At 36.4% G+C, this 72089-nt stretch overlaps 1 protein-coding gene and 2 non-coding genes across 3 annotated transcripts; 1 reads left to right on the forward strand and 2 right to left on the reverse strand.

Moving 5' to 3' along the window:
* Positions 1-16422: 16422 nt before the first annotated feature.
* CRISPLD1 (cysteine rich secretory protein LCCL domain containing 1) lies at positions 16423-59963 on the reverse strand. The gene is given in 16 exon segments (XM_006185862.2): positions 16423-17535; positions 20262-20392; positions 23522-23597; positions 28170-28242; positions 28345-28388; positions 30100-30230; positions 30432-30498; positions 30608-30668; positions 31007-31147; positions 32861-32961; positions 33829-33944; positions 34977-35109; positions 35460-35578; positions 58115-58216; positions 58218-58435; positions 59403-59963. Coding segments are annotated over 15 exon segments (1503 nt in total). The 5' UTR covers positions 58374-58435; positions 59403-59963; the 3' UTR covers positions 16423-17483.
* LOC116660542 lies at positions 30808-30971 on the reverse strand. The gene has a single exon (XR_004316140.1). It is a non-coding gene; the product is annotated as a U1 spliceosomal RNA (small nuclear RNA).
* TRNAA-UGC lies at positions 41702-41774 on the forward strand. Its single transcript has one exon. It is a non-coding gene; the product is annotated as a tRNA-Ala (tRNA).
* Positions 59964-72089: the final 12126 nt, after the last annotated feature.

Consider the following 72089-nt stretch of genomic DNA (forward strand, 5'->3'; position numbering starts at 1 on the left):
TCGCACTGCTCAGTTTTTTAATGCCAGGTAGCAGTGGAGGCCCACCTCACCACTGGATCACACTGACACTACCTGGATATGGTGCTCGGGGTACAGCTGCCTGCTTCTGCTGGGTGTGGAAAAGAGGTCAGTTTTCTGCTCAGACCCATTGCCACTAGTCTAGCAAAGGAATGGAAACACCTCCTGCTTCAGCTGCCTACTTGATCCTGTCAGCACTCAAGCAGGGTGTTCAGAGCATCACTGGATTCTGTGAGGCATGTCTTGGATGGAAGACAAACCTCATCTTCCAGCTCTCTGAAACTGCAGGGGTGGGGTCAATTGTCCTGTTGACGTTTGATTAGAGTAGGAGAGATATTACCAAAAATATTTTCATTGTTAGGCTATTCTTTTCTTGGAAATTTTTAAAATATCTGTACCCTTAGATGGTTCCAGGCTAGGGATTTCTGCAGCACCCTGACTACGATGTCAGGATGAAGCAACAAGGAAACCCAGGGAACGCACCCCCGGAGGAGTCTCTCAAGTCCTGAGTTTCCTAAGCAACCTGCCTTCCTCTTTCCACCTTTGAGAGACTTCCTATGATTCATCATGTTGTGTCCTCCAGAGACTTTTAGTTAATGGGGGGGGGGGGGAATCTGAGAGGAATGATGCAACTCCATCTTGGCAAAACTAAAAGTCCTTTTTTTTTTTTAAAGAACAGAAACTTAACAAAATATCTGAATACTTTTACTTATGTGGTAGACTGAGTAATAGCCCTCTTGCCAAAGACGTCCAACTACTAATCTCTAGAGCCTGTGAATATGTTACCTTGCACTAGCAACAGGAAACAAATATACTTACTATACTTATTATAGCAGTCTCTCCTAATAGTTTCTCCTCTTACTCAAGTACTACATCTAAGGGTGTTTTCATTATGTTGCCGGATGTAAAACGCTCTGAGACTTCGCATGCCTGAGAATATTTTTATTATATCTTGACATTTGAATTGTTTGTTTAATAAGAAAAGTCTAAAATTCTAACTTCTTTATTTTCAAAACTTAAAAAATGTTACCTCTTGGATGTTTTGTACCCAGTGATGCTACTGAAATGCTTCATGTCCATCTGAATATTCTTTTGTAGGTCTTTTCATTCTCTCTGAAAATACTAGAATTTTCAAATTTTGACTTTGAGATTAATTCACTAGTCTAAGGGTGAATTTTCCTCTCTCCTGTTTTGCCCTCTGATTACTTGCAAACCTCAAGTCTTTCATACATATTTTTTCAATCCTTGGAAATGTATGTTTATTATTTCTTCAATTTTTTTTAACTTTTATCTTCCTCTGTTTCTGAAGCTTCTGTGTGGATTTGCAAATTTCTGTTTCTGGCCTCACTATCTCTTAGCAATTCTTATGTTTTCCATAACTTTATATTTATTATCTTGCTGCTCTGGGGGAGAGTTTCATAATTTGATCTCTCAACTCATTCATTCTCCAGCTACACCTATCCTCCACTACTTGTGTGCAGGGATACATTTATTTCCCAGCTACCCTTTCTCAGATCATGATCTTTAATCTCCTGATACCTTTTCCATTATTCTCATTTGCTTTCCCTGCCTGTCCTGCCTTCAGTGTAACTCGTCCACATCATGGGCATCCTTTTATTGTATGCCCTATTGTTCTATTAATCCTGATTTCTTTCTGTAATATTTTGTCTTGCTTTAATCCTTGACATAACACAGTGGTTTGTTGTTTTATCCTCACACAAGTTCAGCTACCTGTATACACACTACTTATGGAAGGGCTTTGCTTAAAAATGGCCGTAGGACAGGAAATATATTGGCGTTAAGAATCCTAAATATTTTAGTCTGTGTTTATAGTTATTTTCAATAATATTCTTGAAAACACATTTGTCTTCAGAGAACTTAATTATTTGTTCCTGATCCTCACTGTCATCTTTCCAAAAATGGAATCTTTTAGGTTTTATTTCATTATATAAGGTATAGAATAAATTATATGCACCTAGAATATAACAAATACTCAATAAACTTTATTATTTCAGTATTTGTTAGTTATGGTTATATTATTCTTAGGGACTCAATTATACTTTACTTAGGTTACCATCCTATAATTAAATTATCTAAATAATAACATACATACTAAATTTTGGTTCATAAATAATTATAACAAAGACAGTACTTCCTTGTCTATTACAGTGGCATGTTTCCCTGAGAGTAAACCTTCACCTTGTTCTTACAAGAACCGCATTTCTTCTAAGTGTAAGGAACTTATAAAAAGTCAATACTGTTGATACTTTTATCTAAACACTTTTTTCATTGTATTGTTTTGCTTTAAAATCCATAGACGCAGTCACTGCGTGGCTATGAATTACACAGGAACATTTTTCACTTTGATTCATCATTATAAAATTTTTTTATTTTTTATGGAAAAGAATTCTCAAATCCTTTCCCCTGTTTTTTCCTGAACTTTTCCATTTCTCCTCTTTCATTCAAGCCCAAGTTTTCACATCTATATCTGTTTCTCCTTTCCAGTCAAGTGCTCCAACCAGTGGGCAAGGCTGCCAGTAAGCAAAGATTTACTCAGCGTGTGAGGACGTGGAAGAATATTTGGCCGGTGCGTGCCCAGGCTAGCTTTCTCTGGCAGTGCTACACTGAAGGCTACTGTCAAACAGAACGTCACATTGACCAAAAGAGCTGGGGAAGAGCCATTAGAACCAGCAGAAATTATCTGTGGTCTGGTATAATTTTTTTTTCTTTCACTGTGGAGGAATGTTCCTTCTTTCCTTTCAGGATTGTTGTATTTCTTCAATTGTCATAAGGAAACTGTTTAAATAGTTTAAACAAGATGACTTGTATAAAGAAGAAAAGACTATTCAACATATGCAATAAAGTTTATATTTAGTAATATCTGCTAATAAAGAGCACATGAAGGATTTCCTAATACATATTCTGATTTTCAAATATACGTAAAGTCTTTCCATTTATTATGTTGCATATCAAATGCTATAATTTTAACACCTGGTTATCTGTGGTAATGTAAGTGTGTGCAGATAAAAATAAAGATGCATATATAAGAAAAAATTATTGGTCTTGTGATCATACATAAATCTTAGTATGCACGTACTATGTGTTTGTAGTCTTGTACATAAATCAAAAAATGTACACGTATTTATGGTCTCTATCCTATAAACAAAAAACAAATTTTAATGCCTAAAATATTGCAGTATTCAATGAAACCCTGATTTATAATGCACCAAGTCTCAACATTCAAAGTAGACCTTGCATTGCAATGGACTAACATCCTCTCAAATAATCTTAGAGGGGTCCACACCAGATCACTTGCATTAATACTTATTTTTTATACAAAGCAGTTAGAAGGTCAGGCATTTCGGTTAATAATACTATTTCAACAAGGAAAGGTATAGTGATAAATTCTCCTAGAGTAATGTACACAGGACACGCATTAACACACTTACCATTGTTGTTTCCATCCTACACAAGCATCCAGGACAGCAGCATCATACATTTCTCTTTGACATCACAGGCAAATAAACCTGTCCAGACTCTAAATCTCTGCTGCATTCTCACTGTTCTTTTTCTACTATGACTATCTTGCTTTATCAACTTTAGGTATTCCGAACTCTAGCCTAACTTATCAACCACCAAGTGATACCTACCATTTTTTGATCTTTCAGATCTTGGATACCCTCAACAACCTGAAACTATAAAAACTCTGAACTCTTGTTTTCAGCAAGGCTTCATTCATGATCAACTGACTTGATTCTAGTGTCTGCCCTCTTTATGTGACTGCAATTGCCCTGTATTTCGATTTGGCATCAACCAAATGAATGATGAATTATTATCCAAGCACTGATGAGTATTTAAAATAGCCTAACATAAATCCATTAATTCTGAGGAAAAAAACAAACATACCGAGTCCTTTGTCTTCCATTCATTTATAAAAGTAGCCTCTTCTAATTCTCTGCTCTTCTAATTCTTTTCTCCGAACTTATCTTCTGCTCAATTTTTATCTACTCTATTTCATTTAACTGTTTCTAGGTGAATATCTCTAACTATTTCAGATTATATGATAACCATAAAATAAAATCTGAATGAGGAACCAATACAAATCCTTAAACTACATAATAATTTTTGGTACATGAGTCAAGACTTGAAATCTTCTCGAAGTCTCAATATCAGTTTTAAAAATTATCTGTTAGAAATTTCTCCTTACTAAATTGATAGGCATTTCAAATAATGACAGTAGTAAATGACAGAAATATTTAATTTCTCTTTTTTGGAATGTATGATTGTAACATTTTCTATGTCTTTCTGATTATTGGTTTTTTTTATATATAAAAAGTTTCATAGGCTTTAGGTTGGGGAAAAAGTGATATTTTTGAACTTCCCTTGATAATAAAATATTCTTACATAAGTAACAGTTAAAATAAAATGTGTAGGTCATTTCACTATAGCAATAATTTCACTATTTCAATAAATTCATGGAGAATTTCAGAATCACCTCCATAAGTTATTAATAAAATTTTTACAAAATTAATAACAATCACACTTAAAGCAGAAGTGTCTTATTTTATTTTCAAATCATTTTGGAGTGCAGTGAATAGAGTTTGAATTTAAAATCATTTAAAATCTCTGCATTTTGTTTTTCCCGTTTGTAAGATGGGAATTCAGACACCTACTTCATGGAGGTTTTGCAAACTCAAATTAAATACTATGTGTGGAAAGAAAAGTCTGTATATTTTACAACACTAGTGGAATTTGAAGAATTATCATGTGACATGTTCATCAGAGTAACAAAAATAAAATTAAGACATTTTCCTCTATTAACAGATATAAAAGAAAAATGTTAATATTAAATGAGTTTTATGGTATTTATTGTTTTCATAAAATATAGGTTGAGATCATAACTTAAAAGATATGAGCTGCAAGGTTTTAGAATTTGTGTATATTCTAATGCAATGAATATTTATAGCAGATAGAATGAGAACTAGGAACTAAGTGGAAACATTCTCTAAATTCAGCACACAGCGCAATGCTGAAAGATACTTGGTTTCCTTATTCTTTCTGGTGTTGACTACAACTTGTTGCTTATTTACATCAAGTACTTCTTTATGATATGTTTTATATATTCATGCCATCTAAGTCTTACTTAGAAGGATTAGTTATTTTGTAACAAGACAGGAAGAAGAAAGGATGACCTTTCTCAGAGGGATTCTGCAAGGCACTGAGGATGCGTACCAGGGGAGCAGAGACTTGTCACCACACCACAAAGTGCATATGACACATGATGTCACGTCATAGGCTCTAGGAATACCACTGGTCCAGTTCCATAAAAAGTAGAAAAAATATGGTAGAAGAACTGTAACTATAACCAAAAGCACAAGGCATCCAATATTATACCTGTTTCTCAAACTACCCTATTAAACTGACAAAAAAAAATGACTTTTTACACTTCTATGAAAACGTGAGACTAGTTGGGAAACTTTAAAAACATTAGTCAGCCACACCAAACATTAAAATATATTACAAAGAAAATTAATAAAATATGTTAGCACTGGCTGATAGATAGCTAGATCAATAAATCAGAGATAGAGCCAATAATTATATCAAATATTTATGGAAATTTAGTTCAAATAAGGCAGCATTTTCAAACTTATGTGGGAAAGAGGAATTATTCAAACAACAGTGTTAGGAAAAATGGATAGCCATTTGGAAAAATATAGTTGGATTTCTCTTTCCTCAGTCCTTATACCAAAATAAATTTTAGACTGATCCAACATTTAAACATAATAAATGAAAACCTTAAAGTGCTTGAAGAAAACATTGAAGATTTTTTTTTTAAATGTATGCTTGGAGTAAGAGCGGTTCCTCTAAGCAGACTATCAGAAACCATTAAGGGAAAGATCTAATAAATTTAACAACCTACAAATGCAAGTTCGAAAATGAAAAGAAAAATGACTGGAAAAAAATGTTTTAAATTAATAAGGAAGTGTTAATTTCTTAATTAGGTAGAGTAGCGAAACGGTTAAGAGTTCAACGCAGGCATGCACAAATTCATAAATATATACAAGACATGCAGATCTGAGGCTTCGTTGAATTTATAAAGGGACACTGGGGAACAAGGTAATATACTTTTCATGCTATATCTTTAGAACCTCTGAATTTTTTTTATTCTTGTCATGGATTGCGTTACTTTTTCTGAATAAAATACAGTTTATAAAAAATAAACATTTGTAGCCTTTTGGTTCCAGCCAGAGTAGAACAGCCTGTTTTGGACTAACCTGCCAGCACAGAACAACTATAAAAGCCGAAAAAATTTATAAAATACAAATGTGAAAGTTTTGAGAAGCATCAAATGTAGGCTGGGCTTGGAGGGCTGATACCCTTGAGAGAAGTATATAATGAAATACCGGACAACGGAGATGGAGCCTAAGAGGAAAATGCGAGCCTTGCTGTGCTGAGGAGACTGAGGCCAGACGTTGGTGCTGCCACACTGGCTGGGATTTCATGGGCAAACACCAGGGGAGGAGGAAACCTCAGAACAGGGCTCAAAATTTAGTATATAAATCTCCCCTAAATCATTGGCTGACTTCTAAACTGCATATTCACAAGGTAAGACTCAAAAGAAAAACTGTTTTAAACTTACTAGAAATAGTATCTGGGAAGTCAAAATGCTAAAACAAAGATGGCAGCAGCCACATGATCTTGGGAAGAAAAGCTAGAGTTCAAACCCTTCCAAGGCTGGGTGGCTGTGGTTACTCCCTAAGGCTTCAATCTGAGACCTCAGCAGGGCTATGCTTTAATAGTTAGGGCCACAACTTGGGAATAAAGACAAACATAAAATAACTAGCCCTAACAAAGATGAAAACCAAGCACTTGTAGGACCAAGGTGATTCACGGTGTTCTGGGAGTCAAATTTCACCCACTTGGAAGAAGATAACATCATTTAGGAGTTCTACAGTTCTCATCCAATCCCAGTACATGAAGCAGGCCAAAAGAAAAGAAACACATGACCCCAAATCAGAGAAAAACAAGAAAGTAAAAGAGAAATCTACAAGTGATTTAGGTATTTTAGTTACCAGTTAGTTGCCAGTCTGATTGCCAAAAAATAAAGAGGAAATTTTAATAGCAGCCAAAGAAAATCACACTTTGCATTCAAAGAAACAAAAATAAAACTTAAAGCTCAATGATCATCATTACTATGGAAGGCAGAAGACAATGAATATCTTTAAAGTGATCAAAGAGAAAAACAAGTCACCTAGAAATCTCTAGCAAAAGTACCCTCCAAAAATGAAGATGAAGTAAAGATGTGTTCGATAAATAAAAGCTGAACAAATACAGGAGCAGTAGACCTACACTACAGGATATTGTATTTTCTCATATTGAGTAAATATGACAATATATGGAAACACAGAACTTCTGACGTAATCACAAACATTGGAAAAATTTAATATAAATACATGCTGACTACTTCAATGAACAACAATAGGAGTGTAAGGCAGATCACAAATGTAGAAACAAAATTTATGACAATGCTCACACAAATCGCAGGAGGGGGGCTTAAATGGAGTTAAACCGAAAGTGCTTGCACTTGGAAGTGACAAATGTGCTGATTTAAGGTAGACAATATTATATACATTTACTGAGTATAATATATTAAAAAATGCATATTACAGTCTCTAGAAATTACCACTGTAAGAAAAATGAATGTACATAGAGCTAAAAAAGTTTATGGAAGAGGGATAAAAATGGAATAATATACCAAATTCATCCAAAAGAAGACAAGAAAGGAGAATAAATAAAAGAATAAAAAACAGATGACCAAATGGAGAATACATATCAGGCCTAAGGGCTCAAGAAATTTCAGACCTGATGGAGGAACAATACATAACCACAAGGTGGCAGGAGCACATACAAACTTCACTGGGCAAAGTCCGATGGGCTTGCATCGGGTAGGGGAGTCTCTCACAACATCAGGCTGATCAAAGGCTAACACATGGGGGAGAAAAAACACGAGACTTACCTAAGTGATGTCTCTTAGCAGCCCAGCGGCGAACTTGTTGGCCTAGTTAATTGAAGCCGCCTCTGCAGGAGATGCCTTTTCAGGGTATTTGCTTATGACAAAAGTATCTTCACACCTTGCACCCATTCTGAAAAGCATATTTGCATAAAGAGATTAGGTAGTCTGTACACTAACGAAAGATGCTGGCTGGGGAAGGGAAATAACCTGAGAGCCATATTTTAGTAGTTCAAATCCTGGCTCCAACATTTATTTTCTGGGTGATTTTGAAAAAGATACTGAATTCTTTTCATCTACAAAATGAACATGGTAATAATGGTACTCTGCTCACTGGAATGCAGTGTGGATTTGTGTGAGTTTATGTGTAAACTGTTTAGGACTGTGCCTGGCACAAAATAAGTACTCAATGAAAATGGCTGTTACTAGTACTATTTATAAAAGCATTTAATAGGCCTCCGTATTTCACACAGCAATACAACTTGGCTGGTGACTTTTTAATGTCTTAGAGACTGAGTCCATGTGTTTGAAAAGATTTTCTTTTTAAAACATAAATTTTGATGCAACAAACAAATATGCTTCTAAATTGACACATTAAACTACCTAATGAGGTTCATTCCTTATTAATGTGGTGTTCACCCTAACATACAGAGTGTAATATAGCCATTGACTTTCCATACTTTCTGAAGCTTTCAAGGATATATTTAAAGTATTTAGGCATCAGGACTCCAACATTGGGTTTGTGTGCTTATTTCTGGCTTCACCTCAGGGAAATATAGAAAATATGATTGGAAATATAAAGAACTTATTTAAAATTAGTCACAGCTCTACATGGCTTAGGCCAACTCAGTGCATACTGAATTTTTCCACCTGCAAACTGAGAGAATGAATGGTAGATGAATGCTAAGATATTTATCCAACACATCATCAATCTATGAAAAATGTAAATTTATACACATAAACTCACATACAACACAGAGGTTGTCCAACTGCAGTTCTCAAAGGAACCTAAGATTTTGTTTTGTTTTGTCCATGAAAACTGTGTCAAAGTTATGGGACAATTTCCAGCACATCTGTTCTGGATAATATTATCATAATTATTTCCCTCCACTGAACATCTCAGCAGTGCCAGAGTAAAAAGCCAAATAGGAGCAAAATTTTTATTAATCTCTAAGGAATTAGAGACTTTAATAAAGAGACTTTATTAAAGTCTCTAATTCCTTTCTTCTCTGATGGATGATAACTGAAGTCAGTTAAAGACTTCTGGTGGAATTCTTTAAGTTAAAATAAAGGTTATTTGTATTTAACAGCTGTAAATGCACACTCACCTCTCGACTAGGTGCAAAGGCAGGATGTGGCCTATTTTTCTGACTGCAAAGTCCAGCGGGCTGGTCCAACGTGCAGTCCACTGCAGGGCGGGTCTGGGTAGCGGTGGGACAGGCCGGGCCACAGGGTGGGGCTGCTGGGGAAACACCGCGCTGCCAAGGTCCAGGCGCCCCAAAACAGACATGCCTCTTGTCCCGAAGCCCGTCGCACGGGAACTCAGTCTCTCAATCCAAGGCCCTGCTGGGCGGCCCACTGCTGAGACGCCTCGGAGGCCCGACGCCCACGGACGCCCGACTCCCACGGAGGCCCGACTCCCACGGAGGCCCCGGGTACCTTCCTGGCTCACGGCGACACGAGGTCCAGCTGCAAGCTCCTTCCCTGCTCCGCATCAGGAGTGCAGTGAGGGAAACCGCAGGCCCCAGGAAGATGGCCGGCGGGGTAGCGCAAATCCCTCTTCACTCAGGCCTAGAGCTCCCGGACGCCTGAGGGCAGGGGCGCGTGACTATCACGGTGGAGCGTGGTCGGGGGCGGGCTGCCGGACTGCGCATGCGCCTCTCTCTGGGGATCCGCCCCCGCGTGCAGGCCTCGGGGGGATGGGCCAGACCACGGACGGGGACTTCCGGCCAGGTCTCAGGGGAGCTTCTCGGTCTTGCCATCCCAAAGTCGCATCGGGAAGTCGGCTGATGAGAGACATGTGAGAGGCCTGACTCAGAATCTATGTACCTTCATGGCACAGGGCTCTCTGGAGTCAGGCTGCAGCGACCATCCCCAATCTTCATCCGCGGTGTGTTTCGGCAATCCATGGCTCTAGGAAGGGCCCGACTGCATTCTGGGCTGAGGCCGCCCAAGTTCACAAATTTTCACAGGGTCACCTGGTGTGTTGGCTTAATACTAGCTTATTCGTACATAGAGTAAAAACTAGGAGACTCAAAAAGAGCAATCAGAGAAGAATAAATTGAACCATTTCTGGAGCTCACTGGGACCCAGGAAACAAGCTCTGATCGAGGGGAGCAGTGATTCCTTGTGTATCAGTGCCAGAGCTTAGGAGAGACCCGAAATAGATCGGACCTTAGTATAAGACTGAACAATCTATACATAGTGATAAGGAGAAAATCTTAAAAGCTGCCAATGAAAAAAGAACCATTATGTAGAGATGGATACAAATAGAATGATTGCAGAGCGTTCTCTTCAGAAAGTACATAAGCCAGGAGTCAATGAAGTGTCATCTTTAAAATGCTAAAAACAAACACAGAATTCGATATCCAGTGAAAACAGTTCTCAAAAATGAAAGCAAAATAAAGACTTCTGAAGAATACCTGTAATAAATTTGTTAGTGATTTTCTTTTAAGTAAGCAGATGAATGAAAATCTATCAATCAAGCAGTATTATAAGAATCCTTGAGTGGTAATATTATTACCAAATAGTCTCTTGAACAAAATTATCAGATTTTTATATAGATCATATATTGAAATGATCATCCTTTAGATGCATTGGGTCAAATAAAAATGAACTTGCTCATTTTTTCTTCTATTAACGAGGTTTTTTTAAAAAAAATTTAAGATGGTATATGTGGCTCATGTAAAATTTCTTTTAGACATTGCTGGAATAGAGAGTCCCAAAATAGACCCACATATACATAATCAGTTGATTTTTAACAGAGGTATCTCAATGATAATTCAATGAGAAATGATAGTTTTTTTTAACCAAAATTGCAAAACTGGATATTCATATGGAAAAAAAAACTTCCACCTTAAGATTTATACAATGCACAAAAATTAACATGAGTGGATCATAGTCTTAAACCATAAAACTTAGAAGAAGCCAAAGGAGAAAAAATCCTTTCTACTTGATGTAGCTAAAGGTTTCTTAGTTATGACAAATAGCATAAACCACAAAACAAACAAACAAAAATTAAATTGGACTCCATCAAATTTAAATCTTCTGCTCTTCGAAAGACACCATTAAAAACAAAGATATTTATACTTATATGTATATACTACTTAAAATACATATTTTATACACATACATAATTTACATATTTATATATGTATGTATATGAGAAAGGCCTCATATCTAGGATATATAAAAAACTTACCATTATAATGCAGTAAGAAAAAGACACCAATCTAATTTAAAAATAAGCAAAAGATTTGAATAGACACTTCACAGAGTAGATATACAAATGACACATGAAAAAACCCTCAACATTATTATTCATCAGGTAAATGCAAAGTAAAACCACAATGAGAGAACACTACCCATGGGTCCAATAGCTAAAATTAGAAAGATTAATCAAATTTGAAACATGTGGAGCAACCACAAGCTCTCCTATATTATCTGTGGGAATTTAAAATGGTACAACTACTTTGAAAAGAAGTTGGTCAAAAATCTTTTAAAGTCAAACGTGTGTTTGCTATATAACCCAGCAGTTCTTCTACAGTGTACCTAAAAGACATGAAAATAAATGTATAGACAAAGCCTTGTACATGAATATTCATAGCAGGTTTATTCACACTAGCTAAAACGTGGAACAATTTTAATGTCTGCAAGGAGATGTTTGGATGAGTAAATTGATAGATATTCGTACAATGGAGTACTAGTCAATGATTGAAAAATAAAAATTACTGATATATGTAACACTATGAATAAATTTTTAAAACATCATGCAGAGCAAAGGACAGACACAGAGCAACACATATTATATGTATATATATATATATATATATATATATATTATTTTATATGAAACCCTAGAGAAGATTAATAGTGACAAAAAGCATAACAGTAATTGCCAAATCTGGGGGCATTTGGAGGATTGACTAGAAATAAGTGCTACAAAATTTGGGAGCTTTATGGCAATGTTTTATATATTAATTATGATGGAAGTACATACAAATGTATAAATTTATCAAAACTCCTGTTATGAGTTGAATCGTGTCCTCCAAAATTCACGTTTAAATCCTAATCCCCAGTACCTCAGAATGTGACCTTATTTGGAAATAGAGTCACTGCTGATGTAATCAGTTAAGATGAAGTCACACTGGAGTAAGTTGGTCCCCTAATCCAATATGACATCTCTACTTATAAAAAGGGAAATTTGGACACAGACACACACATACACACACAAAGCATGCCATGTGAATATTGGGTTTATGCCACATGCCAAGAAATCCACAAAAATGCCAGCAAACCAACAGAAGATGGGAATAAGACATGGAACACATCATTCTGCAGAGCTTTCAGAGGGAGCATGATCTGCCAACACCTTGATCTCAGACTTTCTAGCCTCCAAAACTGTGGGCCAATACATTTCTGTTGTTTAAGCCACTTGGTTCTTGGTACTTCATTAGAGCAGGACTAGGAAACTAACACAACTCATCGGAGTGTGTGACAAATGCACACAGTATCTTGAATGTAAATTATACTTCAATAAATTTGATTTTAAATGATTGAATCTAGGTCATTAATATCTGAAACAAAGTCCATGTAACTTCTGAGAGTCCACATGGACGTGAATCACTTAATCTTTTGGAATCTATGTTCTAATACATAAGTTTGGGAAAACAATTTTGCCTCACAAGTTTGTTGTAAAAATCAAATAATATATATGAAATGTAAAGCTGTGTTTCTAACACATAATTGGGGCTCAGTACATGTCACTCCTGTTTCTGACACAATCGTCTGCAATCCATTGCTTTCCACATGTTAATCACGTAAGAATCAAACCTTTCAGATCCCAGTAATATGACATAAAGCACTTTTTTGTAAAATGCTTTACAACTCTAAGATTGATAATATTATAAAACGTATTCAATGCTTTCACTTCTTTGCTCAGACTCTGAATACCTGAGTGTCTTTTGAGCATATCAATGTGTCACGTCATAGTATTATTCAGTTTCAATACCTCTAAACTCCACTAGTGCATTTGACCTCAAGGACATCCTGTGCAGTCTGCTCTGCTCTTCCACTTGCTTCTCCAGCCTCAAACTGTACAACGTCTCTTGTTTTATGCCCTCAAGACACACTCAACTTTGGTTTTTGTTGCTGTTGTTTCTAGAATGTTTCTGCAGTAAGGCATTTGCACTTTCTGTTCTTTCTGTCCCTTCTCATTGTTAAGAACTAAGCTTTAATGTTAGCTCCTCAGCAAAGTCATCCTTCCTCTCTCCCACTAGGTCAAGTCCCACTTTTATTTTTTTTATTTAATCTTTCTATTGAAGTACATCAATTACAATGTGTCAATTTCTGGTGTACAGCACAATATCCTAGTCATGCATGTACATACATATATACGTTTTTATGTTTAAGTCCCACTTTTAAATACACATGGTACTATGAACAGTTTCTTTGTACTTACGCAGTCCTACAAACTTCAGGGTTTACAAGCATATTTATTTGTGTGTATTTTTAAGTAATATCTGTCTTGCTCAATAAATTCTAATCTCCTGAGGGCATTTTTGCTTATAAGCACATACGGACTTAATATTTTTGGAATGAATGAAAGCAGAAAGCTTCAGGAGGGGCTATGATTTTTTCATTTGTTTGTGTTTTTTATTGTATTGTTTCCAACACAACCTGTTCTCATATAGCTTTAAAAAAAAATCTTTCTTTTAGCATAAGTTAAGAGCTCAATCAGGCTGGGATTTAACATTTCTAATGTTCTATTTCTAATGTTATTTTAAATGAATCCATACATACACTTGTAAATATTTATTCCTGATTTCTACTTCATCTTACATGCATGCTCCTTTTTACAACTGAGCTTATCAGATACAGCCCTGTGGAAGCCCTCTGTTTTCATCTTCAACAGCATGGTCATAAAGGTATTAATTATGGTTTTCATTAGAAGATGTTTTTAGTAATCATTGAAAAAATGAGTTTCCACAATTTAATGGTCTGGTACAAATATATTTGCTTATCAGCATTATTTTACACTCTGATTATTTTGTGGAACATAACAGGGATTGGAGAATAAGAGGAAAATGTTTAACTGCTAACTGTAATAGTAGAGTTCTAAAGAGTTTGTCCTGCCTTTTAAAAATCTCACACGTATAATTTAGCCTTTAATTCTAGCAAATTAGTGAGAGGTTCAGCTAATTTGACTAAACTCTTTCTTCAGCTCCTATATATTATGGTGCCAGGGTTGAAATACCACCTCAGATAAGTGTTTTAAATCAACCTCAACAGTGTAATTCTTTGTGCAATAAATTCGCTTAAACCCCAAATCTGATGTTAGTACGTTTGTGAAAACTACAGCTCTGTTTCTTTGCTTAACTGAGCATGTTCTTCAAAAGAGTTTATATTTCTTTTAAGAACACTGTAGGAATGCAAGAGAAAAGTCAAGATTTCAATACAATATTGAACAGAAAATATACATTATAACGTATAAGCTATCAAACAGATTAAGAGAAAAGTTTTGATTACTCTGCTTTGCTTGAAGTGCACAATTTTTATTAGATGCAGAACATTAAGGTCATAATTAACTCGTGGTCTTTGAAAGCTAAAATAATGATATTAATACTGTTATATAAGCCTTGACCTGTTTTAATTCCACATTTGGAATGTTTATCATAAACAATTTTAATTAGCTGTATTTTATCTTCTGCTGTGATAACATGTACAATGTTTATTTACGTCATCAAGAATAAAATTAGGAACATTTATTATATACTACTACTTATAGAAGGTAAAAATTACTGTATCTCTGGGGTAGAGAGATGGATAAGAATATTACTATTCGCAAGGAGCTTATCTTTAAAGAAATAAATATAGTACAAGGCAAAATTTAAAAATTAGTATGAGTAAATTAAGAGGGCATATTAGAGAGCATTATTTTATTCTTACTGGGAGAATTGCAGAAAATTCCCTGGAGGATTTCACATTTAGTTAGCTGCTGAAGGATCAGTAGTCTAGTATGACAGGTGCACACTTTCCCCAAGATAAGTAACAAAAATGATATTAAAAATAAAAACTAACATATTGACCACATATTATGGGTTTAATGTTCTTGTAAGTACATTATACATAGCATCTCAGTTAACCCTTAAAACAATCCCTATGAGGTATTATTTGTCCCATTTTTCAGGTGAGGTAACTAAAATAGAAAATAATTTAGCTTACTCCAGGCCACACCTTGTCACTGCAAAGCTATATGGAGCAAGGCTACAGAGGTTCTTAAATGCTTTTGGAAGGTGATTTGGTTTTCTTAAATAATGGAGACTTATGGAAGAGAGTAATTCCAGTACAGAATAAATGATGCACTGGAAAGGAATGGAGTGGAACAAAACGAAAAGTCTCCAGTTGTTGACATTGCAATAGTACAGAAAACATGATGAGTAGCTAAACTAGAGACAAACATAAAAATTGTTATACTGACAGACCTAATGGGGTTTCCTTATGGCTGGGGGAGCAGTGAGGAACAGAAGATGAATCTGACTAAAGTTTACATTTCAACCACAGTATTTAAGAAGGTGTACCTGTCTTTGAGGGAAAAAAAAGTTTTCACAAAATTTGCTAACTTTTGCAATTTTTAATATATAAATGGTGACTTTTTGATTACCTGTATTTTGAACCCATTTCCAGCCAATATTGACAACTGATCATGATGTTGGTCTCTTCACAATTTGCTCTCCAGCAGCTGTTCATGTGAACCCCTTTTCTTTCCTTTTTTTTGGTATTATCCTGCTCTCTTGCTTTCTCTGATCCTTGTGTGTAATTTTTCTCTTTTATCTGCTCGTAAATGCCCACTTATCTACTTTCTAAAAAAATGTGAAGTATTTGTTGTCAATTCTTTTATAATCACTTTGTAGCTTTCACATTCTTTCCTTCTAGTTTATAAATTAACCTCTCCCCTTCCCCAAATTTCCTTTGATATAATGCTTCTAAATATATGACTGTCTTCTCTTTCACAAACAAATACCAAAATAATCAGCGTGGCTTTCCCCACATCTGATTAGGGGTGCTGATTATATTAATGTCAATAAGCCAAATTTAAAAAGACTTGATAATTTTGTTACCCGAAAATAACTTCTAAGTCAAAGTAAGGATACAAAGGGGACTGAAACAACACATTGAAATATGATTAATTTTAATATGTTTTCAAGGAAAGAGTAAATTCACCAGCAGAAAAAAAATGATCAAAGTTAACATTTTACAGATTTTCAGTCTCAAAGCACAATACATATTTCATACAAATATATCACCATTATAGGTACCATAATATGGCAACATTTATACACAAGGCCATTTACCATTAAGAAAATTCAGTGGCAATGGTGATGCAATGCATTAGTTCATCTTTGTTAAACTTTCTGCTATTATACTTCCTGGCCTGCAGGAGTATTTGCCAGGATCCAAAAGGAAATGTGTGACCTCAGTTTGAACAATGCATAGAAAGCTCTGGTTGCCCACACTTCACCCTCTATTTACTATGTGACCACTAGAAATGTTTTTGTATCACTACCCTGACTTCATTCCATTTACTATTAAGGCCATTCCCAAGGAATCAAACATTTGTACAGATTCACTTGTATATTATGGAATTATTTTATAAAAAAATAAGTGCAATATCAGGACTTAATATTCTATATGCCTAGACTTAATAAAAGAGAAAACCTATACAGGTATTATGTAGAAAATAATTTGATATATATGGAATAGGTAATCATAGCATTGAACTGGGGAAAACGTAGTACGTTTTTGTCATTTTTATAGTTATTATTTCCGTTATTATTGTTTTTAAATGCACCAGAAGATTTACTGAGGGCCATTCACATTCAATGTTTAGATTCATTTTATTAGTGGCATATACAAAGCACCGTATCATATCATATATGAAATGTAGAACAATTATGACTACCTAGTTAACTGTAAAAAATAACTGCTAAGAAAATATAGCAATATTTAACACAGGATTTCTCAAACCATTACATATTCATTACTTTTCCCAAAGCTAATAATGTCCCATGTTTATTTTACAGACAAAGTCTATCAAGATTTATAGGCATTTTGGCACTTTTAGGGGGGCTGAAAATAGTTGATATCTTCTGTACAGTAATGTTACAGTTTTATACAAAATTCAGAAATATGGCATTTGGAATAGTCTTTATGATTCTCTTCCAAGTGTTCCATTTCACACAACAGCAAATACTCTGAATGCCTTTCCTCCTGGGGGATTCTGTAAACTGCAAAAAATACACAAAGTATATTGATGTCATCTCCACATGTAGTCCTTCAAACAAATCATGCTCTCTTATGACAGTCAAGAAAGTCGCTCTATGAATCCAGATGGCCGACTTTCTTAGACTCCCGTAATTTATAGCTATTGGAAAGCTTGAGTGAGGGTGATGTAATTCTTTAAATCATGGCTGTATGCTGACTGCAAGTTTACTAAAGAAATTTAAGGTGCATAGGAAATTATAATTTCCTAAGCCTGACAAAATTTAAATTATAAAGTTAGTATACTTATTAATATTTTTAAGACTATGGCTTCAAAAAAGTTTTACTGAGGAAATTTAATGGTCAAATCTGAAAGGTCCTAAGAATTTCTTCACTGAAGTGGAAACACACACACACACACACACACACACATACACAGTACTCAAGTTCATTTCAGAGGTATTTGAAAACAGAACTTTAAAGCAATACAGAATCATCCTTTTTACTCTTTATTAAATTATTTGTATTTTATTTGATAATACTAATCAAGGTATATGTTTTGTTTAAATACCTCAAGTTAAAACCAGGTTGACAATGCCATTAATCAATATTTATTCTAATACAGTGTAAACTTTTAAAGTTTATATTTTTGCATAAGGTTTTAATTTTCTTAATAATATAAAAAACTATTAGAGATAAACACAATAAATGCTAAGAGCAAGACAAAATGCAATTTCTTTTATATAGTTATTCATGTACAAGATAAGAAAGAGAATTTTTAGAATGAAGAAGAGATGAGAACATCACAAGTGTATACACACAACATTACACAATAAACACACACAGGCACCAGGTTTTTCATACAAGCAGATGGCCAACTGAAAGTCATTTATGTTTGTAGGAAACAGGTAGACAATGTGTCCCAGAAAGCAAATGTGTTTGGTGCTTCTTCTTTATACACAGTGAAACATTGGAAAAATACATATTTCTAAACCTCCAGAACTAGTGCTGAATCTGAGTTCTGACTGACTAGTTATGTGACCTTGGGCACATCATTTAACCTCTCTGAGCCTCAATTAACATGTCTGTAAATTAGGGTTTATAGAACCAGCTTTATAAGGCTATTAGTGGAGCTGAGTTAATATAATTAAAAGGTCCAAAAGCATCTGGAAAATTCATGGCAAGTGTTCAAAAAAAATATTTTTCTCAGTTTTCTTAGAATGTCATCTATCTTATAGTTTTAAAATAAACTTAAGAAATATGACAGGTAAGTGAAACCACATCACTCAGTTCAGCTTATGAAACTGCAATCATACTCAATAACTCAAGAATCTACTTTATATATCATATTTAGTATCCATGTGTATAGATAAACATATGGGGGGAGAGAAATGGAGAGAGAGAGGGATGGAGCAAGGGTGTGTGTGAGGAGCGAGCTCTGCGTGTTTTTCATTTCAGAGAAGAAATTCTTAGGATCTCAGCTTTGTCCATTAAATTTCCTCACTAAAATTTTTCTTGAAACTATAGATGTTAAAAATATAAGTATGATGGCAATATAATCTAAATTTTGTCAGACTTGGGAAATGGTAAGCACTCTGGGGTATTGCTATGAGCCTGATGAGCCAGGTGTAGAGAAGTCACCTTCTTAACAACGGCTCCTTGATACAGTTTCATCTGAAAAGAGATGCTAGGGGGAGGGTGTAGCTTAGTGGTAGAGCACATGCTTAGCATGCACAAGGTCCTGGCTTCAATTCCCTGTACCTCTACTGAAAAATTTAAAAATGAAAAATTAATTAAAAATACATAAAGAATAACATACATAAAATAGAGTTAAGCAGCGAAACAAAACCAAAAAGGAAAATAGATGCTAAACACAAAGCTGTCATGTAACAAAGATGGCACCCAGATGCTCATGTGGAAGGCAATCTAGACACTCTGCATGGTGCACCTTTTGGTGTCCTTTAGAGAAATTTTACCATTGTATAAACCCTCCATTGGCAATTTTGAAGAACCCAGTAAATGTGTAAAAGTTAGGGACTTTTTTGTATCTATACAAAATACATGGGACTTCATATTACCTCCACAAGTACCAAGGATTTGAAAAATCATTGCAGTTTTTTTTCTCTTAACTTTTATTAAGTCACATGAATTTTATCCAACCACTAAATATATGACACCAAATACAAGATGACCTGAAAGAGTTCATTTATATCGTACTAGGCATCCAACTTCCTATCAAAAAGAGAATCTGGTTCCAGGGAAAATCAGACTCATTGTTTGTGTCAAATACTCTGTCAGAGAACTGGATTAGAGAAATATTCAGTGCCTTGCTCACCTAGAAAGAATTACATATAAAAACTAATCTAGAAAATCCAAAAGAGGATGAAAGAAATTTCCTTATTATAAGATCAATTAACAAAAGAGTGGTTCTGATCGTAATCCGATTTTCACGTTGATTTTTATAAGCCTGCAGGAGACAGGCACCTCTGGTACTACAGCTTCTCCCATCCCTGGAAGACCTACTATTACACAGTGTGCAAAGGACACACACCAGCTCAGTCATGAAACTTCAAACCCACACTAAAGCCAGATGGTTGTAAAACAAGCATAGGGATAGATGATATAGATAGATAGATAGATAGATAGATAGATAGATAGATAGATAGATAGATAGGTAGATAGGTAGATAGATAGATAAGTTTATCTAAATATTTGGATATACTTTTATAAATATACACATTTATGTATTTACCTTTCTGAGAAGATTCCATTCTGAAAAGAAGCAGTGTAAGTCTTTCTTTTGTCCACAGGCATAATGTCAACATAACCACCATGATTTCGAACCACCCCAGCATGTACTGCTGCTCTGCAGATACTGGACAGCTGAGGGAGCAAGGAAAAACCCATCACTGTTAGGAAATGTCTGCTGAACCTGGTCAGCCTACTCTCCTGGTCGCTGACATCTGTCTCTATATGGATACCCAGTGAGCAGCTGCGGGATGTTTTGTATGTAAAGAAATGTTTCGAAAGTCACAAAGTTGAGGCCAATTTTGAGCAAGTCAGATCTGAAGGCAGATCTTAAGGGTGACGGCAATGATAAGATGCCTTCACCATCTAATCTGTCCAGACAGCAAGCTTTTACTTTTGTTGAAGCAATAAAATGCAAATTCGCTCCTTTTATCTCTTCAAGGGCCTATTTCTTATTCTTAAATTTCAGCCTTTTGCTAATGCCTACTCGAGTCACTCTGACCAAATGTTCACAGGTTGGATTATCTGGACCTCATTTATATTGTTTTGACTTAAAGAAACGCAAACATAGTTCTGTATATCTTTAGTCCCTTTTCCAAAATACAGGCATATATTAAATGGAGAGGTTTTTCCTATTAGATAATATAATCTGCCCAGAGAAAACGTGCCCAAAATAGTAACCCCCGCAAAAAAAATACGAAGAACGAACATAGCTTCTGCCTAGATTTGCAACGTTCATGACTCTCATCTGACATGAAGTACTCAGAAAGTTCTATTTTTGCATTGTATCAGTTACAGAATCTGAGCTGAACAGAATTTCTATAAAGGAGAAAACGGTTTCCTTTTTTTTTTTTTACACAACTGAGTTCTAGAAGTCAACTCCTTTGGTCAATTAAAGTCTTCTGCAGATTGTAACAGTGGCATTCATCCAAATATTCTACCAAAATTTGTCAGCAGCTGAGTATAGCTTGAGGAAATCCCACAAAATGAAACACTTGAACTGTTTCAGGATAAAGCAATCCACCTCGTATCCCCACGGGTCCTTTCTGATCCCGCTGGTGCGTTCTTATCTCACTCACATGTGAGTGACTTAATGTGCTTTTTTAAGTTCACATAAGCATGTGCATCTTATGTGACCTTGCTTTATTACTGTGCTCTGAACTCTGTAGCATCAGTCAGTATTTATTAGATCAGAGACCGAATGCCAAGCTGTTTAATCCTTTTCATGTTTTTGCTATATCACAAAATACCATACACCTAAAACCCCATATCCTTACTCTGAGAAAGCAGTTTATTCACCATTTAAAGTCCCGCACAGAATTAACATTTGTGTCCAATATGGTTCATAACAGATGGAATTAAAAATAACTCTGGACACATTTCAGTATTTATCCTGTTCTGTTAAAAGGGTATTATCAGCATTTTTCCCAAGGCAATAAGAGTGCTTAGATACAACATTCACTAAATCCGAGCACTTAATATGGTTCAAAACTATTGTTTTGCCATAACTATGCAGTCAGCAGGCATTCCGATTTGAGTTCAAAGGTCAGAAGAGATTTTCTTTTTCTACTCACACTTTGTAAGAATTAATGTATCACAAAAAGAAAGGCTACATCTGTGAAAACAGTGGAACATTTTTAATAAATGCAGAAATTAACTTCATCTGTAATGAATGAGAAATGAAAGCTTAAAGTAATAGAATGTACAAGTTCTAACTCTACAGATGGAGAGAGAGAGAAAGAAAAGATGGGGGAGGGAGGGAGATTGGTAGATTGTTTCTCATTTTTTCCGAATCTTGTATTTAAAAAGATAATGTAGGGGACAGAAAGATTGATTGATTAACAAATGGTTGAATCTCTGACTCTGTACTTAGCACATATAAGAAATTTTTACATTTCCAAATTCTTCCACATAGTAAAACATAATTCCTTACCCCATTTCCTGAGGTAGGAAGATAAAATGATCTCAGGTTCTAACAAAGGTTCTAACAAAACCTTAACTCTAGCAAAGACATGGCTTATAGGTATAGAAATGTATAGGATATTTTGGAGCTGGGAGAGAGACTTGAGTTTTGGAGAATCATTTTAAATGTAAAGCTGAACTGGAAAAGAAAAAAAACAAACTGGACCTAAATGAACTCACCAAGAGAAATAAGGTGGTAACACACACATTTCAGGCCTCTCTTCACAATCATATTTCCATATTATTCTTTTTTTTTATCTAGATAGTTTTTTTTTAATTTTTTCTTTTCAATTGAAGAATAGTCAGTTACAATGTGTCAATTTCTGGTGCAGAGCATAATGTCCCAGTCATGCCTATACATACATATATTTGTTTTCATATTCTTTTTCATTAAAGGTTATTCTATTAAATAAGTGCATCAAGAATATATTTCTTAAATTTGTTTTTATAACTCTTTGGATTAGATATTGATAGTGGTTTCCAAATGTCTGCCACATAGAATCTAAACTCATCAGCATGTATGTAGACTCTCCAATTACATGTTTCAAGAGCCGGACTCCTCCCTCCATCCCTCACTAAATTGGCTGCAGCCCCTTTTAGCTTCAATTCTCACCAGCTCAGATACAAGCAAGCCTACATGCTATGTCCACTTCCAGCTCACTCACTGTCACCTCCATGTCTTTGTAGATGCCATTTACCCTGCCTAGAATGTGCACTAATCCTCTTGACCAACCCACCCTTGAGACCTGGATCAAAAAGCACTTATCCACACTGAAGCCATCACAGCTAATCTTCCTGGTCCAGCCCCACCCTAGCTCTGTCATCCATTACAAGACACCTCAAGTGGTTTCCTTCTGTATGTATTTTAATATTACCTGTTTTTGATTCTATGCTACTTTTTTAAACACCCATTTGAAAGTGGCGATATTGTTCAGACATTAGACAAACTCTTAATTATCCAGTTTATACTTCAAATACTTAAGAACTAAAAGGAAGGTTAAAGAAAAGTAAAATGCTTTTTCCTTCCCAAGGATGTGTCCAAACTATTTAATTCAGTGTCTAAGATACATGGATAAGGTATGAAGAAAAAATTAGTCAAAATTAATGATTCTGCAAGCATATTGCACACAGATATTCATTTTTAGTGTTACTGATGATTGACTCTTCTGAATATATATATATATATCGACACAGAATCTGTTCCTTTTTCTGGGTATAATGTACATATATACATTTAAACATACATGTGCATGTACATATAGACGGATAGATACTGAGAGTTGCACAAATTAGGATACTTACATCAGAATAAATTCGAGTTCCAATTACACGAGCATAATGTGGATTCGCCTGCATACAGTTACGAGGACAATATACTCTGAAAAATGAATATATTTATTTATATTTATAAATATTAAGTAGCTGGTTATTTCAGTCTTTTTTTCTTAGTAAGACCACAGACATGCATACCCAAAAGTAAAGTCAGCATTCTAAACTCTACTCTTTTTTTCAATGGAAGTACAGCTGATGTACAACATTATACAAGGTACAGGTGTACAATATGGTGATTCACAATTTTTAAAGCTTATACCCCATTTATAGTTATCATAAAATGTTAGCTATATTCCCTGTGTTGTACAATATACCCTTGTATTGTATTTTATACCTAATAGTTTGTACCTCTTAATCCCCTACCCTGTATTGCCCCTCTCAAGTCCCTCTCAACACTGGTAACCACCAGTTTGTTCTCTGGATCTGTGAGTTTGTTTCTTTTTTGTTATATTCACTAGTTGGTTGTAATCTTTTAGACTCCACACATGAGTGTATCACACAGTATGTCCTTCTCTGTCCCACGTGTTCCACTTAGCATAATACCCTCCAAGTCCATCCATGTTATTGCAAATGGCAATTTTTTTTTTTTTTACTTCTAAGGGCCTCTCTCCTTACATTACAGATGGCCATCTTCTCCCTGTGTCTTTTCACATTGCAAATGGCAAATTTTCATTCTTTTTTCTAGCTAAATAGTATTCCGTGTGTGTGTGTGTGTGTGTGTGTGTGTGTGTGTGTGTGTGTATTTATACACATTTTTTTCCTTCTAAAATAGGTCAGTTGTACAAGCCAGGCAGTAGACACAGTTGTTTCTGCTTACTTTATCCATTTCCAGCTTTTGGCACAAATGTGGTTTTTTTTCTCTTTTTCTTTCTTTCTTTTTTTTAAATTTAGCCAGGAACCTTTCTAATTTGGGGATTCAAAGCAGAAGGAAACATCAGAGAGTACCCCTGTCTCAGTATCTGGGAATTTGGTACCCCATGTGGCTGCAAAAGTTAGTGAACATGTAACTTGGAAAAACCGAATCACTGTCTGCCTCACACATCTCAGTTTCTTTGGTGTCTCATCCAATTTCATGGTTTTAATTATCATCTGTAAACTGTCCACTGCCAAATTTGCATCTCCAGGTGGGATCTCTTCTCTTAATTCTAAATGTGTACATCCTACTGTTTATTCAATATCTCCACTTACATCTCAGATTAAGCATGTTTGAAACCAAATTCCTAACCTCCTCCCCCAGCCCCTAAATATCTTCTTTCTGTAGGCTTCCTACAGTAAATTTCAGCTCCATTGTTCAGGTGGTCAGGCCAAAAACATTTATTCTATTTCAACCCCTCTCCTTATCTCAACCTCATGTTCACCCCACTAGCAATTTCTACTTAGGTAAGTTCAGGTCAAAGAAAGACTGCAGGAGCTTTCTTGCAAGTTTGTGTTCTAATCTCTGGTTTTAACACCTTGTTACATACTTGTGAAAATGTAGACAGTGATCTAGTAAACACTGCTTTATTGACAACTTGCTTTTAAGCTTTGAACAAAAGTGCTGACACATTTTAACAGTACCTGCTTTTACATCTTGAGCCTTCCATAGATTTTAAAGATCTAATTGTTTGTAGACACATGTAAAGCAGAATAAGATTTCCAATAACACACACACACACACATAATTTCTACAAGGTTATGGTACTAAATAGTAGAGACAGTTTATTTCGGGCTGTTCTGCCAGCTTTGGAACCTCTTAAGGACGTGACTGTGCGGGTAAATCTTATTTTCTCACCCTCATCTTCAGCTAATTTCCTTTCATGTATCTGCTCTTGGCATTTTTCTCCAGAACAGATTTATGCCTCAGCTTCTTCAAGTGATACGAAATTTTCAAACAGATGTACCAACCATATGTTCCCCAAAAGTTATAAACTGTCATTTAAATAATACCATTATGACCTAATTTATCAAACTACTCAAAATTTCATATGAGAAAAGAAAAGATAACCTTTGTTCCACCACATTTCTAAAATAAAACAAGAGGGAAGCTTTCCAGACTACTGTAGGTCAAAATTATGTATAAATTACCACTTCTACAGACTTGTTATGATAGTGACAGCAAAAATTAAAGTTGAATTTTAATAATTTATATCATTCCTTTATGGAGGATACTTCCCCTCAAGCCAACAAAGAGAAAACTTATTTACTAATATTTTACTTGAATGATTTTGGGGAGGACAACAATATTGCTACAGACTGTTCTCTAGATACAAAATTACTATTTATTGAGCATATACTAGAGGAAGGCTTAATGCTGAATGCTCTACAGAAATTATCCTTTCTATTTGAATATCATAAACCTTGTCACATGGCTGAAATAGGGCCTAGCATAATAATGGTATATAATAAGTATGTAATAAATATTTACAAGTGGATAATTCTAAAATGCTTGCTTTTTTTTCACCATATCATAATGGCAAAATTTACCAGTTTCACCTAGCAATATACCTCTTATTCTCTTTATAAAAATACAAGCTGTAAGTATAGGCATTTGAGAAATGTGGGGAAAAAATTTTTTTAATTTCCTGAGATTCTAAAACACACCACAATTTTAATTAAATTTGTTATCGTTATAAGAGCATAATTTGTAAATCTCTAGTTAGAGGAGAGTGTACTTTTATAATAAACTATTTGGCATTTAATTTATCCATGATCAGATGGTAAAAATATATTTTTCAAACTGTAGGTGAGCCTCAGATTATCCTACACGTTGTATAAACTGCTGATTCCAATAAAAATACATGCTGAAGAATTTAAAACTTCTCAAAGCAGTAGGTACCAAGTTAGCTGACCAGAAATATTACAACAGTATTCTCACAAGAGAGTAGAGACAAACAGATTTGGTTTTTAGAAGGAAACAGGTTAACTATTCTTACCTAAAGGAACTGATTGCTTATATCACTACAGTATCTGTAACTGAGAAACTTCCCACCAATGGAAAAATGAAGTATTTACATCTTAGATCAACATCACAGTATTTTATCCCTTTGCGAACAACTAATTCTCATAATTTAAATGAAACATTGCTTTAATTTTAAAAGGGTAAATGAGGAAACTTCTCCAAAGTAAGTAAACTTTTTCATAAAAAGCGAGCTCCCTCAATTTTTACTAAACTATAGTTTATCAATTATAATCAAGTTTCTAAATCTCATTACTAGTTTTGGAATTAAAATGGGCTTTCTTGGCATTGATGGAGGTAATGTGGAAGGAAGTGAGGCTGGATGAGCAGGGACATACTTCACTTTTCTTATATGGTTATGGCTTACGGCCAGAGTGCTTCTAACTGCTTTCACATTATCTTGCTCAAGATACAGGAAGCCTTTTTCCCCCATTATTTTATAGTAGACAAATTCCATCATAGTATTTTAAATGAGAGAGTACAAAACAAAAATAAAAAAAAGGCAGAAGATAAACTTTTGACTTGCCACAATTAGACTTAGCTAATTTAGCAACTAGGATGACACTGCTTAAAAATACAAGCCATTCCATTTTAGTTTCTGTAGTGAAGTCTTGTTACAGACCGAATGCTTGTGTCCCCTGAATTCATATGCTGAAATACCAATCCCCAATGTGACTGAATTTGGGGATAGAGCCTTCATGGAGGTGATTAAAAGAAGTCATAAGGGCGGGGCCTTTATCTGGAGAGAGAGAGAAAATGCTCCTTCTCCCGTCCCAGCCATGTGAAGGCACAGAGAAAAGCCAGCCACCTGCAAGGACAGTGGCTTCAAGAAGAAGCCTTCAGAAGAAGCCAAACCTGACAATAACTCGACCTTAGGCTTCCAGCCTCCAGAACGGTAAGAAGATAAATTTCTGTCCTTTACACCACCCAGTCTGGGATGTTTTGCTGTAGTAGCCCAAGCTGGCTCAGACAGCACACTGCAGCACATGTGCACACAAACTCTATTACGGCGCAGCACAGGGTACTTGCTGCTGAAATTTATTCTACTGTTAACTACCTGCCTGCAATCTAGAATACTACAGGAAAAAAAATTTTTTCTTTAACTAAGCAGGTAGTTTTTCAGGTTTCCCCATTCCAGAAAGTTCCACTTCAATAAACATGCCACTCTGAAGTGAAAGGTGCGGACAAGTATTGTGCTAAATTGACTGGTCTCATAATCTGGAGGCAAGGCTCAGGTGCGCACACCTCACACCCTGTTTTGGGGAAGGCATCCTGTGAATGACGCACTCGGAGCCTCACCCTGGGGAGAGGGGCCAGCCTGGCCCTGACGTGATCAGCTAAACAGCCCTGCGAGGACCTGACAAGGGCCTGATGTGTTTAACGTACTGGGTGGCCACGCCTGGGAGAGCTGTCAGAATGAAGCAATGAACACGGGATTCTTTCTTTTAAATGTTAAAGTTTTTTGTATAGACAAAAACAAAGAACCCACTTTTTTTGGAGAAAGTGCCTGGAGTGCACGTAGTCTGTCCGTGTGGCCCCACTGCTCCCTGCTGCTTAGCAGTTCAAGACCATATACCCTCTGAGTCCTGGACACACCAGGACTTCAGGCAAAAGCACTTATCCTGGCTGAAAGTCCCATTGTTCACTGGTTGCAAAGGAATGAGGAAATTTAGAAAACAGTACCTGGGGCAATGGGAAGCAGGCTTATGAAATGGACAGAGCTGTTCCACAGTGGTTTCACAAGTGACAGCCTGGACTGGAGAATTCAAACACAAAGCAATTAGCCAATCCTTTGTAAACAAGAACATGCAACAGAATGGTGAAAAAAAAAAAAAAATCAGATGAAGAAAGTGCTGACCTGTTACTTTAGAGACTGTGAAGGAATTAGCAGACTGATATTTGCTGAAGATAAAAACATAAAAATGTCAATCATTTTCTTCTGTGCATGATCATCAACATAAACTCTCCTATTTTTCACATCTATAAATATTTGATTTCTTCTTAAATATTCTTATTTAAATACCTAGTCATGTAGTAGTTTAAGAATCCATCATTTATTTTATGCTAAACTCATATCGTCTTCAAGTAGGAACCAAGTCAATACCATTCTTGATATTAGAGAATGATCTCTTTTCATTATCAGTCTCAAAAACTTATAGATAACAGCATAAAATAATACACGTTTGAATCCATATGTTGGTTTTCTATCAAAATTAAAACTGTCAGTATATTCATTTCCCCTCACCACAGAATCAAACAATTTAATATCACAAAATAATCAATAAAAGGCAGTGTAAAAAGCTACTAAATAATAAATACCTTAAAGGAATGTGCATTATTCACTTTTTGCTCCCCCACTGTATAAAATGTCTACAATAAATGAATGAATTCCTCTTCCTTATGTGTATTATTAAAAAGCAGGTATATACAAATAATATACCATTATATATTTAATTGGCTTATCTATACCCAGATTTCCAGAGAAATACGTATTGCAAAAGGTGAAGCTTATTTGTGATGGTACTTTAATATGACATGCCCTGTAAGTTTCAAGAGAGTTTCTACAATAAACAATAAAAAAACAAGTTAAGAGAAAAAATTAAACAATAGGATAAAAGGTCTTTAATGAAACACCCAGTGTTTGGCTTCCTAAAGCTAATTACTAATATTTATTATTTATTGAAGGTGATTAATAAAGATTTGCTGAATAAGTTAATAAATTAGGTGTTTCTATAAAGCTTTTATGTAAGAGAGTAATTGCTAATGGCTGAAAAACCACGTATCAAGCCTCTGAACAAACTGTATGCATAGGATGTCATTCCACCAATTTTAAAGGATTTTTAATACATTATTTCTTATTGTTATGAATTTCCTACTTTGGAGTTTCACGCAATTGTACAGTTACAAGTGAAGGAAGACTATGTCATATTCCCTAAGAAAAGGCATTCTGTATAAGGCTCAATAAAGTTTTTTTTTACATTAGGAAAGAGAAACTACAAAGATATTTCAAAAGCCTACATGTTTCTACTTTCCATAGAGTACATATGAAAATATATTGTTTTAGAGTAATACATTTAGTATGTCCAATATGACAAACATTTCAAAAGTTAATCAATGCTTTTATGTTGGGTCAAATTACATTTCAACGGACAAAAGAAAGTTGGGATACTATATTACATATTTAGAGACTTTTCAAAGTGCTCTCTTCCCTAGTAATCTAATTTATCTTACTAACAAAGCTATTGTTGCATGAAAAAAATAATTCTCCCAAAACAGGGCAGGAAGAAGTCGCAAATTAATTAACCTTCTCGGGCATTTTCTATCACAGCTGAAAAATGTATTTCTTCACAAAAGGAAAAACTATAAATGTGTACATTTTTAATGAAACTAGAAAATTTGGAGTTTTAGCATGATCTTTATCAGCAAAAGGGTTCAACTTTGAATTCAGATATTCTTTCTTCTTTTTATCCATGAAATTGATATAGTTGAAATGAGCTTCAAAAAGTTACCTCCTCTCTTTTACAAATTAAATTATTCTATGTGTTGCTCTAAAAAAAATAACTCATTGTTACAACTTAAAATCTCTGATCCAAAAGGTTATTTGGGTACTTACCCAATTGTCTGAATACCATTTCTATTGGATTTGATGAAATAATGTTTTCTTCCTTGTCTAGTGATATCCACCCAACCACCATCATTGTCTATTATACCATAATGAATTGCAGCTCTGCAAATGCTGGATTGCTGGGAGAAAAGGAAGGGAGAAAACGATGTTAAAATAATAATAGCTCTGCACAGAACACAACTAGTTACTATTGATATGACTTTAAACAAACACTTCCGAGCAAAATATCTATACTTATAAAAATTATTATATTTCAAATTAAAAATCAAATATTATGTGAAAGGATTCTATCCCCAAATAATTACATTTATAATACTTACCATTTCATAATGTACACTGCCAATAACTTTAGCTTTGCTATCCAAACAGCCAGCAGGACATTCATATCTAAACAAAGGAAATGGGGGACAAAATTTAGCTTCTCCGAATGTCAGTATAAAATGAAAATATTTTTTAAATTTTGTCAGTTAATTTTAAGAGTAATAATAAACATTACCTATTGCAGGTTGTTCCTTTGCACTGATCTCTTAATCTTACTTCACAAGAAACAATTTGAGCTAAAATTTTAAAAATAATAATAATAATTTAGATGATGTAACAGCTGCTCTAATTCATCCCATGCAGTCTAATGCCAAGTTTTTGCTATTCTAAAAATGCAGCTGAATATGCCATCAGTGTAAACTTTAAAGTTTTTTTTAAGGGAAGGTGTGAAAGCAGTCCCCCATTACCACAAGTTATGCAGTCGAGTTTCCCACATTTGGGGAGATCACAGGGGTCAGGACACCCGAAGTGCAATGGCTAAGCCTCACCCTGGGAAAACCACCTTCATGATCGTGGTATCTCCCCTGCCAGGTAATAAACGGTAACATTTTTGTAAACAATGCAGAGGTCTTACACATTTGCTGTGTGCTTATGACTTCGTTTCTGTTACTGTCATCTGCTCTTGTCTGGATGTGGGTCTCGTGGATGTGTGGCTGCTGCCGTTCAATCTCATTTGTCTCTTCTTCTCGACGAGGGTAGTAGCTGTCTGATCCTTCTGTTAGAGAGAATGGATTTAAGAAACATGAATCCAACCTAAATGTGCACAAATTATAAATAATGCTATACCTTTATATGCCTGTTTAACATTAAAAACATTTATACACCTGTTTAACATTTGAAAAAGCAGTACTGTGTATTGACACAGGTTTTGGCTTAAGGTGGTGCCCTTACATACTGCATTGGAGTAAATAAACCACGTGCATCAAACTTTGAGCCCTTGATTAATTTGTGCTCTCATTTAGCTACTGTTAAATGGAGTCATTTCTAAATTTTGCTTCTATTTTAAAGTTATATCAATCATTGGCTTTCACCATAACACCAGGAAGTCTACACAGTGACCTAGTAAAGTCGAGGCTTAGTGAATTTGAATTTTCTTCTCAAATGAAATCATATTTTCAGGAGGATCACATTTAAAATTTTCAAAAGGATCACGTTTAAAATTCTCCTGAAAGGAAATTCAGATTGGCATGCTGTTCTTATTTACCACACTATCAGGTTCCATGGAAAGGTTTCTTTGTAGAAGGAAATTCAATGTGCAGAAATTTAAACGTAACAATGGAAAATAAGCAAACCTTGAATGTATTAGTTTTTCCAGGTTGGCTTATATCAAGGGCTTGACAGGGCATATCTGGCATATTTTGAAAATGATTTTCATGTATGTCCAAGAACTCAGAATCCAGAAAAAGGAAGTATGAATTCAGAGGAAAGTCAGCATTAGTAAAATTCTGTGGTCACTGATGAGAGAGCAAGCAGGTTGGAGATTTGGGGGTAGAATAAATGGAAAACAGACTCACACACGATGAAAAATGTTTTCAGAAATTAAAAATGGCTCATGTAACAGTGAAATATATGGTTACCTCTTGGCTACTTATTATAGCTAATGACCATTTAATCATTAAGAGAAAAAAAGAGACATCTCTTTACGAGTACTGAAAAGTGGCTGCATTTACTCATATTTTCTAATACACTTAGTCTGCATTAATCTTCATTTAGTCATTATTAAGAAAAAAATAGTACAAGGGAGTAAAAATTTTCATTTGAATGGCCAGTGAGAGGGTGACTCTCACAAAGCTTTGTCGGGTAAATTTTAGCTTCATGTGCTATAAACAGAACACCATATTTACATTTACTTTTGAGGACATTAAACGCATTTGAGAACACTTTTTCCAGCAGTTTGTAATACTGCTATACTTTTCTTGTTCTTTTGGCAATGAGAAATTGTGTGCTCTGCAGTAAGAAGCAGAGAATTAGTATAACTCACTGGGCATGATTCAGTAAGATTTATGGATAGGTACTTAGGCAAAAACCTTCAAGGTGCTAAAAATAAATTGTGTTAAATTTCTAAATTCTTCAAAAATGATGACACTTACAGAAATAATTCTAGTCAACACTAAATCAAGATGGCTTTCAAAAATAGTAATATACTTGTCACTCTGAGATAATTTCCAAGTAGAATTAAGTGGTTATCTGGAATATATCTTAGTATCTTAACATCATGAAACTTTCCTTCAAAATCACATTGGTATAATAGACTTAATGTTATAAATACCTTAAAAATATTTTAAATGGCTTCAAAATATTTGAAATACAAGTGTGAGGACTTTTCATGTAATAATTAAATGTGCTTTTGTCTTTTTAAACTCAAATTAATGCAGAATTTGGATTAAAATATAAATCAAACTGAGTATTACAACACAATAGCACATACCTTTGTAGCACAGATTTTCTCTGCAGCCTCCTCCAAAACTAGGCGGGCAAGCAGAGCAGGGCCGGCCATGTTTGTAGGGGGCGTGGCCCCACCAGTTTCCCCTTAAAAAGAGAATCCACTCTAGTAAGAGGTAGCTATTTTCAGTTTCAGTTTTCCGCCCCATATTGTTTTCCACATTTAGAATATTTTTGGAAGAATGATGTAGCAATCTATTTTTAAACTTAGTAACATTGAGATATCACCCTTAACCTGTTAGAATGGCTATCATCAAAAAGAACACAGATAAAAAATGTTGGCGAGGATGTGGAGAAAAGGCAACTCTCCTACCTTGTTGGTGGGAATGTAAATTGGTGTTGATGATAGCCATTCTAACAGGTTAAGGGTGATATCTCACTGTTATTAAGTTTAAACATAGATTGCTACATCATTTTTCCAAAAATATTCTAAATAATATACTATGAATATTGTTTAAAACTACAAAATCAAATTTTTGCAAAGCACAAATTTTCTGCTTTGGGATATTCATCTACATTCCATTTGTTTTAATAAAAACAGATTTCAGACTTACATTTAACCCTACGTTCAGTTGTGTAATATTTTCAATTAATTACTTGAATGGTCTTTACACAGGTGAAAATACAATTCTCAGTCTACAGTTTTTCATCTCTAATAAATCCAAATTATTGAATATTTACACAATATAATAGTGCAATAAGTAAAACTGAAAGCCTAAAAATATGACTCCTGTCTTTACAAAGATTATATTTTCAATTTTCATATTCCTTTTAAGCACTGATTTTATGCATGAGGCAACTGTAACTGTTGCCATATGAAGTAAACTGAGTTAGAACAATGGACTTTACTTGATAATCTACAAGGAAAATGAGAAAAACAAAATCAGGAATATAAAGTTACTTTTATGTCGTTAAGAAATATTTGCATATGGAAGCAGTACTTTGTCTACTTACTTTGGGGAATAATTGCACACTAAGTAGATAGCTTTGGGCCAGATCTGCCCCCAGATGTTCATGTTTTGGCACAAGTTAATGGCACAGCCTATTCGGCTACTTGTCGCCCACACCACCTACATTAGAGAAAAGAAATGCTCAGAAAAGTAGGCTGAGACGAAGCAAGACAACAACATGTCCAAGAGAAAAATGTATAAAAGCGGACTCAAGAAACAACATGTATCATTCAAGATGAAATGAAGCAACATCAAAAAGGATATTTTTCCTGACACTTTGGAAAGTATTTAATTTAAATTAAAAAAAAAAAAAAGAGAGAGAGATCTATAGGTAAACAACTGTATCCAGATAGAAAACATAAACATCTTATGTATGACTCAGTAATTCAAATGTTACATCCTCACAAACCGAAATGCTGTATGAATTTTTCTATGCAGAAACTTAGCTAACAAAGGAACAGAATTTCTCATCTTAAAATAGAAAGAACCAGAGTAAAAGTTTAGGTGTTCAAATTTCTTAGACAATGTGACATTTTCACTGTCACTGCTGATCTTGATCTTGTCCCATGCAAAGGCACACAGAGCCATTTGTCTGCTTTCTCATCACTAATAATCAGTTATAGAAATTCCAGACACTCAGATCTGTGGTGAGCTTTATCTGGTCAAATCAGCCCTTAGTTGTCTGATTTAGAAGTCTAAAACATACCCAACACCAAATGTGAACATTGAACATAAAAAAGAAAGACAAATTCTGCACACATGTAAATGCTGAATGCCATGGTAAATAAAACTATTCTTTATTCTTTGGAAAATAAAAAAAATAAAGACACCTGACCTCAAAGATGGTAAATCTCTCACCATTTGAATTTATGGGGGCCATATTAAAAATGTTTTATATCTAAAATCATTGAAATAACATATTTTTAAAGAAAAGTCTGGACTTTTTTTCTGATAATTATTTTTATTGTTCATAAAAATTTGTAAGCCTATTCTACATTAATCAATACCTATGTAAGTTTTTTTTTAATAACCACACCAAATGACCTAAGACAAATGTTTAGTATCCTAAGTTCCCACACACAAAAAAGAAAACTTTGTTAGTTTACATGAACTCAACTTAAAGGAATGAAGTATAATGTACCCAAAACATACCTGTGTATAATGAGTACATACAGGACCGGAACATCTGAAGGGACAATACGGGTTGCATTCGTGTTCGTATGGGAAGCTAAAGTCTCTTACTTCATCATACCATGCTTGTACATGAAATGTTGGGGGCCTATATCTATTTGAAAGAAAATAACCACAAAGAGCAAGTAAAGTTGGAGAAAATATAAAATCAAATATTGCAAAAAAGATTGATAAAGTTTGGTAGAGAGGTATTTTTATGTAAGTTTTAATATTAAATACTTCTGCACATTACATCACTAATATATCAATTATTTAAAACAAAAATAAGTTTAAAATACTATCAATCATTGTAGTATGACTTTTTTTTAATCATTATTTGTCTTGGTGTGACTGCTTGTTTTCCTTTTAGGCACTAAGCCTTTGAAAACTTACAATGAGGCATTAGTAAGTATTTCATCTCAAACACTTATGGTTTCAGAAACAAAAAGTTACATTTTAAGCTACCTTCCCCAATGTGCTCCCAAATTCTGTCCAATTGATGGAAGCAAGCTTGCAGGTCCATGTTCCCACAAACAACTTTCAGCCCAGGATGCTGCAGATCTTTCCAGTTCTGCATCCCATGTCTACAATTTAAAACAAAAATAAAATACAAATACAAACGCATTATGTACATGTAAAGTTTGGACATTTCTTTAGAATACAGTGATACTCAGTTCTTTTGTTTTCTCTCTCCTTACTTCTTTGCAAAGTCTGCATCTTAGTCTCAGTTCTCGCCATCTCTCACATAGGTTTTTGCACTAGCCTCCTGATTAGTCTCCTTGTATCCATCTCTAAGCCCTCCAACCTGCTCTACAACTGTTTAGAATTGCCTAAGTGGATACAAACATGCTTAAGTGATTCCTCTATCTAAAGGCATCCAGCAAAACCCCGTGTACATAAAGTCCAACCAACATTTTGGTCCCACTGTTTCCTGTCATAAAACATGCTATTCCTTGCTCTTGCTGGTATTGTTTCTTCTGCCTAAAACATCATTCTCCCAATTATTTCTCAGATAGACCCTTACTCTTCCTTCACAATCTACCTTTATATATTCTCGACACACTTTCAAGTCTCTTAGATGTAAGTATCCCCTCCTTTGGGCTCTTTAAGCTTCGTAATGCTCCTTTGCTTTAGCAGCTACTACACTGCAATGTTAGTATCTGTCCATGTGTCTCTTTCCTGGGACTGTGGGATGCTTGGAGGCAGTTATTTAACTCACACCAGTATTTTCAGCCTATTATCTGTGTCTGCCATATGGACAAGGGGGTTAATAAATGTTTGCTGACTATACGAATGATGAATGAATCTGAATCCTGTAAAATGTAAAATTAAATGAGAGTGATTAATTTGTAGTTTTAAAATGACTTATAAAGAAATAGTTAAAATTATATAATTATTATTTCATATGCCTTGGGTTGAATATTCAATTTGTTAATTTGAAAAGCAAGCAGTACAGTAAGTGTGGTGATCAAAACAAGAGAGTCGGGTAGAACTGGGTTCAGTCCTGGTACAATTACAGGATTCTGGGCATGTGAAGAGGATAAAAAATAGTCCTGGAACTAGGAAATGAGGACACCTGAGGTGATAGCAATGAGACTAGAGAAAAGCAGACAGATTGAAATAATGAAATCCTAATAATAATTTAGGAATTTAAATTCCTAGAAGTTGATGGATGACTGAAAGTAGGTGGTGAAGGAGGGGAAAGGTGAAGACTGATGAGGTCACCGAACTGTGAGAAAGAAAATACAGAAAGAGAAATGGATTATTGTACTAGAAGTGTATGTCTGTGTATTTTAAGAGTGATGTGTGAGGAGTCTGTGATACATGCAGTATATATGTCAAGTAGGGGGTTCTGGGGAGAGAAATATGCTCTGAAGATATGAAATTTTGAAGTGATTCACTCAGAGATAAATTTCTTCAGGAAGATGATAGAGAATTAGAAGAGAAATGAAAAGAAAATTCTGGGGTTATCAAAATTGAAGGTAAGAAAAAAATGAGCTAGTAAACTTAACTAGGGGAAATGGTATTGGACAGGTTAAGGGAAAACTGAAAGAGGATTCAATTACAGAAGCAACAGGACAGAGATTTCGGGAGTGGAGAGTGGGCAACAGCCCAAATGTTACAGAGAAGTTGAAAAAATGAGGTCTGGAGGTACTAATTTATTACTAAAAGCAATTTCGGATCCATCCTCGGTAGAAATATCACAACACAGAGGGTTAATAAGTGACTGAAAAGAGAAAATGGAGAAAGAAAATGTGAAGAGGAAGAAGAGAAATGGGCAGCTTCAAAAGACTGGACGCCAGACTAGGGAGAATTTGACTTTCTTTGATTTTTAAAGGATGGAAGAAATCTAATCATGACTATAGGACAAAATGACAAGACACTAGAAAGAAAGACGCCCCCCTCAAAAAAAAAAAAAAAAAAGGTGTGTGTGGGGAACAGAAGTGTCTTTATTCTTCATATAATCTTTTTATAACATTCCTCCTCATTCAACTGTGGATCTGAAATATATAAAATCATGCTTTCAAAGCCAAAAAGTTAAATTTATACAAAATTAGAGTAAGTATATTTTTATTATAGTGCATCTTCATTATCTAGCAAAAACACACAAAAAAGTGTGTTTACATGCTACTGAAAAATTAAGGGCAGCAAAATAAAAAGTACCTGGTTTTTATGAAAATTTGAATTTTACTTTGAATTAATATCAAATGTGTAAGATGACTGGTTTTGTGGTATAGACATCAAGAATGCATGCATGCTCCATATACTTATCAGATAAGCACTTGATTTGCCAAATACATACTATTAATTAAATTCATTACTTAAATTAGACCTATTTTTATAACTAGACTTTACATAATTATGCAAAGGCATGATTCAAGTTGCTGTCATTATTTACCCAAACAAATTAGGTAAGAAACAGAATTTGGCTGAAGTTTCAGAAAATGAGCAAGATGCCAATTTCCTTTTGTATCCAAAAGGCTGGGGAGATGGTCATCTCTCAAAAGGAAGCATGTTTCCAGGTAGAGTTCCCTGGAAAGTCAGTTGTCCTTAAGAGACAAACTTTTGTCTTCAATCTTGGAAATCAGATTCTTGGTTAGTAATTTAGTCATATGCACAGTGAAACCATACTTCACGGGTTTCTAATCTAGCAACGTAGCAACCTCTTAGTCAAAGCGCAGCCAGGAACCATAAGAAAAACATAAACATTCCTAGACGGCAAAAAAAAAAAAAAAAAGCCTTGAAACCATTGGAATGGTTTTAAAACACTCTTCCCACAAAGGGTGGAGTTGAATTCCCTTCAGTTTGAGCTCGATAGCGACTGTCTTCTAATAAACAGAATGGCACTGTGAGACTTTCCAGGCTAGGTTAGGAGATACAGCCTCTTTCTGATTCTTTCTCTTTTAAGACACACATCTTAACAAATCTCAGCCAACAAATTAGGAGTTCAGCTACCCAGAAAAGGTAGCTGGAAAAATAATACGGGGAGACCACACAGAGACAGAGACAGATAGAAGAGGGGTTCCTATTGTCTGAGTTTTCCTAGCCCAGCCACGAGAGCTGTGGGTTTGCATGTCCAGGTCACTGCAAACGAGTGAGACCCAGGGCAAGAACCTCCCAGCTAAGAGAGTCCTTAAGGTCCTCATTCAAGGTCAATTTACTCTTGTTTTGCACACAATGCTACAACCTTAGATGTCAGTTTTTCCTACAAAATTGAAGATGGACCCTTTTTAGAGAAGATATACGACCACTTCCAAATTCACAAATATGTTGTATTTCCAAAGTTTGTTTATATACCTGATGTGTAGAAATTGGAATAAAGTCTGAAACATATCATTCAAATACTTAAGCTAAGTTTTCTTATCTGTAAAATGTGTCAGTTGAAATAGATGATAACTCAGGTCTCTTTGAAGACTGAAATTCAATTACTGAGTCTATATTATGGATAAGCTGTTTTTACAGCATGACTTGTTTTCTATTTAATCCATTAAAAATGGGAGGTAGAGCATAGCAAATGAACTATGATAATGCTAAAATAGGGACATACATTATTCTACTATGAGAACTGAGGCAGAGGGCATGCAATTAAAATTTGCTACCAATATTTAATAAATATTAGTGACAATTTAAAGAGTAATTATTTAAAAAATCTAATCAAGCATGTGGTGTTTAGGTCAAGTTCAATAATACGAATTAAGAACATTCTTTAAAAAAAAAATACTGAAAATAGTTATCCTGGAAGAAATACTATCATAACATGACAACAGCACAGAATGTATATTTTTATGCTACAACATAATATTTCAGGTTTTAAGACTGGCAATAATTCATACCCATCCCATTTAAATGCAGGTTACTCTCTACAAATTTCTATTTAAATTCAGGATTGTAAATTAAATCAAGATGGCCTAACTGGCTTCAGTTTTTCTGTCTGAACTATTCACCCAGGCCTAATTTAAAGCTAAGCCACATTTAAAATTACCATTTCTTTATAGAATGGGTACTTGAGGTGTGCAGAAATAAAAACCACTCTATTTTCCAACTACATGCGTAAGCTGTTCCTTCTGAGAACACAGCAGAGCCTTCAACTGAAGTTTTATTACTAAAAGAAACATTTAGCATAATATTAACATACTTTGTCTCCAGTGATATTTTTCAACCAGTTCAACATAGAGGCTCTATCATTTTCTGTGTGTGTACATAAGAAACCTTGAACCTTGACAAAGGACTTTCAAAAGTAAACCTAGAAATATATAGTCATTTTAGAACTAAAACACTGTACTTGTAAAAATCAAAAGTTATGTAGCTCTCTAGACATGTACAGAAACAAGTACATGATTGCTATCCTTTGTGAGATACGGACAGCGTACACAATTCATATTCCTGCCAGAATGCCTGTTATCCTGTTCTAATAACAGTCAATGACAGTTGCAAATCACTCAGGAATGTAGTTTTTAAGAGTTACTATTGCTAGCTTACCAGAGGTTGTATCACCACACATTAGGCAAAAACAGTTATTAGCAGTGTAACTCTTTCTTTCTCTTTGATACTGAGAATAGTTTCTCTCTTAAAAAGGATTAAATATTTTCAAATACATTTTCTTGACCATAGTAAATTTATATAGCTCTTTCCAGAGTCAGATAATTTTAAAATTCATGTCCTGGGAATCACTGATTCTTTCTAGCTTCAAAATTATTATTGTAGTACATTAAGCAAGAGTTGAAAGCCAATGTTAATTAGTTACTAAGAATTTGTCTGAAGAGCATTTTCTTATAACTGAGACTTCAAAAATGTTAGTACAAAAATCTAAAGAGAATAGTGGGCTGTTTTTCCAAATAAAAGTCAAACATTTATTTCACACAGAATATCTAACGTTAAAGAACTTTTTAATTATTATTTTAGATTGTATTAAAGAATATAGAGTAAAGATCTGTGATACTATCTGCTTGGTGCAAATCTGTGTAATTAGACTCTTCAACATAAATCCTCGAAGATCAGCGGTAGGCATGGAAATGATGGACTTTGTCCAAAAAGTTATTGATAAACACTTATTGGTGAAGGTAACGTGATAATTAGTCTACCAAAGGAAATACTCTAGGTAACGCTGAAGCTGTTAAGTAGTTCATTTCATATAGTGATATTCACTAATGAAAAAATTTATAAGTGAATTAAGAATTTTCATTGGAAATTGACCAGCATGATCTGACACTTTTAAATGCACACAGAAATAATCTACTGACTGAAAACCCTCATATAGTTCAATAATTGTTAAATGTCATTCTCAGCAGGGGGAAATAGGATTGTATGACTTTCTACCATTCTAGAAAACCAACATTTTTTTAGCCCGCTCAGGTCTGAAGAAGCAGCTGAAGAAAATCAAAGGCATATAGAGCTATCTCTTCCTAAACACCACGTTTAAAAGATAATTCTTGCCCTGCCATAACTTTTGGAAAAACAGGTTTATAAACATTCATCATACGTCAAAATAAAATCCCTCAGAAATCACTGTTGTGTTTTCCTATTTAAATCAGAAAGTGCAACCCCAAAATCTGATGGAATAAGCTATCAACGTGATCCTCTCAATAGCAATAACTTGACCTCTAAGAAAGAATTTGTTTCTATGGAAGTAACACACTTGACAGTTCACAAGACTTCAGATTCAAAGTCCAAATATAATGCCTCATTATAAAATCTTAGCCACCTTCTTTTTCCTCTGTTGGTGGTATTATCAGAACTATACTAGAGAAACAGACATCAATGAAATCAATCAATCAGTCATCCAATCTATGCTAAAAGAGTGCAAGATGTTTTTGTGACAAAGTCATCTGGCATCAAAAACACGACGGAAAACAGCCGTAAATTCATTCCTCACAACTCAGAAATTACCTCGGGTGTTTAATTTCCGTGCTTCACCTGTTTTGAAAAGACTTTGTAGTTGCAGGGAAAAATGCACCAGGGTCAGGTTTCAAAAGGAACACCTGTGTTTCTGGACAGAAAGGCTTCGCCAAGTATTGAGAAAGTAGCATTACCTTAGGGCAATGCACATATTAGGGTCTCCTGGAAATTAGAGAGATGTGAGGGAGATGTGGCAGTATTTTACTTAAAATCTACTTCAAAACAAAACCTTAAATTTTTTTAAAAAGTAATAACCTAACAATTTAAGGAACTACCTCTTCTTTTTAGTAAAATTAAAATAATTGGGGGGGGAGGGTATAGCTCAAGTGGTAGAGTGTATGCTTTGCATGCATGAGGTCCTGGGTTCAATCCCTAGTATCTTCTCTAAAAATAAAACCTCATTATCTCCCCTAGCAAAAAAGAAAAAAAATTAAAACAATTTTTGGAATGGAAATTTAATGTGTGGATAAACTCACAGGATCATTTTAATTAAACCCATTGTTTCAATACTATACAGACTGAATGCATGATGTAGTGTAGATTATCCTCATGAGGCAGCAGAGACATTAATTCAACAAAATCCTTACATTTCCACAAAATGTAGTCTGATTCATATCTTGTTTCCCTGCCAATGCCCTCCCAAGCCTGGTCATAACTTACCTACCTCACTTATAAACCAGCCCTCCTCAACACGGGCCCTCTACTGCTGACTCTCTAGAACTTAAAGTGCTTGGAAATCACTACGAGATCTTGTTAAAACGCGGAGTCTGACTTGGTAGGTCAGGAAATCTAAAGCTATGACTTTTCTAATACCCAGTACCAGAAATATACACTGAATACCCACAACAGAAGAAGCAAGGTTATAGTACTTGGCCGTTCACATTTCTTGGCCATTGAATCCATCAGAAATTTCCCCCCTCAGGACTGTTCTTTCTCCCCACCCCCCTCCTTAGTTAGTGAAACTTTATCCTTTCACTGAAGTTCTGTTCACTTCTCTCGCTTCTTGGAAGTCATCCCAACCAAAATACACACTCCGTTTATCTCACCCTTCTCTGAACTCTCTCAAACACGTAATTTGCCAATTACCATATGGTCTCCTAGATCTGTTTCTACTGCTTAATTCTCAAACTAGAAGTTTAAATCAAAAACTGTGTCTCATACTTTTTCTGCATTTTCCAGGTGACCTAATGAAAAATTTGGCATGTAATACGTTGCCAGTATGTACTCACTGGTATCTCTAGCGTCACAGCTGGGCTTGGCAGTAACTTGGATCAGGGATACAGGGACCTAAACCCCCTAAACCAAACATGCATGTGTGGTATAAACTCAAGGTAAAAGGGTATTCACGACATACCGAGGCTAAACAAAAGGTAAATTCTTGAATAGTTGAACTTGGATTATTTTTGTAAAGGCCATAACTTTGTATTGACTTTGTGATAAATTTAAGGCTATAATGTTTTCATTATTTTTGTTGTCATTTAGGAAAGAAGTAGTTAATCCTCCAGACTACGATCTGGATGTTTACAGAGACATCAGTATTTAAGGAAATGTTTCAGTAATTTAGAAGGTACAGTACCATCTATCAGTTCTTTAAGTCTTGATCTATGGATATTGGGTCAATGTACAAAAATGAGCACTTATGTTTTAATTTCTCTGTAACATAAATTTAGATAGATACACGATAGATCTAGAAGTCAAGCCTAAAAAATCGATGCTAGGAAAGATAAGCTCTCATAACAAATCATCCTACATGTATTAGTTTACAAAGTTGAGTATCAAAATGAAAAGCATCAAGTTCTGAAGTAAATAAGATATGGATTGCTTTTATTTATTGTACTTGGGGATATCTTTTCAATTTTCAGAAAGAAAAAAGAGGTGGGTTAACAAATGAAAACTTCTTTTTGAGAAAATTAGTAAAAGATAAGGTTTATGGACAAACAGAAACCGAAACATACAGTTTAACATGATAACTTCAATTTAAACCAAAAGCCAATATAAGAAACATTTAATTGCATACACTTACATACTTTTAATGAAAGTACTATATTAAGTTGTTGACTATTCCTATATCGAGAATTCTATGTTAAAGTTTCACTAATAATTCCTGCTTCAAGAACATTAAATTGTTATACCTCCAAACAGTCATTGAGAGCTATGTAAACCATATGGTTTCCTGTTTTCCTTGGCTGCTAGGAAACTCATAGCTGGTTAGGAACCACAGCATGCTCAATCAGATGTTCAGGTGTCCCTTAAAAATATGCTTATAAATTTGTCTTCAGTGACCAAACAATGACTAAAATGATGATGTAAAGAAATATGGTTTTCCAAAGTCTTTCTTTGAAAATTTGAGAAAGAGTATTGTGTTAAATATTCTCCATTGTTTTCCGCACATAGCCATTCTCAGCCACTTACTGCCATACTCTATGGCCCAAAAGGCTCAACCCTACATCCTGAGTTTCTTCAGGCTCCCTTGGCTCCTGGATTCTAGTTGAATTTGGCCACTGGAAGACACGGACAGGAAGTTAGAGGGGGAGAGGTGAATTTAAGGATGTATTACCCCCTCCTCAACCCCACTCATCCCCTCTGAGTACCTGCCCCAGGTGATGGTGACTGGGTCCTTTCATACAGCCCTTCTGCCAGGCTCTAGTCCTCACCAGGAGGTGATACTACCATTCATGCCTGGGTCTCCCATCCTTTGTGGTCCACAACTCTGCACACAGAGTTAAACCTTGCTATTTTGTTGTTGTTGTTGTTGTTAAACCCTTGCTATTGTGGCATTTGTTTCCCTGATGAGAAATAATAACTGAGAATAAAAACATCTCACAGAATTTGTGTTAGTAAACTGCCTATCACATTACCTGACACCTACTATATCTTAACACATGTTCTCTTATTCCCCTGTTTCTTTAAGAATCTGCTTAATTTGCTGTGATTCACACAGCTTTTTATGGAACACTGTTAATATTCATGTGGCCGAGGATGAAATTCAAATCCAAACTTTTGAATGATTAAAAAATAAGATAATCACTGCCACCTAAAGTTTCAATGAAAAAGCAAATTTCTTAGAATTCAAATTTAGCACAGTATTACTTACAAAACAATGTTTTGAGTAAGTTATTCCTAGTTTAGCTTTAAATCTATTGACAACAAACTAATTCAGGACCTTTGTTCGCATTAAATTTTCATGCTGATATTTCCACTGAAGCCTCCAAGTAAGTACCTGTGTAGTGTAGGTTTAGTTTAGGACACACACACACACACACACACACACACACACACGCAAACACACACACACACAGAGGAATGGTTTAAAAAGCATTAATGAACTCAAAAGTTTGGAAGTCCTCTGTAATAACTGTTTCACTTACAAAAGTCATACAAATACCAAATTATACCAAATAAAATGTTTCTTCATAGGTACGCAGAGAAGGAGAATGGATGAGGCTCAAGTCTGCCACAAGTCACACGTGATAGAACAATCTTATCTCCACTGTTTCATCTGTTCTCACAGATCATGACTGCCAAGTCCTCGCTTCTGAATCAATCACACACATATTTTCATATCAACAGCTTATCATCCAAGGTTCGCATCATCCAATGCCCTTGACCATAGTCCCTACCACACAATGATGATAACGTCTAATACTATTTCAAAATGTACCTCTTCTAAGAAGCCTTTCCTGGTTACTGTTTTATATTGAAGTATTTTTAGATTTATATACAGCTTAAAACAAACTAATTAGTACTTCTTATCACACTGTGATTTACATCTTGAGAACAGCTCTCCATCAAAAGCCATAGCACTTTGATCATCATGTCTCCTGGAAGACTCTACCCCTACTCACAGAGGCGTCCGGCCATCCCCACTTCATGAGACAGAGAAGTCCATAACCCATATAACTCTGAAAAGTCACTAAAATCCAAGGCTAATCTAGCCACTTGTCACACTTATTAGAATGATTTTACCTTAACCAAAAAGCTACTGTACATAACATTAAGTAAAACATTAATACAACACTTTAATTAAATAAATCCTTTGTGATTTTCTAATAGTATTTTCCTATCAACACAGAATTAATCAAATCCTTTTTCATTCCGCCCAGTTTAGAATCACTGTTGGAAATCTATCTAGTCATCTTTTTATTTTTTCATTCATTCACTCCATTTTTTCCCCTTCCAACTAGCAAAAATTGAGCTTAGAGCATGTATCAGCCTCTCAGCTGGGGAAATGCAAAAATTACCAAAGCACAGTCCCTTCCCACAAAATAAGGTAAAGCTAGAGAAAGAGACAAGAATGTAAATAACAGACAGGCGCAGGTATGAAATGCCGTGGAAGCCAGGGCATGAGGGGAGCAGGGGGCGCGGAGTGCACTTTGTATGGGAGGATTTAGACAAAAGCAGATTAGTCTTTAAGTGAGTCTTGAAGGAAGAGGAGAAATTCACTAGAGAAAAAACAAGATGCACATAAGGCATTCTAACATCTGCAAAGGCAAAAGGGCTTGGCAAGATCCATATGGTATTTAAAAAAAAAAAAAAAAACCACAAGGTGTAAGGAATAATGGTATAGATGTTCCTGTGAAACAGCACTGCTCTTTGTTTAGATGTATTCATCGTCTTCCTGAACTCAGGTAACAAACCTCTTCTCGTGGCCCTTTCTTTCTAGACGGGATTTTTGAGGTTCTTACTCCATCTTCACTCCAGAGCCTCCCCTCCTCCAAAACTTTTTTTGTCACCTTGATTTCCCATCCCTGGACAACATCTGATCTCACTGTAGTTTCTTTTGAGCATATCAGTCAATCATCCAGGATTTCAGATTTAAATTTGCCATGTGTTGAGCAAATATAAGATATAGTTTTATATTTCACTCCCAGAAGATTTATTGGATTGTCCCCTGTTTAGATGGTTACTTTCTATTGTTTGAGTTACAACAATAACACAAAGGAGAGTTATACAGAGTAACTCCCAAGCTTATTTTTGGGTCTTCGCTAATAGCTCATTATTGGATCGGATCCAGCTGACCCCTCCCCACCCCACCCCTTTCTTGCCCGCTTTGAAGTTCTGCTTCCTCCCTTCTCACTCACGTGGCCTTTAGAGTTTGCCCTGTTACTGACTGCATTTCACTTTCCAGTCTCCTGCAGAACTGTGTCATTAACTAATTTTGAGATTCCACTTTCCACCCCTCCTCCAAGTAGACAGATTTAAACATTAAGCCTTCTGAATCTTACTATTCAAGCTTCTTTACCTTTTTGGTAAAACACTTCGTGAAAGGGAGTGAAAGGAGTTTCTATTTTCTTGAACTAATAGAGTTGCTACCTGATAAAAAGAAAAAGGTGAATGTAAGAGTTGAGGTGAAGAAGAATCTGGATTCTAGAGTCAACTTTTAATGTCTCAATTTAGACTTCGTTTCCTCCAGAGAGTCTAAAGCTGACTACTCAAAGTGTGGTTCCCAGGCAGTGGCTGCCACATCACCTGGGAGCTTGTTAGGAATGCAGAAAATTGGGGCCCACCCAGACCTACTGAATCGAAACCTGTATGTTAGCGAGAATCCCAGGGGATTCATATGCACGTTAAAGTTTGAGTGGCACTGGACTAAAGCATCCCTTATATCGAGTCTCAAAGTTATACCTGCTGCTTTTCCATGAAAAACACATGCTACCCTTAATTTCCTGAAGCCCGACTTCAAAATTTTCTTTGATTAAAAACTTAAAATATAAAGCATATACGGCCTACTGAACAGATTGTATCCATATTCATATTTTGCCTGTGAGGCTGATGAGCTTCTAATAGAGAAAAATTGTTGCCTTTTTCCCAATAAGCTACTTGGAAGCAGTTGATTTAATTGAACCTTATTGATTCTGTTAACTAGTTAAAAAAAAAATCTTCACTGGATCATAGTTCCAGATTCTTATATTTGGTGAGTTTAATAATCCACTAATACAAGTCCACAAAATTAGGTCATTTTCATAACTCGATTCTTAGAGTTCCCATACAACTATCTGTATTTAACCTTCAGTCTGCAATGTGAACCTCAAACCCACTATTTGGTCTGAATTTGCATCAATGCTTGATCTGTATTACATTATACTTAAATACTTTAAAAATCAACACCCCCCCCCCCGACTAACATGCCTTTAATCATCTCTTTCACATCTCCAGGAGCTGCCTAGTCAAATGTCTTCTGGGGTCAAGCAGGTGACACCACATGAAGTGGCTGGAAAGAGTGGTGTGACCTGTGGCAAACTGGAGAAACCATGACTTTAAATCTTCCTGTTTTTTGGAAATACTTTACCACGATATACTATAGTAATACATACTACAGTTGGCTTCTTCCCTATCTATTAGATTTTGTAACTTAAAGCACTGGGAACCAAACCAAATTAAAGTACCTCAGAACATCTCATACATTTGACTCCACAGAGGTCTTCATGGAACGTCTCTAAAACTGCCATTTCACAATATCCTAAGCTCAGACCCCTTCCTTTCTGCCTTCTCAGTCTTGCTAAGGATCTTGACTGGGAAAAACAGAGGCATCCACATGGAAATTCTCCTTTATCATTAAATACATGAGACTTCCTGCTTGTGTACCTACAGCCTCAGCCTTTCCTGTTAGAATAAATGAACTGACTGCAGTTATATTTCTCCTTTCCATGCTGGGTTTTCTCAACTTGTGCATTTCCATCAACTCACAAATATGCTCTTTAAAAATAAAATTTTAAAAATTCCCAGATACCTCTCTAGCACTGGCTAGTTCCATTTCTCTGAGCTCCTTCACAGCAACAGTATCATGAGGAGTTTCTCACAATTACTTCTCAACTTCCTCACCCCTCCTTCTCTTCTGCCCACCACTGAAATCACTCTTCTCAAAGCCACCAACGACCTCCAAGTCCACAAAACCTTTGTTGGCTTTTCTTCATCTTACTCAGCTTCTCAGCGATACGGGAACTGCTGAACTCTCTTCTCCAGGCTTCTGGGACACCAGCCCATCCTGTCTTTTCCTTCAGCCTTACTGACTACTTGTTCTCAGCTTCTTTTGCTAGTTTCTCCTTTCTGTTCAACCTCCACATCTTGCTGGGCCAAGACTCAAATCCAGGTATTCAACCTTTGTCCACAAAAATCTCCTTGGATGGTTTTGTTCAGTCAGTTAAGGTAAGATGGTTCCTAATAGCACCTGCATGGTTTCCACATTTTTATCTCAAGTCCCACCTCTCCACTGACCATAAACTCAACGGAGGATGACATGGTATCCGAAATAAGCTTGGCCAGAAAGAACCCCCTGATTTCACCCCCACCTTCTCCTTTCTGATTCTCCTCCTGTCTCCACAAATGCTTCAACTATCCACCAACGTGCTTGAGAAAAAACCTAAGAACATTCCTCCTTACCCTTCACCTTTCACATTAAGGCTATCGACAAAACCATCAGCGATGCCCCCTAAACGTAGCCTGAAAGTACTTACCTCTCTCCATCTTTGGCACCGTCACCCTGGTCCCAGTCATTATCGTCTCTCACTCAGAATATAGCAATGGCTTCCTGACTATCTCTCTGCTGTCAGAGCCTCCTTCAGATCACTCACCACTACACAGAATAATTTTATGAGACTGGAAATAAGACCAGGTCAATCCCTTGCAAGGACTTTTCCATTGCATTGGAAATGAAATCCAAATTTTTCCTCGCCAATATGGCACAAAAGGAATACTGGCCCCTACTTATGGATCTACTTCATTTTCTAAAACTTTCCTCGTTACTAAATACAGTTCAGCCATCATAGCCTTCTCTGTGGTCCCTGAAAACGCCTACCTCACTCCTGACTTAAAGATCTTTTGCCGGGTATCCTTCTGCCTAGATGTCTGCATCTTTGTTTAGCTGGTTCCTTCTCATAATTCAGGGCTCAGCTCAAAAGCCACCAACTCAGAGACGCCTTCCCCACCTACTTAATATGATTAGCTCCATCTCTGTCATTCTCTACCATCTCACTGTGCGTATTTTCATTAACTTGTTGAACTTTTTATACACTAATGTATTCTCCAGCATCAAAATCAGTGCCTGGCACAAAAAATGCTCAATCAATATTCGTCAAATTAACGCTTTTTTAATCACAAATTAATCAATAAGAATAACAAATTGTTTTAATCCATTATAAAGAACTTCCTGTACCTTCTTAAAATTATGAAGGCAACAAATACTTAGGAAACTAATGAAAGGGTTACTTAGACATACTTACTGTAATATCTTCACCAAGCAATACATCACCACTTGAATTTACATTTTCTTCCAATGAACTAAACATTTTGTGTAAAATATAAATATATGATACATAATAATATGGAAGACATATATTTATGCTAGCTTTATAAACTTTAACTCATTTAGTAAAAATCAGCAAAAATGTGAGAATTTAAATTTTAAATCATGTGCAATTATTTGGTTGTATAAATTCCTGAAAGAAGTATGTGAGAGAATACGGTTGAATAATAGCAAAGAATGTTCTTGAACTAAATGTCAGTTTTGATTATAATTATAAATGATTACAGATGATTATAAGTGAACATTTTGCTTTTAATGAAGGCATTCGGTTAAAGGTAACTGCAAAACCAATTATGCAAAGAAAACTGCATTTTCCTACTGACCATGATTATACACTTGGGATATGTTTCCTAACTGAATTACCTCTTCTAAAACTAAGTTGGAAACTTTTGGTTAGAAAAGAGTTAAGGCTGTGGATACCACCTGCCCCACAGGAGATGGTTCACATGACAGATGAGTGAGTGAACAAGCAGCTCACTTATCCCATCCATTCTTCCTTGAACCATTCTTGGACCACTGTGCCACCCCCCACGCGTCTATCAGACCTCCAGTGTGGCCTCCGCACTGCAGAACTCAAAGGTCCTCATTTCACTTGATCTTTATAAGCAACATTTAACAGAGCTGATAATCCTTCCTGCCTTTCTTCATTTGGCTTCCAGGACATCAGGCTTCCCTGGCTTTCTTCCGAATTCTCAATTTCCTTTGCTGTTCCTCCTCACCCTCCCTACCTCCATACTGTAAAGTATGTGAGGGCTCCCTTCTTGACCATCTCTTCCCATCAATACTCATTCCCTTGATAATCTCATCTCTCTTCAAGTTGCATCTAAATTCTAACAAATCCTAATTTTATGTTCCAGATTAGACCACACATGTCTAACTGCATATTTGACAAGTTCACTTGTATATTTAAGCAAAATCTAAAGTTTAATCTGTCCAAAATTGAGTTCTAGCTTTCTCTATCAAAAGCTGGTCTAGCTACATTCTTCTCTAACTTAAAAAATGGTAATTCCAATACTTTCGGTTTCTCAGGCAAAATCTGCATAACCATATCCCACATGCAAAATCTGTTGGTGTTACCTCCAAGAAATAAAATCCCCATGATATACCCCATGATGCTGCAACTGGTGATGAATGAACAAGAACTTGGCCACTGTCCTGTCCTGATTCTCATGCTAAAGGTCTCATCTTCTGTTGTTTTTGGAGGAAGAGACTAGACTGGAGGGGTGGCGGGGGCAGACCACGTGGGATAACTGCAAGCATCTTTATCCTGGAAAGTGAGGAGGCAGAGACTGCTTCTACCTCCTCCAACCTCTTGGCATTGGGTTGGCAAAACAAGTATCAGTAACCTGCTGATCTCTGGAATCTCTGTAACCATTCTAGAAGTCAGTACAAGTCGAAAGTCCCCCATTGATATTTAAACCAGAATGGAAACTACCATCAGATTTCAAAACACTGCAGCCAGGGGTTGGATGGATTTAGACCTTGCACCAGATGTAGGAACTTCCAGCCTACTGGCTGCCTGGCGGGGCATTTAGTTTTGCAACAAGGCTTCCCTGAATTATTCAAGATTGATGTCATGCTTACAAAGGAGTTTTACTGTGTATCACACTGTGCTACTTCTCACCACCTTCAAGGCTACCCTCCCATCCCTAGCCACCATCAACTGTTGGATTAACTACTGCAATAGCCTTGAATCCCTGGCTCTCACCGCTGCCCCACCTCTCACCACTTAAAGTCTATTCTCAACAAAGCCAAAATGATTCTACCTGTAAGTAAGATCAGGCTATTCCTCAATTCAAATGGCTCAAATGGCTTTTTATCACTCCGACTTATCACTCAGAGTGAGTCTACACAATGGCGTGTGTCTGTTCTCCTCAGTTAAACCTCTGATCTCATTTTCTACATTACTTCCACACTCACTCTGTGCCAGCCACACAGGACCCCTCACTGAGTTGGGAGATTCAGGGTCTTTACAGCTGTTTCAGGAAAGGAAGAATATTTGTGTGTTTACTGCTGGGTCCTGGATGGAGCCTGGCATTTGGTAAACTCCTAATCCCTGGTGAATGAAGGAATAAACAACAATAACAATTTCAAAATTTTGTGACATATTTCTGGGTCCAAGTGTTCCACTCTCCTAATGAAACTGCTTCTTGTCTCCTGCATTTCTAAGATCCTAGATTTGCTGCTTACATGTAATGAGGCACCTTTAATCTCCTAGAACTCTAGGGTAGCCACCAAATTCAACAGAACTGAGCTGTAACGTCACTCTCTTCCTATAGGCATTGCCATCTACGGTGCAACTTCTGAAAAGAAAAATACATTAAACTGAAGAGTCGATGCCTTCAAAACAAAAAACAAAACAACAAAAACTACGTATTCGAATTAAGGCTCTGTAAACGTTGAAATTTTGTAGACCAAGAAACTAAAATAAAACATAGCTTTATTGTATCTAAACAATATTAATGAAGTAAGATAAAAATAATTTAGGAAAAATAAACAAGCCATTTCAAATATAGAATAAAGAAATGTTAACAACTTTAAACACTAGTAACAGTCTTTAAACCAAGCAAGTTACCTCATATACCTTTCAGTGCATGTAGATTATACTGTATATCATTAAAAGATGTGAATATTTAATTTTTGAAAATTACCTGGCAAGTGCCAATATTGAGAGAACCATCATTTTAGGAACCAAGAGCTGCAATAAAATCTTAATTGCAGTGGAATTCCTGCCACTGTTAGCAAGATAAGAAGTGTATAAACATTGAGCTTTGGCTAAGTGAGTTATGAGGCCATCATTTCATTATCTGCATTTATTCTGGATATATGCCATTGGTGGGAAAAAATGTCAGAAATGTGGTTTCACGAGAGTCGCTTTGTGAGAGTTGTGAGAGCAACTCACAAACTAAAATCACTTTTTCAGGTTTGGATTCAGCTACAGATAGTCAGAAAGAGGGCAGAACCCAGACCAGCATCACCCTATTCAACAAGCTAGGTTATCCCTTGTCTAGTTTCTGGAATTATCTGCGGTGTTGAAGCCCAGAAGAAAAAGAACTCAATTTCCAATGTTAAGCATGACCATATAAAGAATATAAGTGACAGACTGGAACTAAGCCATTGTTTGCATCAAAATGCACCATGGACCGCAAGTACCACTGGTTGTTTGTCCAAGAGCCTCTGGCTGCCCAGCAGATGAACAGGTATCCAAATGGACTTGGTCCTACATTTGGAAAAAAAAAGCTGTGCAAAGCTTCTGCCCCTAGTCTCACCATATCTGAACTGAGCAAGCAGGTACATCCATCAACCCTCCCAGAAGAGCATCTGTCAACAGTCATCTAGAAGACATGGAAACAGTTGTAACAGTGGAAAATGGCTTACATTATTGGCATTATATAATGACACATATGTCATTTTTAGGTAATGTATCCTAATGTTGCTAAAGCACATTCTAGACTTAGGTACACTTTGAATCCCAGTGAACTACTTTGGATTTCAGCCAATCTCTAATGTTTTAGAGGCTCTATTAAAAATTTGTTACAGGAGATAAATACTCACTAATTTATTTTATTATTTACTTTCTAGAGCATTTGAGTATCTTTACTATTATTTCAGCAGCTCTACATTACAGGACAATTTTTAGTATGCCATGAATATTTTTAAAAATAGAAACAAAATCTTATTATTTGAAGAATTCATTCCTTCATCTTCAGCATTTCTAATTTCCATGTCAGTATCTCTGGTGTTGGTGAAACCCTACCTCCCAGAACTTTCATTATTTCAATTCCTCTTTCTAACTTGTCCTTCATATTTGTCTCATATATAATCCTGCCCATTCTTACATCCATCCCTTTGTTCAACACAGCTATTGAACATGCAACAATATTCACTCAACAAACATTTACTGAGTTCTGCTTCTGTGCATCAGGCACAGGGTTGTACAAATAAGTAAGGTACATCCTGACCCTTCTAGGAATTCAAAGTCTTGGAAAGGCAAATAAACATGTTAAGTGTTTATCTGTAACAAAATTTTAATACTATCAATAGGCTTGAATAAAATACTTACAGGAGCACAGAAGGAGTGGGACGGGGGACGAGTGCATCAAAGAAAACTCTACAGAAAATGTTTGAGCTTAGTCTTGAGTTTTCAGGAGGAGACAGGAGGCACAGAGGAACTAAATTAGCAAAGAGGCACCGAGGCATGAGAAAACGCGGTTATCTTTAAGAAGACTGTACAGTTTAATGTGAACACAGATTCAAATAGATGCAAATAAGCTGAGGGTACGGGGTATGGTGTACTAGACGTGCCTCCTTTTGTTGGTTAATCAAGGGGGCTTTAACTTGTGAGCAGCAGAAAGTTAACCGAAGCTCTGGGCAGCTGAGTAACCACCACAGATCTCTTTGAGTGAAAAGAGATACAGTAAAACAGTGAGGGAGGTGGAATACAACAGAAATACAGCAGAAGTGGACTAGGATAGTCTACTGTCCGGGAAGCTGTGGTACAGATCTCGGGTGAGACAACAAGCACGGGTTAGGATGAAATAGAAGAGATGGATTCAAAAGACATTTCTGAGACGATCTAAAGAATGAGGCAAGTTAACTGCGGATTTCTGTTTGTGTGTGTGTATTACGTGGACGTGGGTAGAGGGAATGAGACCAAGGCAGGTGGTCAGGACATGCCCAATGTTCTGTTATTTGTTTGTTTGCTTTTCATTTAGAGGGGATGAGGCAGACGTCCATGACATCCACTGAGAAAGGATCCAAGAGGGAAGCAGGACCAAGGGCAAGGGTGGAACGAACGCAGTTCATTTTCTTTCTAGACATCTGAAACCTGAAGTAACTGGGGAGCAACATTACATGGAGATGCCCCAGTGGGCACCGGAAATACAAAACCAAAGCCCAAAGAGGATTGCTGGATACTGTCGACTGTGAAGCCATCAATAGACGGACAGGATGTAAGGTCAAAGGAGTAGATCAGGTTCTGCAGGAAGGGGGAAGGTCAAAAGCAAAACCTTGGGGAATAAAGCTTCCAAAAGATGAGCAGGAAGCAAGAACATGTTGAAGAAATAACCCGAAAAATAAAAGAACCAAGTGATGGGATGAAAACCCATGCAAAGGAAAAGCTGGTTGAAAACAAAAGAGTCAACAGCATCAAATATCTTATCTCACTGCAGCCTGTGTGGTGTATATTCCTACACCGACTTTACCAGTGAGAAAAGCAAGGCTCAGAACGGTTGCTGACTGTCGGACTTCACATCCCAGTAAGCAGCATGGGAACCTAGGTCCGCCAGTGTTTTTTCCTCAAAATACCACTGCAACTTCAGCAACAGCTTCCTTTGATGACCTAAATGCTCCAGTTTTTCAATGTACCCGAAACTAAATGCTGGTAGTCTCTCTCCTTAGGACTGCTGGTTTCTGGAATTAATAATTCATTTCTCCCCTCCCTGATTCTGCTCCAGGTCTTTGCTTTCATCAATGGACTCTGCTTCTAGTCCACCCCACGTTTGTCCGTTCCTCTTCTGAGATATGCCCTCCACTCTTGGCCATAATTCCTGGTCCTGACCGCCCTCTGGAAACAACAGAAACCGCATCTCCTCTCCGTCAGGAATATTCCATTACTCTCTTCTCCCTTGGCATCATTCATACATGTAAACAGGATTCTGCGTCCTTGCTTATTTGAAAAGTTTCAAATGTGTCTACACTTTCTTCTCAACCAGCCTGTAAGGTCTTCACGGGAAGATGTGGCCTTCCAGAGTCCATTTTTAACCCTATTAATTAAATGAGCCCGAGAGTAAGGGTAAGGATATGATGTTAATAAATGTGGATGTGGCTTGGCTGCCACAGGTTCAAGAACAAAGAGCAGACTAAGACAAGCACCAAATGTAAGTAAGGGAACTGGCTATTCGAACTTCTATGTAATATGGCACGTAGAGTGTCAGAGGCCAAAAGTGGCGGCACTAACCTAGGGCATTGCAGCTTTTATAGGAAATAGCTCTTAGGTTAGCTTTTAATATTGTTTTATCAAAATAAGTACACTTAAAACAACTATTTGAATAAATTTTGTTTTCACAAGTTGATCAACATCTCTGCTTATTATTAGGCAAGACATAAATGAACAGTATTTGAAATGAAATGATACTGCTCCTTTAGATGTGCCCTTAAATGCGTATTCTAGAAAAGGTGCTCCCGTGTGACAGCCGAGCAATAAACTCCCCTGCAGCCCCGTTACTGGCCAAGACACAGCTCCAGGGCTAATGGTATCTAAGGGCAACACAACATAAACCCTGGCTGGTTTCTGAATCTACATTTCAAGGATAGACTGAAACCAGTGAAACGAAAAAGGAACTCACATAAATACCCTAGACCAGACATCATACAATAGGCAGTTATTTTCTTTGGAAGTCAGACACAAAAACGAATCACAGAACTGCTCTTTCATTATTTCCATATTACTTGAAACACACACAGATATTCTCGGACTTCTTTTTGTGGGTTTGAACTCCCAAGTTCTTCCTTATTTTAAATAAAAAGCAGCTGAATACCCATCCACATGGAATAAGCAGACAGTGGCCTACTCGGAAAGGCTCCACAGTGGGTTCGTTCTGTTTGAGAGCTCGCAGATGAAGAGGTCGTAGAATTCTGTACTTTGAACAAATACTTTAAAATACACAAAAAGCAGAAATGTGAGACATTACAGATGGAATGTCCTGCACGGAACGTTGCAAAGGGCTAACAATTTCCTTAGCTATTCTATTTAAACGGTAGAAGGAGACATAAAATTGGTTATATGTCTTAGTAACATTTACTGAGACCTTGCAACAGTAACACACTTGATAATGAGCTAGACTTTACATAGGTCATCTCATTTCTCATGTAACCCTCACAACAACAACTCTCCGAGGTGAATACACGTGCTAGACACAAGGAAACTGAAGTAGAGAGAAATTAGTAAGTTGCTCAAAGTCACACAGCTCTTCAGTATCAGTGCCCAAATTTAAACCCAGATGGCAGAACTGTTGGCCCTGATCCTTAATCTCTGATGAGTTCTCTTAAGTGCTACCTACTTTCTTCAGGGTAAAATATTTTTCTAGTAAAAGTTAAAATAATATAATGAAATATTTTGTAATGGGTAACGTGAACTTAGAACTTCCATGTTTCATGAAAGTTATCTACATAAAGAATACCCAACAAAACTAACGTAAATGCAAAATAAAAAAAAAAAAGAGGAAAAACTAGAATGCATTAAAATTTACTGCCCCTGAAATGTATCCAAAGGAGAAAAGTTATCCCTCATGTTCAATAAATAAGTTTTGTCCCCAATGATTATTTATTATCAGTCTCTGCTAGTGCATTCCGAATTCATGCAAGTAGAATAACACATTTTTGAAAATTTTTCTAAATATTTAGGATATAAAGTACCCTAATACCAATGAGTTATAGTCTTTAAAAAGTAATTTTGTTTCCCAAACTTGCTAATTTACTTCAAGAGTGAATATAAGGTTATTAAGGATAAGTCACACATACCTATTTAATCCTTTGCCCAGGCTTATTTTCACACTTCAAAGTTCACAAATAAATCCAGAAGAAAAAAAAAATTGCCAAAGCATTCCTTAACATAAAGCAACCACATGCCAAGGAGGCGGAGGGTGGGAAGGGATAGACTGGGATTTCAAAATTGTAGAATAGATAAACAAGATTATACTGTATAGCACATGGAAATATACACAAGATCTTATGGTAGCTCACGGATAAAAACATGTGACAATGAATGTATATATGTTCGTGTATAACTGAAAAATTGTGCTCTACACTGGAATTTGACCAAAATTGTAAAATGATTATAAATCAATAAAAAATGTTAAAAAAAAGTAAAGCAACCACAGAAAGTTACATTTTACAGTATGTCTTTAACGTTACATACTTCTAAGAAACAAAGGATCATGGAAATTATACAAATCTATATCTATCTATGTGTGTGTACATATATATGTACATCAGCCTTTTGGAAAGCTTCGTCAAATGATTGGTCCTTGATTTTTTCAGATCCACTATTCATAAGAAGGTTGCATCAGTTAAAAATTAGGAAGCAATTATTCTATTAAATCACTCAAAAGCAAATATACCAGCTGTTCAGTATTTTCAGGATAGGAATCTTTCTCCTAAAAGTAGAACTTAAAGCACTTAGCAGGAACATTACATCTAAAGGTATTTAATTCTACTCTGAAATTCAAAGAGCTCTAAGAATGAAAGGAATACTCACTCACAAAAGAATATGCAGAAGAAGATACTCTTGAAGAAAATCTTTTTTAATTTCACACAGGACAAATGGTAAAAGATTAAATACTATCATAAGCAAATTTAACCATGGAGGCTAAAAGCATCATTAAACATTTCTATGTACATACCATTTGAAAAATTTCCTTACCATATACTCCATATTAGAAGCTGTTGGATACACCTGACTTCGTAACTTATTATGAAGGTCCAAGATACTCTGCATGTCATTGTCTGTGATGGCCCTTTTTCCCTCTTTGCTTGGCCGTCCACCACTCACCATCCTCATCCATGTACTTTTCCAAAAGTTTCTCCAATAAAGTGGCATTAGGAACCACCATGGCTGGAATCGCTCTAGCCATGAACAGCACTGTGGTTACTCTGAGCCACTCCCGCGCGGTACACTTCATAATGAGTGATCTCAGGATTTCCCCGGGAAAATCTCCAAGACAGGCTCTTCCACTCCTTTTGGCTATAACGACATGCAGTGTGATTAGGGTGAAAATCCTGGCAGATATTAATTTTCTAATAACAAAAATAACACAACAGTTACAAAGGGAGTGAGCCTGTTTGATTTGACTATATAATGCCAGCAAATGGGAATGCACTTTTTGAAATAAATTTTCTCCAACCCGTTTTTCCTACAAAGGACTTTTCACAACGCATTGTTTCCATAAAACAGTCAGCTCTATGTCTCAAGATAATGTACACGAGGCCAAAAATAAAAGGCAAAAGTAACCCAGAACAGCCAAAGCTTTTAAATACTTTCTGAATTACGAAGCTTTAAATGGCTATATATTACAAACAGCCTGCAGAGGGTATTACGTACCTGGAATGTTTTATCAATCAAACCACAGGCCCATGTTTCTCTATCTGTTTTAAGGTACTATTTTATCTTAGTGTCCCATCTCTGGTTCACATACATTCAGAAGGTCCACAATATTATGAATGTTTTAAAGCAGTACAAAATGTTACTCATATATATATCGGTGGGTACTTCTAGAGGGACCAGTGAATTAATGGGAGTGAATGGTCAAGGTCACTGGGGTAAGCCTCCTCTGATCCAGGCACAGGTCAAGAAGAACTCAATCACTGTTTCCTAGAAAGTGTGCGCTAACTTGTGACCCGCTCCCGATAAAGCCAACAGTTCCCGGGCAGCTTCAGAGCTTTTCCTCTCCTGCGCCTCAGGAACACTGTTCCCTGAGCCCAAACGGAAAGCGCGCGACAGAAGGTGAAACTCACAAAGTCACTTCCAAAAATGAGCTCCCACAAACCCCCATCGCGGCTGCTTTCTGAGTAGCCCACCCACCCTCTGTGTCTGACCACACTCTGCAAGTTGTTGTTGTTGTTTCAATACAGAAGTTTAAGCAGGAAAAAAAGTAGAAAGGAAAAGGTGGCAGCCTGCAGACCCAGCGATGCGGCTTTACAAACGCCCTTACCTCTCCAGTGTGAAGTTCCCTACGAGAGCTGAGCCAAACGAGACGGCCGGCCTCCCGCAGCCGCCCGCAGCCCGCACACGCGACTGCACACACACGGCCCGGCTGGGGCAGCGCCGGGGCGGGGCGCGTCCTCGGGCGACCAGCGCGCTGGCTGCAGGGGGACGCGAGCCTCGGCCTCCGCGGGTCCCCTGGGCCCTGGAAGAAGGAGCAGTCACAACGCTCCAAACTTAGAGCCTGAGTTTTGGGGCGGAAAGGCAGCTGCCTAGTTGGCCGGCCAGGGTGGGCGCCCGAGCGTCTCGGGGCGTTATCTGCAGGAGCGAGGGGCGGGGACACAGGCCGGGGTGGCGGCGAAGGCTGGAGGCGACGCCGCGCTCCCGCTCGGTGCAGAGCCGCCGCCGCGCGCAGAGCCGGGCGCCGAGCGCTTCCGCCGCCGCCTCGAGCTCCCGGGCATTTATTGCGGCCCCGGCGCGCGCGCACGTGACGTGGGCGCCCCTCCTCGCCCACCCCCGCCGCTCCCCAGCCCTGGACGCCGGCCCGCGGCGGGAGCGAGGAGCGGCCGCCCTGCTTCTCCCCGCCCCCTCCTCACCCGCGCGCCCAGCGAGGCCTGGACGCTGGCCCTTTGTGGGTGTGCTCTGCGCTTTAGGGACCCGGGCGTGGGAGGTCCGGACCCTGTGGGAGGCGTCTGCCAGGAGGGCCCCAACTCCTCTCGCCCCCACATCTACCCAGCTTTCTGAGATCCTTCTACCAGGTCCTTCCAGAAGAGATACTGAAATGACTTTAACAGCCCTTACATGGAAAGCCAGCTGCCCTAGAGTGTGCGGAGGGGTGGGGGTGGGATTTTGGAGAATCAGAAGAGAAACTGGGGGTTGGGGGTAGGGCAGGCCGGGCAGCGGAAGGCTTTTCCTTTATTTTCTCCAAGGGGCCACTTCCATTTCCAGGACCCGTTAGAGGGTCTATCGTTTAGACCATTAGCGTCTAGAATTGGGAAGTTGTTCTTTTTGGCTCCCTTAAAACCTTAATGATGGTGACCAAATTGGGGAAGGGATTTCACAGAATGGTGGATGATCTGTAACTCGGGATTGTCTGACAATTGAGAACGCCACTTCGTCCATAAAATAAGTGGCATTCGCGTCCTAACGTGCCCACGCACTTTTTTTCCCCCTAAAGATATAAACATTTATGAAGCTGATATAAAGGGTAGCCTCAATTAATTTATCAGAGCTACCTGGACAGGAATTCAAAACGTAAACCTGATAGAATTGATAGGGAAATGATAAGAAAAGTACTAATTTTAAATTCATAGTCTCACCCTAGCTAACGTGGTGCTGCTTCTACGGGTTTGTTTTTTATTAAGCAGCCTTTCTTTAATTCATTTATCTTTGCTTCCCCTCTGCAGTGAGCCATGAACTCATTTTCTTAGTCTCTACATGCTGAAGTACATAGCACAGGATCAAAAAGAATAAAAACTTCTGAAAGTAATTCCCAAACCATTCCAAGTCGTTAGCTGTCTCTTTCCACCAGCCATTTACACTTTATCAAACCTAAAAATTCCAATCTAAGCCTCTGGTGAACATGAAACCTTGCTTCCTCTCACAAACATGACCTATCAGAAGGGCAGAGAAGTTGAAAGGTTTTGGCGCACATACAACTTTCTTGGAAAGTGTAGTTGTGCAATTTTATAGCAGCTTAAGCACCAAAGAGACTGTTACATTTGTACTTTTCAAATATTTATTACTCTCATGCATTGGCTTTCTCTCCTGGAAATTGATGGAAGACCCCAAAGTTTGTTATAAAAGAATGATCATTTGTCACAACAGAAGAACAAATTTATATACTGCAATTTTAATGTGATATTGAAAGTATACTGAGTGTCAAATAAAGAATAATTAAAAGTAATAGCATTACTTGAAACATTTTAAAAGAGACTTTAAGTTGGGAAGAAGGGGATTAAGATGGTAAGAAAATGAAGTTAAGTGCATTGGCTCTTGAATGTTTCCATTATCAACTTTTTCACACAATATGCAAGGCAGACACCTAAAGAATTGCATTAGAGAAAATTAGATTTGGTTTTAAGGTTTTAATTCCAAAACATTCTCCAGGCAAGAATAAAAGTTTACAATCTTTGTCTCAGTGTTTCTGTTGGCTTCCAATTTGGTACTGCAGGTCATATTTGTACAAAAAACAGTGATTTATACATTCACCATATTAAGCATTAACACTTCAATAATATATCTGATTTAATATGATGCTGGAAATGCCATTTTGAAGTGTAGTCAAACACAATATTCTGGAATAATCTAAGATGATACTGCTCACTATTTTATTTGTTGTTGAGAAATCTGTGTGTAGACAGAAGAAAATGTCACCAAATTCATGTAAACGGGGCACTTTGGTTTGTGGCTAAGGCTGTTACTTGTAAAGCCATGGTTGTTTTTAGCATTACTACTTTCTTGTGGGAGAGACTGTTGGTTGCCTAACCCCAAACCAGCCTTCCACCCACTTTCTTCTAAGCCCATAGCCTCCAATTTATCAGGGGGTGTTCACCCTCTCAACTGGGATCCTTAAGAGGTGAATGTTGAGTAGTTAAAGGCAGTCATCATACTCCATTCCTCCTACCAGTGACTGACTTAGCATGGACATGCCTTGCAACCCTGGCTACAGAAAGAAAAGAAGAAATGTGCTCAGGGGTGAAGAGAAGGGCTGGCAAGGATTGTCTTTTCTGATTAAAACAAAAGGAGACAGATGCAAAGCAAGAAAATATCCCTTTAGGCGCTGATGTGTACATTTGTGAAATTGAAAGATGCACCTGTTACTGTGCGAAGAAGAAGAACAAGCCTGAGGACGGATTTATCATCTTGCCTGAACAAAAAGACAGATAGTGCCTGAGTCTCCTTGCCTCTGAGCAATCATTGAGCACCTAGCCTCCGTTTTTCTAGCCATAAGAGATAGTAAATATATTATTTAAGTCACACTGATTTGTCAGTTCAGTTACTTGCAGTGCAAAACAGTCTAACTGATGCATTTCTGCAAAGAAGATACCTTCCGCAGACACTGTTGTATTCACTCCATGCTGCTGCTGCTATTACGTTCTGCTCATGTGCACATTTAGGAGATGTCTTTAAATATATTCATATGTGCTCTTTCTGTCCCTTACTTGCAAAATCGGGTACATATTCATCTCTAGGTATTTCATCCACTGTGTAGTTTCATGACCCCAAACCTTAATCTCAAACTGAGGCACACTGGCTGTTCTATCACCACATTGCTGGTAAATCCATCCTCTATTCGGGATTAAGGATAGAATTCATGTCCTGTTTTGGGAGGTGGAATTAGTGTAGCACAGTGTTTTATAGCATGCAATTTTAAATTAAGATGCCTGAGTTAGTTTCATGATGTGTCACTAGTCCAGGGGTCTTGATTATCCTGCTTGGCCTCTATGAACCCTGGATCCTCTTCTCTGTAAGGGAAGAAATAACAGTAGCCATTTCACTTTGTCACTGTGCATTCAAATGGGTTAATACAAGCAAGCACTTAAGACAGATAAATAGAAAGTACCCAGTAAGAGTTAAATATTATTATTGTAAGAACTAAAGTAGAGGATTTTTAGTCACTATTTTATAAACTCAGTGGGCTTTAATCAAAGCATTGTGCAGTTTAGGAGTTTAATTCTTAAATAGAAGGTAGAAATAACTGGCCATACATGTGAAAAACAATCTATAATGTTTCTGGCAGTGTGTAGTGAATTGTCCTCTCACATCTGATAAAGTATTCAATTCTGTTTATGTAGGACAGTTTCTGTTTTTATCCAAAGCAGCCGTTTGTCTCTGCCTCAAGATGGTCACACCTAAGTCTTTCTATTCTAACTACAAGTGTGTAATCAATTATTAAAACCTGATTTTTGAAATGTCACATACATACGTTGAAGTGCAAAAATCTTAAGTGTACAGCTCAATAAAATTTTACAAAGTTAACTCATTTGTGTAAAAACCACTCAGATCCAGATGAGAACGTAAACATTTTTTAGAAGCTTCCTTTGTGCCTCTTTCCTGGTGCTTCCTCCCCAAAGGTAGGTAATATTCTAACTTCTTATCCAAAGTTAGTTGTGCCTGTTTTTAATCTTTACATGAATGGAATCATACAGTAGACGACGATTTCATTGTCTGACTTCCTTTGTTTTTTGTTTCTTTCATACAGTATGTCTGCAAGATTCATCCATGTTGTTGTGTAAAGCAGTAGTTTGTTCTTTTTTTTTTTTGATGAGCGTTCTACAATTTTTTTTACCCATTGTGTTGTTGAATATTAATAGTCCAGTTTAGAGTTATTAAAAATAATGCTACTAAGGGCATTTCTGTACATATCTTTTTGTATGCAAAGTCACACTTTATTTTTTAAGCGATATTGCTGGGAGTAGAACTGCTGGGTCCTAATATATACTTATGTACAATTTGAGTAGCTAAATTGGGTTGTATACCTTTTTTTTTTTTTACTGATTTGTAGGAATATTCTGTAAGCATTGTGAACATGTCCTTTTTAGATATAAAGGATATTATAAACTTTTTATTCCTTTTCCCTCTTTGCCTTTTCACTCTCTTAATCATGTCTCTTGATGAACAGAGTGTTCTAATTTTAATGTCCAATATCTCAGTCTTTTCCTTAATGGTTAGTGATGTGTGTGACCTGTTGGATAAATATTTGCCTATCCCCAAATCATGAAGAAAAATCTCCTGTGTTATCCTCTAGCTTTATTATTTTACATTTTACAATCAGGTCTTTGATCCATTTGGAATGGATTTTTATGTTATGTTATGACAAGGGAGTAATTGAATTTTTAAAGAAAGATAGCAATGATTATATTAAAAGCCTGTATTTCTTATAGCCATCAATATAAAACTCTTTGTGAATTTGTTCTGGAAAAAAATGTAAATTTTAGAGTTAAGAGGTAGAAAAATGTCTTTGTTCTTTAATCTAGAGTTATGATGCTTTCATCAGATTATTTGAAAATACAAATGCTGAGATCCACGTTGATGACATAACTTGAAAACTCCTTAATCTGTCTCCTGATGTACAGGAAAGTAATTATTTTAAGCTTCTTTTTAGATTTGCAGATGACCTATTTTTTCATCCATTTGAAGCCTGATCTGCAATCACTAAGTACACTAAGTGCAACTACCACCCATATGCATTGAAAAAATATTTCAGTAATTTCTGTACCTGCTTCTGTGACTTTCTTGGCACTGTTTCCACTGGTTGAAGTCTCTTCCACTTATTTTGCTTTGAATATTCACACTCTAACCGCTCTTTTCCACAAAGATGTTCACTGATCCAGTCCACCATTTTCTGTAATGGTTTGCCTCTAAAGCTTATCAATTTCTGTTGTATAAATTATGGCTATTCTTGTATCTGTCTTATCTCTCCAACAGTGCTACAAACTCCTTAAAGAAACAATCATGTTTATGTGACCTGTTATTAGTTACAACATATGTTAAATGAACAATTAAATTAATTAAATTTGGATTTTTGGAATATTTTGTATTGCCCAGGAAAGTACACACATGTCCCTGGATGTACAAGCCTTTGGGTGGGAGCACTGGAATCTATAAAAATAAGAAAGTTCCACATCATGCTAGAGATGACTGTTACCTAGAGATTTTTCTTTTGAAGGAAGTATCTTATATTGAAACAGACACTTGACGTTTATGTCATAAATGATCTATAAAGCAGAAAGGCACTGAAGATTAATGTGCCATGGCATAACTGGTCTTCACAGTATCTCCAGACCCATTACCATTAGTGGTTCTTCAGGGCAAAAGTTTGAGGAGTACTGCCCTACGCCATTCATTGGCAAAGTTCATGTGTGTAAACTTTTCTTTAAAAAAAAAAATACAATCCACTTCTAAACCATTTATTCTTTTCACTATATCATTTCTAAATTCATAGGGAAATGTTTCCTAAAGTAAAGAGAGAGGAGTCAAATATTTATATAAAAGTATATTTCAGAACATTGCTCTACCTGATGGATGTTCTACTATGTCTGTTTTATCTATTGATGGCTTCTATTTCCCTAAGTCTCTTAATGAAGATCTGGCACGTGTGTATTGTCAGCATCTGCTGCATTGCAGATCACAGCAGGAGCTGACGATGCAAAACTGAAAAGAGCTATTCATTAATAGAAAACTGTCCATCCTGGTTAAAACCCTGTATTTTAATTTCTTTAAATCAGAATATCCACAACAGTAGGTGATGCTCAAAACTTTTTAAGTTAAAGAAGTCTCTCTGAAGTACTCCAGGGTGGCATGAGAGCTCTGCAGCTTCCTCTTTTGATGATCACTTTTCTTTCTAGATCTGCAGAAGTGCTTCACAGTGTGGCTGTGTTAGGGGTTGCCTTTCAGGTTTACCGGGAAGGGCTGTTGAAAGGCAAGCATTATAAAAGGAAAAGTTATCTACTCTTTCGTCTACAGCATTAATGTCAAAGACAGGCTTTTTATCCTAATAAAAGGAGGATGAAAAAGTTCTCAACTAACATTAGCTAACCCATAAAGGAACAGTTGGCAAAACCCTGCAGTCTACTTTTAATGGCAATTTTAAAGACTCATATTTAACAAGAGTGAAAAAATTAAACTCTCTGATGTTTTTCTGCAAATACATACCATCCACAATTAAATAATTTTCTCCATAATTATAAAATATAAAAATTATATATATGTATAAGTGTAGGTAGTATTTGAATGTTAAACATTATTTCACTAGAATATGAGAGATTAAAAACATTTAATTTTAATTAAATAAGTTATAGAGGAACACACCACAAATATGGAAGAAAATGTGCTACTTTTTGTTTACTATAATTTATCTCTAGGTATTCTCCTAGAATTAGCTCCAGAATTAGCAGAGATTTTTTTCTAAGTGCTTTGGAATTAAAAAGAAAAGAACATGATGCAACTACGAAATAACAGTTTTCAGAGATAATGATTTGATAAATAATAAACAGAGCACGTGGACAAATTGGAAATATGCTTAAATAAGCAGCTCCACAAACAAATCTGAAGCTTTCACAGCCTCAACACTGTGTAACTGCATTATTCACGGAAAGTGCCTTTTGCTTCTGTTCCTGTCTTGCTTTATGCTGTTCCCTTAACTCAGGTCCCCACTCTTGGCATCTCTGCCTCCTAAATATTCCTGTCTGGGCCCTCTGCCCAAATTTTTCCCCAGATTATAACATTGTTCTCAGTTGTTGCATGTGTTTCTCTGCCCCTTCCTTTCAAAGTTTCATCTCAGATTCTAAATCAAAAAATTGTCCTAATCGTCCTTATGTAGAAGTGTTCTACCTACACTCTTAAATTTCCATAGTCACTAAAACTTGGAAGAAAAGCCAAAGTTGATGGTAAGAATGCTTTTTTTAGACTTGGGAAGATGCTATTATTAAAGTGGAAGGGTTAAATACACTGGTGATCCACATTTCGATCTTTAAAATATAAACTCTTTTATATAGAAGAAATCCTTAGCAAAATATATTCATAATGAACTCATAATGAGCAAGATTAAATTTAACATATACTTTTCTAGAGTTTAGGTGTAAAAAATGTGACATTTCAAAGGAAGTGGCTTTTCATGATTTTTTTTAAAGCATTCATTGAAAGCCACACATGTACCAGCTAGTGTGAGACTGAATTGCAGTTGACCCTAAGCAACAAGGGTTTGAGCTGAGCAGGTCCGCTTACCTACAGCTTTTTTCCAATAAATAGGTATTACAGTACTACACAATCGGGGTAAGTTAGACAAGGATTTTTGACTGCAGGGGGGGTTCTGGTGCCTTAAACCCCATGTTATTCAAGGGTCGACTGTATTTGCCTACAAATCTTTCTCTTGCCATTGGCCTTGACGTTGGCCATTTGACATGCTTTGCTCAACATAATATGAATAAAAACCAAGAATTTTGGAGGCTTGGCAATTTCCACCCACCCTTTTGGAGTTTCTGCTTTTTGTCATGAGAAGAGCATGTCCAGGTGGCTGTTGCTCCTTTAGTTTGGGTAGAACTGAACCAGTCTAAACCCTGGGGTCCAGCCTCGTCCATGGGAGGTCAGCCAAGACCAGAGCCAATTTGTCAGATCCCTGAACACCCAATAAATATTTCTATAATGCCTCCAAGATTTAATGTTGAGTGCTTCACAAAAGTATCACAGCCAAAACTGACTGATAAATACTTTTATATTTAACACATCAACATTATAACAATCCTGTGAAATATACATTACTGATGCTCAGAAAGATAAAGTGACCTGCACAGCATTTGATGATAAATCTTTCCCTCAAAGCCAATGTGCTCACCATGACACCCCTCTCCCTGCCACCACTCCTTCCCTGACCCCACTGCTCCTTTCTCTTCCAGGTGCCAGTAAAGAATATTTAGAAAATGCAAAACTTGAAAGTAGGGAACAGGAGTTAAGAAGTAGCAAACTAATAGACAACATGTATGCCAAGTATTTTGTTTTGAAGTTTCTAAATCTTCCTCATGACTAAATACCCTCATTTGTGACTTTTAACATTTGGGAACATTTTTGTGAGCCTTAGCAAAATGCTGACTGATGTATCATAACAAAATAACAAAGACAAATAAGTAGTGGTGTCTGTGTGACCTAACCAGTGAGAGTATAAGAATGAAAGGTATCATGGGATTCCATGATTATCTAGGGGTAGAGATTGCTCCTCTTTGGAAGAATTGTATCACTTCTCTAAATAATTTCTTGGCCTGTAAATTTCTGTTTCAGTTAGTTCCAGGATAATGTTATATTTTAAGAAATAATTATGTTTTATATATGTGTGTGTGTGTGTGTGTGTGTGTGTGTATATATTTAATATCATGGTTTTCTACAGGATAGCAGAACAGCTTTGAAAGACTGGTTCAGTGCTGAGCAGGATTCTTGAGTTTGGAAGGATCTGATGGTGCAAAAATGTATAATCACCTAAATGAAGAAATGAACAACAGAAATACACTTCTAAGAAGTGTATAAGCTCAAATCCAAGGTAAGGTGTACATCTTGATACCAGAAAAGGGAAAATGAAGTACAAAGGCTTTCTGCCTTCACCGATGTTATATAAAGGAAGTTATGTTCTAGAAAGTAGGGTCAAGCTTGTGCCAGGAAGGAAGAAGTAGGTGTGCATGTTTTGAGATGTGAAGAATGGCTGTGATCCAGATGGCAGGCAGGACGGCTGAAGAAGGAATCAGAAGAATTCAAGACACGTTTCTCATTTTGCCAAAGCAGCGGTCTCGCCAAGTTTATTCAAGATTTAATACTTTAAACGTGAGGTGAAACTATAACTTTAATTATACATTCGGTATATTTGAAAATTAAGATTGCCTGTAGTTATAAAAAGAACATCTGGAAAGGAATATGTAAGAAAAACCATTACTTCTGCAAATCCCATAAGATGGATTCAATTTCTATTTTAAATTAATAGCTGATCTGTTAGTAACAATTCAGCTTACAGACCATCCATTAACAAGATGAAGACCCTGCTCCCACATGTTGAGCAAATTGCCTTTGCTTTATCAAACCAAGTTTCCTGTTCCACTTTTGGCTTCTTAAAATTTGTTCTAAGTCTGCCCTTGGCTTGCTTTGTTAAACCAAGGGAGAGGAATAGAATTAAAGGAATGCAAACACGAAGAAAAATAATTCAAAGTTATACAATGTACCCTTTCTTTCACTGTTTTCCTTTTTAAGATTCTATCCGCTATTCCTTTTTTTTTTCACTACCTCTTTTAAAAGACAACTTTTCATGAAGTTCCATTTTACTTTTAATATTAATACCTTAAACCTGCATTTAATTAAGAATCTTTTTTTTTAGCTATTTAATTGGGTAAAATATACCTTGCTATTGATCTTCAGCTTGTGGCATAACCCTGGCGTCACTGTACTACTGCGGCCAGCTAAGGGAGAATATAATATCCCTACACAGGAGTAGCTCTGTCTTGGCATTTCATGAACACTCAGTAATTATGACTTACTGATTCATAAGTCTACATGACTTTGGTTGCTTTCCATTGGTAATCAACACCATGAAAATACCTACAGAGAGCTTCAACAAACCTCTGGAAATGTATTTTATTCATTAGTTTAGTTTTCACTTACTCATCCGTTTTATAATAACATGGTGAATACCTTTGGGTGATTATAAAATGGGTAAATTCAAATTACTATTGCAGTAATGGTATCTAAAAAAGCCTATTAAAAAGAATTTTCTTGATTCATGTTTATTGAAAAGAAAAATAACCATTTGCTATTGTTTATGGGTATACATTTACTAACCCAAATTATAGGCAAAACATTGTCAATTTTTAAAAGTTAGAAGTCACCAACTTAAAATAGTTTTCTGCCAGGGAAATGCCATAATTTGGTTTGACTCGATCTGTTCTCAGATGTAAGAACCATGTCTTTCATGACTATAAGAAAATAGTGGCAACCAAAGGTTTGTCTAGGCTTGAGGCTTAACCATTGGAGGTGACATCTCAACAGACAGAAGCAGGCAAGATATCATTTCATTATTATAAGGCATTTAATTAAGTAAGTCAAACTCAAAGGCCATCATGCCTGCTAAAGACAACTAACAACATTGGTTCCATATTCTCAGCTGATATTTCTACCTGTTTTGTCAAATTTACTAAGACTGTTTTCTTTTTAGTTCAGAGCTATGTCTAGATTTCTGGTGCAAGAAAATAATCTTTGCTTTTAGACTCAAGAATCATAGTTTAACCGATGCAGCAAAACTGAATTCAAAAGAATGGAGGACTCCATTTGATTGAGCATCTAATTGAATTCTTACACTAATCGGATGCAATCTGAGTGTTAGTCCTTGACCCTGCATCAGATGAGGCTCTCAGGCACGCCTGGGTAGTGACAGCCTTTTGACCGTTATCAAGACCAGACATGTCACCTGCCACAGACGATCATGGTATAAAGGTAAGGCAGGGAACCATCACTGAGGAAGTAGTTTTTAATGAGATTGATGGGTGAACCAAGTGATTATAAAACAGTGAGTTCTAGTATGTTACTTTAGACGGAAGGTTTTCAGATATATTCCAATTGGTTTTTTACTGAGCCTAGCTTATGGGGGGGGGGTGAAAATTTCATGAATGTATGAGGATTTCAACTCCTTCTATATAGCAAAGGTATCTGCACGATGGAAGTGAGGTAGCTAAAGATCTCTAAGTATGGCCTGAAGGAAAGTGGCCAGTGCTGTCCATGCAGTTGGCTATGGAGCCTCTTGTCAGTTACATTCTCTTAACAAAACCCTCGCTACCTGTCATTAAATATGCTTTCTGGTTCAGGGGTTGACTGTTTGAGCAATGGGTCAGAACACAATAAACCCAGATGTAATTGGAAACTTGGCATATAACAGGTGTGGCATTATATATAAAGGAGTGAGACTGGATCATTCATTAAATTGTGCTGTGAAAAAATTGTTTTCATTGTGAAAAAATGGAATCCTAAAGTTATTCATATCACAAACACAAACAACATCAGTTTTATTAAAGGTGTAGGGGAGCTTGAAAACTGTAGAATAAATATAGGTGAAATAGCTTTTTAATACCAGTTGAGGGAAGAATTTCCTAAATGAGACAGAAAAACCACCATACCCCAAAGAAAACTTGATATATTTAATTACGATAATAACTAATTGTTTTGGTGTGTACTGGTATGGTATTACCATTTGTAACGGTAAAAGCAGTATTAAAAAATTTAAAAACAAACCGCAGATTTAAAGAAGGTAATTGTAACTTATATAACTGACAGATTTGTGTTCAAAATAAGCAAAGAATCTCAAAAATTATTAAGAAAAAACCCAAGCACCCAACTGGAGAAAATGACCAAGGAACAGAATAAGAAAATTGACTGGATGAACCTATGAAATGTAATACCTCATTAGTAATGAGGAAAATGCAAATTAAAATAATAAATACCATTTTAAAACCATCATATTGACAATATCAATATTTGACCAGAAAGCAGAAAAAGAGAGACTCTTACACTAACGTTGTTGGGACTTACCATATGCCAGAAACTCTACTGAGCACACACCATTATTGATATAATTTAAATATGGATAAAGAAACTATAAAACATGCATGGGAATGATACATACCATCTTAGAGGGGAGGTTGCCTTTAGGAATGATGTCAGAGGAATGTAGTCAGGGAATACAGGTCCAAAGAAGGTCTGTCTGTTAAGTTTTTAAATTGTAAGAGAGACAGAGAGAAGGAAAGAAAGAGAGAGAAACAGAGAGGGTCAGAGAGATCTGAGTCAAGAGGGTCATCATTAGATTGTGTGCCCACTCCCTCACCGCTATCCTTTAGCAGTCTTGTCCCAGAACTTAGGCTCTTAGTATCTCTATAAATGCTCACAGCAAGATAATTATTATTCCACTTAATGCACAATGACACAGAAACCAGAAAATTGACTTACTCATAGCTAGCAATTGAGGGAGCCATAATTAGAACCCAGATCTGACACGCTCCAAACTTTTTTTTTGTAGCAAATTGTTCTACCAACTAACAGAGAGCCAGGGCACACACTGGTCAGCAGGGCAGCATTTTTGGCACAATGGGAAGGCATGGTGTGGAGTCCAGACAGGAGGTCCAGTCCAAGCTCAGCCGCTGATGAGCAGCATGAACTCAGAAAAGTCACGTAAGCT

Source organism: Camelus ferus, chromosome 29 (assembly GCF_009834535.1).
Source record: "Camelus ferus isolate YT-003-E chromosome 29, BCGSAC_Cfer_1.0, whole genome shotgun sequence".
Taxonomy (NCBI): Eukaryota; Metazoa; Chordata; class Mammalia; order Artiodactyla; family Camelidae; genus Camelus; species Camelus ferus.